Source organism: Halichoeres trimaculatus, unplaced genomic scaffold, assembly GCF_033239565.1.
Source record: "Halichoeres trimaculatus isolate MK-OKI-2021-1 unplaced genomic scaffold, fHalTri1.1 fHalTri1_scaffold_18, whole genome shotgun sequence".
In the NCBI taxonomy this organism is placed as follows: Eukaryota; Metazoa; Chordata; class Actinopteri; order Labriformes; family Labridae; genus Halichoeres; species Halichoeres trimaculatus.
The window spans coordinates 12,288,421-12,360,509 of NW_027437196.1; the positions used below are offsets into that span (position 1 = coordinate 12,288,421).

General features: G+C 40.4%; 2 protein-coding genes across 3 annotated transcripts; one reads left to right on the top strand and one right to left on the bottom strand.

Annotated features, from left to right (window-relative positions):
- Positions 1 to 22,138: 22,138 nt before the first annotated feature.
- On the bottom strand, positions 22,139 to 26,831 carry zic4 (zic family member 4). Of its 2 annotated transcripts, XM_074693275.1 has the most exons (3): positions 26,110 to 26,831; positions 25,372 to 26,001; positions 22,139 to 23,381 (listed from the first exon to the last, which is right to left on the bottom strand). In XM_074693275.1, exons 1-3 carry the CDS (start codon positions 26,534 to 26,536, stop codon positions 22,939 to 22,941), a joined length of 1,500 nt encoding a protein of 499 aa, XP_074549376.1. In that variant the 5' UTR covers positions 26,537 to 26,831; the 3' UTR covers positions 22,139 to 22,938. The 2 variants fall into 2 exon arrangements, with proteins under 2 accessions (XP_074549376.1, XP_074549375.1); XM_074693274.1 differs by having other exon boundaries at positions 25,372 to 26,830.
- Positions 26,832 to 30,311: 3,480 nt separating this feature from the next.
- Positions 30,312 to 33,616, top strand: zic1 (zic family member 1 (odd-paired homolog, Drosophila)). The gene is made up of 3 exons (XM_074693276.1): positions 30,312 to 31,593; positions 32,000 to 32,163; positions 32,535 to 33,616. The coding sequence occupies exons 1-3, from the start codon at positions 30,633 to 30,635 to the stop codon at positions 32,730 to 32,732; spliced, it is 1,323 nt and encodes a 440-aa protein (XP_074549377.1). The 5' UTR covers positions 30,312 to 30,632; the 3' UTR covers positions 32,733 to 33,616.
- The last annotated feature ends 38,473 nt before the right edge of the window (positions 33,617 to 72,089 follow it).

Genomic DNA, 72,089 nt, shown 5'->3' on the forward strand with positions numbered 1-72,089 from the left:
TTTTCTAGAATTCCTGACATTTATTGGCCCGTCCTTATTCGATGTGTAAAGGGCTTAATGTTTTCCATGTGCACCCTCACAACCCTGCAGCTGAGGAAGACATGTTTCCAAATGTTTCATGGGGAGAGTTTGTCTCCTCTGAAAGTGGTTCCTTTCTACTTTAATGAGAAACATTACACCAACTGGACACCTACCACTACAAACCCTACCTCAACAAATTAAGAAAAAACAGTCCCTTCTGGAGGCTGCCGAGAGAATTTAAACAGGCATCAAACCAAAAGTGGAGAAGGAAAGACTTCTTTTCAAACAAAATCCAAAAGTGAAACCCGCTTTTGATACTGTACTTGTTTCTATGTCAGCGCAAGATGCTGACACTACTTATAATATCAGCCTCTGAGATATATATCAGTATCCTATTGGCTTCCTATACAGATCTTCTAATTAGCCCTGGTACCAACACCAGGATCAGTATCAGTAGCAGCTGCTGATAGACCTACATATATCAGTGGCCTGAGAGTTTTCCCTTGACCTCCTACATAGATATAAGTATTTCATTGACCTCTGTTACGGTCACAGTTTTGTAACAGTCACCTGTGGATGTATCAGTTTTATTAGCGTCCAGTAGCAACATCACATTAGGTATCTTCCTATATTATGAATGCAATGATCATATTGATATTATTATTGTAGTACTTCCCATTTAGATAGGATATTGGCCTCCAATACAGAAAATAGTTTTTTTTATTGGCCTCCTGTACAGATACCAATCCATTTCAGGCTTCCTGTACCAATACCAGTATGTTATTGGCCTCCTATAAAGTAATCATTATCTTATTGGCCTCATTTTCCATTTGCCTCCTATGCAGATATTTGCATGTTATTGGCCTCCTTTACAAACATCAGGGCAGTACTGGCCTCCTACAAAGATATCAGTATGTTATTGGCCTCCAATACATATAACACTGCCCTACTGGCCTCCAGTGCTAATATCAGTATCCTACCAGCCTTTGGTATAAGAATCATTAGCGGTACGGATATCAGTATTGCCTCAAGTCTCTAAACAGATGCAGATATTGGCATCTATCTCTGATTGCACTTTGAGGTTTATTTTAAAGGCAAAGTACATCATTAAAAATAGTGTTACTGTAATAACACTACAGAAAACTGAAATCTTAGCAAGTTTTTTTTGTCTTATTTTCAGTAGAGAATGTCTTTTTAGACTTGATATGAGCCACATGAGCTTGTTTTGAGTTATTTGAAGACAAAACTGAGATCTAAAGAAAAAAAACGCCAGTGGAACAAGCAAAAAGTTGAGCAAATTTTTCCTTTTTCATCTGCAATTTTTTATTTTTTTTCTAAATTGTTACAAGCAAATCAGACCTCAATTTTGTGGTTAAATAATTTAAAATGAGACATTTCTCTGGATTTATTAGCTGAATGTGGCTCAAATCAAGTATAACAACACAATTTTTACTTTAAATTAAAAAAAAAAACACTTGAAAAGATTTCATTTTTTGCAGCGTAGTAATGATAATGATAAATGATAAATGAGAGCTATATCAGTGTCCCATATGGATACCAATAGTGATCAGCCCCCAATATTGATATGTGAACCAATTCTGATACTGTTATTGGCCTTGGCCTGTAAAGCTGCCTTGACTTGGGTATTTAGTATTTTGAGTACCCAAACAGATAAATTATCAGTTTCCCAAAAACATCAACTGGTTTGGGTACATTTTTTAAATTACAGTTCTAGCCCAGAGCGTGATATTAGCTGAACAAAGTGAAATGTGAGCTCAAAGTGTTTTTCCCCCTGATAATATCGCCCTGGTGTTGTGAGAAAGCCGCACATTGGCAGACACATAAAACCAGGACTCAGAATTGGTACCTGAAAGGGGAAAATGGTATTGGAACATCTCTGGAAGTTATAAATGTGAGGGTTCAAATTCAGATTTGGAATTTTCCCGTGCAGCCATGCCTTACACTTCTGTTTTCTCCCTCCTGTTATTTCTTCTCCCTTTTTCCCATGAGTGACACAATTAAATCAGCTCCAGTGATCGGTGCCGCAGTCAATGCCAAGTTGGGATCACGCTCCCAGCACGGTCCTGGATCTTCTGCGGCTCAAGCAGACAACTTTTGTCTGGTCGGTGGCCGAGCTGCACTGTCAGGATGGCAGTACCTGTCAGAGCTGGGCGCATCATGCCAGCATCTCTCCAGGAGCTCCCAAACCCCAAAGAAATGATGGCCCTGTGCTGCATAAATATGACATTCCTTCTTACCGCAGACCCTTCAACCGAAATACACTGAGGCCAGCTGCTGAGAGAGGTGTGGAAATACAGTAGAGTTTTTTTTCCTGTGTGTGATTTGTGTGCTCATGTTGGTCTTGGTCTCTTGCTCTCCCTCTCAGTCTCTCCCCATCTCTCGCATGATTTCCCTGACTTGTGCTCCCCAGGGGTTGGCCATCTTGGTCATCAGCTCCACTTGCAGGTCAATTGTAGCAGCAAGTGGTCGGCCAAACAATGCAGAAAGAAAAAAAATGTTATAGCCATGATCCACCACTGCGCTCATATCAGTGGCGCATGACAAGATCAAAGCAGAAAGCTGGCCATAAACAAGCCAATGAGTGGTGTGAGAGATTCGCTGGAGCACTTAAAATGGATGAGGGGGATATGTTAAAAGGTGGGAAACAGAAACCCTCTATATGTATTTGCATCATGTGTGCCCCTATGAATCTTTGAGTGACTGTGGCAAGCTTTTCCCCTGCTGATCTCCAGTAGGGGAAATAGTCCTGCCGGGGCAAATTAACTGGAGAGCCTTTGCACACAGGCCCTGTAGACTAATGAAGAGACCCAGAGGATATTTGCAGGGTCACACAAAGGAGCTGGTATAGATGCTGGATGAAAATTGGGCATTAAGCAGGATGCCACGGGTAGCTTCAGACTACTGCAGGCCTCGCTTCTAGGGAACCATCACGGAAAAGAGGATTGCCGCACAATCTTTTATTTATTTAATTCCTTTCAAGCAATGAGATGATTATTCATCGAGTGTCTGCATGTTTAGCTGAGAAACTGTCATCATTTCTCTTACCCTGCAGACCCACTAAAAAAGAAAAAAATTAACATTTATTCGGGGCCACAGGACTTTTATTGGCTCCATATGCAGGCTGCAAACCCACAGGATATTTCAATTTGAAGCCACTTAACTTCAGCACTATTGCAGTCGTCTCCAACAATGAGGCATTTAGGGTTTTAAGTACTGAGAGGGAATCCCAGAACGCTAGTGTCAAGCGTTGTATTCCAAGTCAAGTGCAGCGGCCACAAGGCATCCCTGTGAACGCAATGCTTCACAATGCTGCCAGCTCCAAAAAAAAAAAAAAAAAAAAAAAAAAGGATCCCGACTGTTTTCCCAATGTGTGGTAAAATGAAATTAATAACACTGACCTCACATTTTGTTCTAAGTCCCACAAGCTATTGTGATTCAGAAACCTGTGGTGCAACTGTTGAGCTCTGTTTTTACCAATATGATAATATCTAAAACCCATTCCTTCCATTTATTCTCACACGCAGCTACATATCACTGGAGCTACAAAAGTCCTTACAGTTGGGATTTGCTGTGTAGTCATTTCCAGCAGAGATATTGTTCAATTGTTCATCAAATTTTGGATCTCTGTTTTTTTTTCCACACAGCCAAAAAGAAAGTGCAATTACAGAAGCTAACTATCCGTTTACTTGATGAATTCTGCTCCACTGTGTGGTTTGATAAATAAGGAAATACGTCAAGGCTTGCGCCACGTATAGTAATTAAAGTGAAAAATACTGTCACAATGTAAATCCTTAATTGGACTCCCGGAGAGATATTGAAAATTTGTCTTTAATAATAGGTGATGACTGGGGACAGAAAAACAAAGCGTGTTGAAATGTGGCTTTGGAAGTTCAATTAATCAGGACGTAGAAAACAACCAATTTAGCATTGCTCATTCAGGAAAATCACCGGGCCCAGGTAATGCACTTTTAATCATCTCACTTCAGCACCTTCAGTGAAATGGAGAGAAGTCGCACTCTCAGGGAGGATAATGTTTCTCTTGGTGTTGCAGAATCTGAGAACACCATTAATAAAGAGTTGGGGAGAGATTTTGTGACATTTGCAGGATTCACCATGAGGCCAGAGAGCAGCAATCTACCTCCAGTAAGATAAACAGTGCTAACAATCAGGGCATGACCTTGTTAGCAGGGGTCAATGAAATCATACGTGTGAATTGACCTCTCGCTTCACTGTTTTGCCAAGCTCAGAGGCAGACACTCAGTGAAAGAATCCCCCATCAAAGATAAAAGTTTTCTGGTGTTTACTATTCTCTCATTAACAACGCTCCCAGCCATCTGTGAAGTGCCGCAAACACACCTGCTTCACCCCGGGCTTGTAATGGCTTTTCTCAATGTGCATGTGGGTCTCCAACTATCTGAAGAAGAGACGAAGGGGGGGCGGTTATAGACCTGTCATTCCAGGATCATCAACCAGACGCACAGCACCTTGTATTCCACTCGCATAATTATGGATATTGTAAAGCGTTCAAAATGATCAATTTAGCCGCCTCTGTCACCGGAGGAGTTATTAAGCCACTTTGTGTTGATTTCAATGCTCATAATGTGGTGTTTTAAAGCACATCCGACCGCGGGAGTTTGTAGTTTTGTTACAGAACATGGACTTGTTTAGCTTGAGGCAAGAGATAAAAAAACATATCTGGTAATAGAAATTTAAGCTGTTGTGTTTGGGGCCAAAAATCAATAAAATCACCAAACCCTCTTTCAGTTGCGGTCCAAAAGTTGTAACAATATTTAAACCTGAGAATGGAAGAACAAAATATGGATTTTCTTCATAACAAAGACCAAATAGTGACTCGACAAAGGGTTTTTCAATGCTCGGACATCACATGCATGTGTTGCAGCAGAATGACTCATTTTGAATAACAGCTCTTAATAAGGTTGCCACCTTTGAAGTCTGGCGTGTTAAACTGAAATGCCCCACAAACAAGAGCCAGTGAACCAAATCAGGTGCGGAGATGAATGAACTCCAGCAAGTGAACTCTTGCGAGACCCCTGTGGATCCTTTGAACTTGCTATAGGGTCTGTTTTTGCTCGGTCAGGGGAAGGGGGTGCAGTGTTGTGGTCACTCTTTGGTATGGTCATCAGGCTCTGTCCCCTGTGCTCCTCTCTGCCAATGTATCTGTTTCCAAATGGGATTGACATAGGCCTGAGACGTTCCCTGCTGAGGTCCTCTGAAACCAGAGATCCTTGAAGTGGACGTCTGCCTGCGTCCAGTCTGCTCCCAGGAACCCCTTTCAGATCCAAGGACTCCAAATGTGGCCTCTTGCTGCATGAAGACATTTCTGACACAGACTGGTCGGGTGGTTACAACCCTGCCCCCGACGCCTCGGTCCTATGCAAACCACCACCACCTCTACCGCTCTAACCACCAGCAGCAGACCATCAGCAGGCCTCTAGCAGACCAGGGAGCAGACCACCCTGGGCTGGTCAGCAACCCCTGCTTACACCTGCCATAAAACTTAAAAGCTACAGTCTCATCCCCCGGCTTTGAAGTGTTCAAAGCATAGCTTACTGACCTTTGATGCGACTTTGGCCGCAACACATGTTTTGCACCCATGTATAAACACTGGCCTCTCAGCAGACAAGGCGCGATTGTTTACCTACATGTGCAAAATGTAAGGGCCAATGCATGGCAGCCATGCATGGAGCCTCTATTCCCACACGTCAAGTGCCCCGCAGTGGGAAACTGACAGAAGTCGAGCAGGACAATGCTTTGAGCGAACATGTTCAGCCACCATGTGTTCAGCATTACTCTGACCACTTTCTCTGTGCCCTCAGATTGACCACTACACCACATTATTCTTGGATAATGATAGACAAAGCAGTCGCTCACTTGACTTCAATGTTACACTGGACATCCAAACCATATAACACTTATGCCAGTGTATACTTCTTTCAAACATGTCAGTAGCGCCAGGTATCAAAGCTGTAATTTACTGAGAGTTGGGCTTGAAGGCCTTGTTTGACTTCTGACGTTAATTTACTCTGGGTCTGTGTCACTCAAAACTGCAGTTAGACTTACTTTTGGTCCATTTCACATTGTACATAAATCTGCAGGGAGTTGGAGATGGCAAATAAGATAATTTGACAAGTCCCAACTTAAAGCTCCTGTGAGGAACTTTCTTTCTGTATTGATTTTAGCGCCCCCTGAGGCCAAAGTTATATTTTTGCTGATTATGTCCTGAACATCATCCAGCACTCTTCAATGTATCACTTATCAGGAATATTTATGGGGATGAAGTGAAAAAGCTGTTTTCCTTGGTGTGCGGAAAACTGTTGTGCCTGACATCTACCCCCTTATAGTTATTACAAGCATACAAAACAACACTGAAATTAACAACATACTAAAAATTAAGGTACTGGTGGGAGTTGATTCTGTAGGTTATCGAGGGAAAATCTTTGTTTATTTGAGACTGCTTTATAATCTTTGAAAAAGTTCCCACAGGAGCTTTAACAATAAAAACAAAACCAAAACTTTGTAAATACAACTTTCAACCATCCCATCTTAGAGTACTCAATCAAGGCATCAAGTATTTCCCCCTAACTTTCCTTGGGATTTATTCAAGGAAGCAGGAGTTTTATTCATAGTTTAAGTAAATTTCAGATCAGCATTTAGCTCTTAAGGGCTTTGTCAGTTTTTGACGTAAAACAATTGTTTGAGGTTTGGCATCAGGGCCATAAGTAAGGATTTTCATGCATACATTTTCAAAGAAAGATACAGCTTATTAGAATGCCTACATTGACCTGATCTGTGATCTGTTAATCACGAGCCATTTTGTCCCTTTGACACAACAATGTTAAGCCACCACAGCCTGTTTATGCTTCCTGCTGCCACTATGGATGAAAATAAGTAATAATAAATATTTTATAATAATAAAATTAATCTATCTTAGTTGACGAGTAAGTACTATGCACTTTAACATGCTTTGTGTTTGAGCTACCACCTATGAGCTAAGCATGCAGGTGCAGCTGCATCACAAAAGTGGGAAGAGTACAATTTTCAGGGTGCAGAATCACCACAAACCTCAGGATTAAAAAAAATCAAAGGCGTAAACTTCAGCACCTGCTTTATCAGTGGCAACTGTCCACTGGTTGGTGAATGTTGTGAAAGACCTGAATGTGAGGGGTATCTTCTGAGTCATAGCACAGTTTGGAAAGGGTCGGACCGGTGGAGCCTAATCTTGTTTGCGTTTCAGCCAATCATGCTTCCATTAGTACACAGCGTGTAAGCTGGATGCCGATAGCCACGTCAGTTACATAATAGCGTGATGCCATAGCAGTGCAACACAGTACCTCGCTAATAAATCCAGCGAAGAAGAAAGATGCGGCACAGTAAACAAAGAGCATTAGAGACATCCAGCAATTCATCTTCTTTGTGATTGGCACGTGGCTCTATGTTACAAAGTGCAATCAAGCTTTGTTTCAGGAGGAGAGATACAGCAACTGCTGTTGCATGGTAAGCAACGATTCTTTTGACCGGTCAATGGTCTGCAGTGTTGTAGCTCCACTTTCTGGGATTGCATGGGTTTAGTTTGGCACCCCAACTGAAGGGTCTAAAAAGTGGGACGGTTCGACTTGGTTATTTGGGGATCCGTCCCGGGAGTGGTCACTGGTAATGCCACAAAATGTGTGCCGAGACAAACCAAACTGAACCACTTGGTGGAAACGGGGCTTATTTTACCTGTTGGAGACCAATCCTTTCTTCCTTCTTTCTTCCTTGTTTATTCATTTATTTATTATGGGAGCGGGTACCTTTATGTTGTCCTTTTGTAATTCTAGCACTGAGGTCTTTCACTGTCTCTGTATCATTTTAATCAAAGCACACTAAGCTACAAACACATGAGAACGGTCTTAGACTGTGTTCCCTTCCTCTGTAAACTGCAGAACGTTTCGCATGACTACCCTGATATATGAGTGTTGTTTTTTTTTTGAGCGAACTTGAGTGTGACAAGTTATTGTGAGCAGTCTACTGCCATCTTTAACTTGTACAGAGTTACTACAGTAATCAAGTTTGCCATGCACATGTCAAGTATAACATTTAACCCTCTTCCTCTCTTACATATAGCATTGCACCATTTACAGTTCTTTATAAATATCTGGCTGTTTTACAAGATATTAAATACTTGACAGAACAGTAAGCTCATAAGTACACAGGACCATGGCCTGGTATAAATGTCCAACAAAGGAGGGTGATATATAGCCAGCCAAAGGGTTTACATGCCTCACATGCAAGTGTCTGAATGACAGGGCTCAGGATGATGTAATTATATTAAGAGCAGCTTTATACGAGTGAGAGCGGTCACAGCATGCAGTTAGCGCTGCCCAAGCTCAATTCTGGTAGCAAAACATAGGGTCCCCTTTATTTACACAATGTGTGCCCGGCCTGCTGTGCCCAGTGTAAGTACAACAACAATGAATCTCCATTACAGTTCAAATAGTGCACATAGAAGAAGCTGAAACAGAATCAGGCAGCATTTATGCTTTCTGTCTTCTCTGCACCAATCAGAGAGCAGGCTGTGCTCATGTCAGTAGTGTCCCCGCTCAGTGGAGCCAGTGGAGCTGGCCTTTCGCTAACTATAGACCGAGAAATCCCAGGCGTGTTTCTTTAGGCCTTGGGGCTGTGCGGCCCACACAAATGTTGATGAGGATGAAACGGTGTGACTGCGTGGTGTCTGCACTGTGACCTATGGAATGTGCCTTCAAAGAGGATTCTCAGGCTGGGTGAATTTCTCAGAGGACTTCAGTCCTGTGGCACTTTGTTAAACCAGCATTTATTCTCTTGGGTTTACACCGCAGTTTATAAGAGACTATGACTTCAACAGAGACACAGAACACTTCATATGTGGTTAATTCTGGGCTTTTTTCTCTTCTGATGAGGAGAAGGTCAAAAATGTACTCCATTTTCACCATTTACAGACCCAAAAGCCTGAAAAGCAGCTTTTTTTTTCACTTACTTGTGTCCTAAATGTCGTCAGCTTCCACAAAGTGAATCCACAACATCCCGAGCGGGATGACAAAGCAACACGAGCCACAAAACCAGATTGTTCCTTAGCCTGAGAATGCCTGGGTATAACCCGGCTATGCCATAAGACTAACATTAAAACAGTATGAGCCAGAAGCTGTCAAGTGTGGCTGTCAACACCTCTATTTTAGCAGACATGGCAGGCCCCTTTAAACCTTGATGGATATAAATCAGGAGGCCATTTTGAAACAACAGGGTCATATTCAATCCTTGTTGAAAGTGTGTGTGTGTCCACATAAACCCTGCAAGAATGGGACTCCCTGAGGGCACACTGGGTCCTGCTCCTGTCTTTGCCAGGGAACAATTTGATATCTAACTCTTCTTATCATATCCAATAATCCCTCATTATGGGTCATTAAAATAGTTGGCCTTTTAACTAGTTTTCTAGTTTTCCCTCATTAACTTTTTTTTGTGTTATTTTGATATTTTTTATATCACAAAAAAACTATTTTTCAAAAGTCATAGAAAGAAATTCAGGAAAAAAAAAATCCATCTTTAAATTTTGATGCAGGATTTTCATTTGGGCCTTTGATAAAAACTAGGCAGTTTAGCTTTTCAAAGAAAAATGTAAAATATATTTAAAAAATAAATAAATTCTAAAAATCAAATACGCCGTTTGCATTTTTGACTGGTTGCATTGAAGAAGATTGCAGTTATAAAGACATAGTACACAGCAAAAACTATTTTTTACTACATCATATGCAGATTAATATTGGATTTTGTGCATTAGTACCAGTTTGAACAGTGATTACTATCTTCCCTACTTATTAAAAGTTAAGTAAGCCAAGTATAAGTGGGTTTATCCAACCACTCCACCTCTAGTTAGGAAGGGAAATCAAGCACAACAACAAAACTTCCGTTCTTTCTCTGAATCTTCCGAGCCTCTTTCACAAATCTCCAGCCCCTTCATTCCTTTCACGCCAATGGGACTCTACGGAGAGCTTTTGTACTTCGCAGATCAGGCTGTGTCCACTACTCCCACTCCTTTCAATAGAGAGTAAGAGGACTGCTAAGGGCTGGAACGACAGTGTTACCCACGCAAGCAGAACATCCCTCTCTTTTTGTGCACTGGGTTGGTGAGGGGGCAGTGGGAAGGATGCGGTCAGTCTGCTCGGGGATAATAGGGGGCTGGGCAGCTGCCTTTGGCACAACAAAGGGACTAGTCTCCTGTTAGTCCTGTTTACTTTGGTGTTGTTTCTATGCCACATGCGTGTCAGGGCACCTGAAAGGGCGTATGGATGGAAATGCGCAGAGGCCTTACAGATTGAGACGTTACAGCAGTCAGCTTCCCGCTTCCTGTCGGGTTTCTGATGGGTGAAAAATAACACTGTAGAAAGTTTAGGATTATTTTTGTTAAAGACGTGTGACCTGAATATTTTTGACCACAAAAATTGATCGAAAGATGTAAACAAAATCCATCTCGATTTTATGAAATAATATTGCGTCATAATCTCCTGAGAATATGACTGTGTTCGTTAACGAGCAATTATGAGGAGCAAGTCTCGAAAAGAGTCTCAAAATGTTCGTATTTTACTTTAAATACTCCTAAGTCCCGCCTTTTGCTGCACATTTTTAAGTTTTGTCATGATTTCCTTGAGAAAATTTTGAACCGACCACAAATAGCGTCAAATTTGGTGTTTTAGTTAATTGTAAAGCGAGTTTTACTCCTTTCAACAACAAAAATTAAGCTCCTTAATGTTTCCACCCTCAAAAGTCAACATCGTCCATCTTTTCTTCACACACAAGCCTTCTCGCGCGCAGCCTTTGATCTCTTTGATTTCCCTCCTTTTTTATCCACCGCGAGATCTGTTCTGTGCTAAAATTCTTTAGTTTCCCATAGAAACGTGTCCTTTCCGCGGGGATATTGATGTTTTTTTCTTCGCAGGGGTTATGATATGGTGAATCAGAATCTCAAAGGCAGGGACAATACTTTCATTCATGCTTGGTTTTTTTGGAAAGGGGGTGAGCCTTTGTCGCGTACTTCTTTTTTTCCTCTCTCGTTGTTCAAATTCTCATTTCTCAAATGAATACAAATATTTATTCTGTGAGTGTCTGAGCTCCAGTCACTTCGGCTGCCTTTCAACTATTAAAGTCTTTGTTGAAGCAGCAGGTTGTAACGCCAAGACAACTCTCTCTTTCTCTCCCCTCTTGGTTTTCTGAGTGTGTCACCTTTCTGACATGATTGGTGAAAATTATGAATATTCCTCTTAAATTCGTGTTAATCGCTGAATTTTTCCTCTCTTAAAAGAACAAAATCCACGTCATAAAATCCTGGCTGTCTGGGCTACATTGGCATCCAGTTGTTGCCATGTTTTGCAAATATTCCCTCAAATATTGAAGACAAACTGACTTGGCACACCACAGCTGAAAGCTTCAAATTCCTCTAGTTTGGGGTATTAAATCAACACCCAGGCCTTTCTCAGCCTCTCCTCCTTCTCCTTTCTGCAGCCTGACATGTCTGATAGACCACACTTTTTTCTCTGTATTGTTGCTCTGTCATCTCAACAATGTACATCTTCGGGACACCAATTTCAGAGGCCTTTGATCTGCAGAGCGAAAGGAAGAGTTATGGAGAGGGGGAGATGATTTTTTCTCTTTCTCTCACTCCAGTCTTAAAAAGGAAGCAGGCTGGGATTGATTTTCATTACAACCCATAAATGACATATTTTTCAAAAGCTCTCCATACTGTCATCAAGAAAAATAAGGAATATTTCAAAAGGGAATCTCATATTCAGAATAAATTCTGAATAAACAGCAACATGCTTCCAAAAATCCTACAGGAAACATAATGTAAACATGTTTACATTAAACTCCATGTTGCATAGTTTACTTTGCAGAGATTATCTTTTAAGGAGGTGTAACAAGCTACAACCTGTAATTCATCTACTTATAGGAACTATAGAGTGGAGGAAAAGTAGGGTGTGAGACTCCAGCAGTCAATTCACAGCACTTTCTGCAGGCTAAATGATAGACATATGAAATTCCATACATTCCCTCTGTGCCATAAGGCCGTCAGAGTCTACATTTCAAATCTGCTCTGAACTTTAATTATGATATTCCCAAAGTCTCGTGGGAGCTTTTACATTGGACACAGTCCTTGTTTTTCAGTGCTGAGCTTCACATCTGAGGCGCACTATCAGAACATAAAGGAGGGCGAACTGTGGGGTGTGAACTAAATGCTGCTTGGGGCAAACTCCAAGAAATGTTTTGCAGCTCAGCTGTTAGACTTTAAGTTTTCAGTAACAGTCAATCGGTGCCAAGATATTCTGAGAATACTTTTTAAAGGTCCAGGTCCTGGTTCAGCATGATGTTGCAATATTTTGCAGTACAAGGTTGTAGGACTATGATGACACCAACTTTGGATGTTTTACACTGTAAAAATAGAAAGTTGTGGTAACTCATAAATTATGGTCAGCTAACAAGAAGTTTGTGTAAATCTAGTGCAAACTTAATATTTACTGTCTGCCACGCCAACTCAGAGTGATTCCATTGGGCCTTCCTGTTTCCTGCATTTTTACATTGATATGAGGAAGGATCAGGTTTCTTTTGCATTTGTGATTCAAACTCCTGTAAATATGCTTTTTTATTTATTTATCTATTTACTTATTTAGTAAAAATGTATTTTTATACCAAGTTTGGATGTTTTACACTGTAAAAATAGGAAGTTGTGGTAACTTATAAATGTAGTGAAAACTTTGTGTTTCTGTCCATCAGCTAAACTTGAATTAAGTTTAAGACTTACAATGTTATCCAGTTTGGGTGTCTGTATGGCCTAACAAATTGGCAGACTGTTAACATTTTATTATTGCAGATTTTTTTTTTCCTTTGGTCTGTTTGTGGCTTCTGGTGTTTCTGCAGTCTGCCTCAAGTGGACACTTCAAGAACTGCATTCTTTTTTCTTTTTCAAGTTGCATCGTACAAAGTAGTAGTGTGTCTTTGTGCTTTAAAAAACTTAGCTACTGCAATTAAATTTTCTAAAGTTAGAGACAGACACTTTTATGCTTCAAGAAGAAGTGTAAGAAAATTTCTCTTTAGAGACATTATCGACTATTAAAACAGAGTTAAATGTCACAAGGTCTGTCAACCAAGTACCAATTGTTTGGCAGAATATCTCAAAACAACTATCGTATTGTAATGTAACTAAAGTAGGGATAATATTTATCTTCTGGTGTCTGTGTACACCCATAACAATAGTGATATCAGGGGTTATACCTAGCAAATTTTGACCACTTTTTGTTCAAAACTCTTAGAAAACACAGGAAGGGGGATTGGTTTTAGTGTGAATTTGCAGATTACAAATGAAGACCATTTGAAAGCAGATGATACAAAATGCTTTATCTGACATTCTATTCATATCAGAGACTGAAGTTGCCATCATATGTGCTTCAGTTGTACATTACTTATCTCATATAAACTATGCACATGATGAAAGAAAACACCAGAATGAACACTGATGGGTAAAATGGCTGCACCTCCAACACTCAGCAGTATAATTATCATCATATAGTCATTTGATGAAGCTTTATGATGAAGAAAAAGGGGGGCTCTGCTGTCTCTGTCCTCCATGTCATCTCACACACGCTGCCACTCGTGATAAATGAACACATTCCTGCTCCCCTATAGGCTGTGAGCCACGCAATCATGTCCCTCCTGTCATAAACAGCAGTCGTTTACTTGCTCCGTTAGTACTTCTATCGCTCCCAAGCAACTTTCCTGCAGTTTACTGAGTGAGTGCTGAGAGTAAGTGCTACATAGAAATAAAGATACTGTGAGAATTGACAACTAGAGTGTTACAGTGTGTCAAAAGCCTGCAGGAAGGAGGGTCAGAGCCACTATAAGCTGTGAGTGGAAGCATCAGAATCACTCCCTCAGTGATGCTATACATCTGTGTGCATGTAATTCTCTTTTTGGCTGATTTATAGGAGGATTTTGAGCATATTTCTTACACAGTTTAATCACATTATAGGGTTAAGCCTGGATGGTGAAATTTAAAACATATGTAGGTGAAGATTTTGACAAATTAAGTCAACCTTTAGATTGAAAAATAAAAGATTTGAGGTACTCTTCATGCGTTTTTAATATATATCATTTGTCTATTTATAACACATCATGCAGAACCCTTATCCTTCTCATCCACCAAAACAATCAGAGCTAGTGTAGAATTGTTCAAAAATAACAGACTGCCCCTTTAAATTAAATTCTCACACAATTTTCCAAACACAGAAGGGACATGTTTGGATATTTTCTGTTGTTACATTGTGCTGTTCGTTTTGTAATGTAGCCTTAGATTAAAGTCTTTGATTTTGTAATTTGCTTTATTTGAACTGTTATAATCAGTCTCGCGCTTAAGAAAATAAAAGCACGTGTTTTGTTCATAATGGCAGAAACCTGACGGAGGGCTCCACTGACCCGTATGTCCATCATGCAGAGATGAACCTCTGAGGTGAGACAAATGGTAACAAGTTTAGACCTCAGATATAAGGCAGACGTGTTTACTGGCTTGACGGGGGTCTTTGAACGCGTCTTAAACACATTTCCAGAACACGGAGGTGAGAGATTAATCACCTGTTAGAACTAGTCTGAGTCTTTTTTTTTTGTACTTTTGTGTTTTTAAATGTTCCTCTTTTTTTAAAAATCACCATTTAATCAACTTTTCTACATTTCACTTTTTTCTTTTTTCTTCAGTGGGTGACCCAAAAGTTTCCAAACACCTATGAGCCTTTCACGTCCTCTCCACGCCGTCCGACATGCGAACATCTATCCGCTCAATGGGACGTGTCACGGCAGCGCATGTCCCCGCACAAAAGACAATTGTGATTTAGACAAACATTGGGGGGAAAACATAAAGGCAAAGGTCAAGTCCTCTTTCAGTTCAAGTGTGCTCCGATTCACCTACAACACAACGGGGACAAAGAGTTTCAGCTACCTCCGTTTCTAAAAGGGGGATGTGACGATTACCCGCTTTAAGGAGCAAGAGGAGGAGGAGGAGGAGGAGGAAGATTCACGACTGATTTTGGGGGAAAGAAAAGCACGATCATTCTCGTAAATTTAGGCACAGACTCTCTCACATGCATCCCAAATTTGTACTTCGACACAATAAAAACAAGAAGTATTATCATACCAATTGTCACGCTGTAAGAAATCTACAGTCTCCACAATTTGGGCATTTTGTCGTGCGTGTTTTTGTGTTATTATTATTGCAAGTTCAATTATTCCTAGAACAGAGGGATTAAAAGAATAAGTAGTGTTAATTGCGCGGCAGGTATAACGAGCAGGTCTAATCCTTCTTCCCCCTCTTTGTATTGAGTTTTTGTGGGCTTAATGAGTGGCAGGTAGAGCTGCTTCCTGCTTTCTCACATGCTCAAATAGGCCTCTCACTGCTTGCAGTCCTGGACCCTGGCTGTGTACAGGAAACAATTGATTTTGAGCATAAAGTTAATTATGCCGAGAAATTAGACAGCCTTAACGTTGGGTGAGGACTCAGAGGTTGATTTCCTGACAGCTCTTAACACACTCTCAAGTATCATTCACGCATGTGCGTTTTTTTCCACTAAAGACTGCAACAATATAAAGGGGAAAACGACACTTACCTTGCCTGCTCCTGCACTGGTTATGCTTATTTTTTAGCACATCTATATTCCTAGAAACATTACACGGAAAATGACTCTCTGTAACAGTAGACGTGAATTTTATCCATCCTTAATGCTGAATTTGGAGTAATAAATGGACAAAAAAAATCCTTTGGGCTAGCTTCTGCACTGGTCTGAGTAGTTTCCTAGGCTACACAAATCAGTATTATGAAGATAGTCTGGGCTCAGAGAATGTCACAGTGGTCGGCTTATTATTGAAACTGAGAAAAAAATCGTATTGAAAGTTTTTTTTTCTCCCTTCTTTTGATGAATTAACTCATGGACAAGGAGAATAAGCCTCACATAGCGTCCTCTGCGCCGAAGAAGGAATAATTCAAAAAGAAAAAGTCCTGCTTAGAGCTTTTATTTTTGCACAAAATCAAGTGCCTTTAATTCTTCTGTAGTTTGAGGACCCTCCAAAATAAAAGTTTCAAATATTGCGTAAAACGTGTTATAATAATTATACGGCTGCTGTCGAAATAAAAGTTTTCTCTGACAGATAAAGACCCTCTGACCTCTCTAACAGAAGCTTTAGCCTACATATGGTTTACGCGTCAAAGTGAGATCGCCCGCCGCTGAAAGGGTTTTCTTTAATTCTATTACCGGACGTGGGCTCGCTTTGTTTCAATACTGTCGCAGGAAAATGATTGACAAAGTAATAAACGCGTCATGCTGCTGCATCTGATTATGCCGCGGCATTTGCATTGGACATTGAGGGGAATATGACAACCTTGACACACAGGGGATTTGCTCTGTCAAATAAACACGTCTCCAAGGATCTATATTGTTGCGCTGACAATATAACCTCCCATTCATTGAATTTCAAAGTATTTCGAGTTCCTGTGTCGTTTTGATTAACGTATAGCTTTCGAGTGTGAGGAGCTTTTGCAGCTTTAGCGAGTGTTGGGTCAAAGAAGAAATTAATATGAAGGAATGAATAAATAAAATTAAGCTTGGCCCGAGCGGAAATGAACTATACACTGTCGACTCTCTTCTATAATTAATATCTAGCCCTCCTTCTTTCACTCTTTCGACGCAGGTTTAGTTTTTCAAGAGCCTCTTGACATTGTAGTGGTCACACACGCTGCATACACTGTAAAAAATATTTTTTTTAGAAAATAAGCCAATAAATGTTTAAGTTCTGTGTTTTATAAAGTAGATGGAAATGAAATGTATAATGTATTGGTTTGAAAATAGAAAAGGAAAAAAATACTGTTTTTTTCTCCTCATGACATATATTGCTATTATTTTTGTAGTTATGAGATTGGCAATTTTTTTGTTAAAATGGGTTTAAAATATGCAGAAAAATTACATTTGTCACTTAAAAATATTTTTTCTTTTTTGTTGCTTTTTTCATTTTCATTTATTTATTTTTTAATCATTTTATTTTATTATTATTATTTTTGCAGTGCAATGCTGGACTACAACTTTTTTTTTCCAACAAAAAACTAATCTCGCCAACATTTAACACTCCTCTTCTCTATAAAACGCTGGTGTCGTTATAGATGAAGGCCATTGGTATCCCATGGCATGCCCACCTCCAGCAGGTGATCCTAGTGTCGTAACGTGTCAGCGGTGGCCTGACATAAGTATAATAATAGTTAATAGAGCGTGAGAGGAAGAGAATGGTATTAAACCTAACAAAGATGTGTCAAAAGCAAAAGTCTATGTCTTCATTAGCTTGATCTCCAAGGACCGTCGAACATTTCATTAGTTTGTAATTTATGAATGTTTGACAAATATTAAAGAGTATGTAAATATGGGAGGCGTAATGTGTTTTCCTGCGGGAGATGGCGAAATGACCCAAAGTCTTCGATACTGCTACACTGATCACGTGCATTATGGTTCTTCTCAAACTGTGCATCCGCCTGTCTGTTTGGAACATATTTCCCATCTGACGTGTGAAATAGTGCAGATAAACCAATGATTCATAATGCTGGCAGCATTTGCATCCCCTAATACTGTGTGTTACTTTGATATATGATGATATACTGTCTCTTCAGCGAGTGTATGAACGCACTTCTGCCATTATGGCTCTGGCTAAATCAGTAGGAGGGTTTTTTGTCCTAAAACGGTCCATTTCCTTGTTTGTGGGCCACTTCATGTGCAGAGCAGGGAAATGGTTATTGCGTTTATAAAATCATATAAATCTAAACTTCTTCAGTGGTGCTGCTGAAACTTGAAGGATGAGGCCTCAGGATTATTTTGTCTTTGTGTAATGTTGATAAATTTCCACAACACCCTAACACACCTGTTTGCCAGGACTGCTACTTTTATAAGATATTATTTTTTACTTTACACAGTCAGAGATCACGTAGAGGTCAGGATGGATGAAAAGTCAAGTTGGCTTGTTCGCCAGAAGGCAGGTCCTAAAATTCAGAATGGTTTATTCTGCATGATTTACAGGCAACTTTATGACTTGAGTTTCATATTTCCAAATACTTGCGATTGTATTTGACTTTAAAACCTGTGACATTCTACTTTCTACTTTGTGATTGGTTATTCGACCTATCTAAAAGATGACTCACAGGCCTGTTGTTTGACTGGCATGTGCATAAAAATATTACGCCATCAGATTACTGTTTACGTTCGTTGTATTTACCCCCTCTTTACACGCACATGTATGACTGTGTTGAATGAACTCCCAAACTATTTGAATCCATATGTTTTCGAAGCAACAAGTCTCCCTGTATATAAGAGGAGCCACTGATCAAGGAAGTCATCACGGCTCGTGCTAACTATGACTGACTCGAGCGAAGAGCGCGCGAAATCAAATGAGAGAAGACGTTAGATCAAAAGAGACCGAATAAGCGGCTCTCTGATTCATCCATGCAGCTGCATTGAGAGCAAGACCAACAGGCGTATCACACACTGAAAGAGAGCTGCTATTCAGAGTGCAGGTGTGAAGTATGTGGCACAATCTGCCATATAATGTCGAGGTTGTTAGAAACCCGTGTTCGGGCCTTATATATGAGCTACTGGGGGGTTGATTCGCTTTGGAGGGAGTCCGCTCATCTATACGAAAGTAAAATAACTTCGTTTCCTGAAATCTCTGCACAACGGTAATCCTAAAACCTGTGCAGTTAGGGGGTCGTCCATACGTTCTTATTGGCCCAGATTTGTCCCTCCAGGTTGTCCGGGTAGTGACTTATGTGAGGTTTGCCTGCTACAGCCTACATAAAGCGACCGCAGGGATGGAGCCCTAAACCTGCCTTAACTCCACGTGCACACATTTTTATATGCGGAATACAGTTAATTTAGCTGTAAAGGTGGTCATAAATCTTTAGGATGGAAGCTCGAAATACAGTGTATGCATCAAAAGCACGTGATCTTGTAAATCCTCCCTTGGTAACTATCCTTGGGAGTTGGAATAAAATATTCAGCATTCACGACAGGCTTTTATTGTAGCATTTAACTTGTGGGTTTGTCTTCTGACCTCACTTCTGCACACTCGATCACACTCAAAGAAATAAAGTGGAATGCTCCTTTACGAATGAAAACAATAACAAAGCAATATTTAATAGTTGCAAGTTAGATACATTTATAACGATAAATATCTAGAAATAATGTTAATATTAATTCATTTACAATAAAACATTTTTAACTCCTGTTCCCACATTACTCAGTCCCCTTACAACAACTCCCTCTCGCTTGGTGTGATACTGATGAGTCTATTGCACCTGTCTCTCTTCTTTTCTCTTCATCTGCCATGCCAATTTCGGCCACTTCGTTCCTGATAATTATGACCTGGTTGGTGTTGGAGGTGCTGATGGTGGTGTTGGAGCGTGGGGTGGGCGTGGAGGAAGGAAGGGAAAAAAAGAGGAGGGGGGTGACGAGTGGAAGGGAGAGTGAGTGAGAGGCTTTTACTCCTAGACTGCTAATCCCCCTATTAAAAGGGTTTTGTTCAATAATGCCGGACAGTTTCCGGAAGTAGGATTACCGCCTCCTTTATCTTACAAAGAAATGATATTTCACACTCAAATGAGCCCGAGGATGCAGCAGTGGTATTGAGAGGGCCTTGGATTTATTTTCCATTCTTGGAGTATCTTGAAAGCTAAATCTTGCATTTTTTTTCTTTAATTTAAATTATCAAAAAATTTTAACAATAAATATGTTGAAGCCGTGCACAACTGCCTTTACATTCTGACGTTCCTTAATTTAAACTCCACACCTAGCTGGACACTTAGTGCCTAATAGTGCCGTGGTTACTTTAAATTACGTTGGACAATTTCTGTGACCACTATTTTTACCATACCATTTCTTAAAGGTACCATTGTATACTAAGTCTTTTGTGCAGCCTATTATGCACTAAATGATTTTAGATTCCCTGGGGTAGGCTTTTAAAGTTTCATAACTGCCATCCATTTCCCATTTCGAGTCTCTTTCCCTTCTCCCCACTCTCACACATGGGCACACGCGCGCGCACAACAGCAGTTCCTGATTGTTGACCCCGTGGCTGATATCAGATCAGAGGTTGTCACTCAGCTGAAGGTGGGAAGCCCCGATGAGTGAACCCTACAGGATCAGTTGTTAAAGACTCCTCGCGCGCAGTAACTAACTGCCAGCTGTAGCCTGTATCCAGTGTCTGCACGCGGGGAATTGAAATTTCACAATAAGCACAACATTTGTCCTGTTTTATCTTAAGCATTCCTGTTCCTTTCACACTCTTTGGATCCCAGTTTTTGGAGCATGCACCTCCTGAATATGCAGCTTCATTTCTGGCTGAAGACAGTCAGGATGTTTATATTTGGTCAGTCATAAATTATTTAAGGTCGTTGAACTATTGCAGAGCAGACGTGCACAGTCCTGCTGCACTTCTGTGCGGTTTTATTCCTATTTTCCCTGTCAGCTAAATGAACCCAGAGTCGTTTTCTTTGATCCCCGTCCACAGAAAGGACAAAATAAGGCGTTTGTTTTAACTCTCGCGTCCTTTCCTACAGAAACAACCCTTTTAGACATCGCCTATCCTTCACTTCCAGCTGCTGAATAGAAAATGTTTTACGTGACTCAGTTAGTTCTTGTCCGATTTGACGACTGGAACTAAAAGCTTTAGACGGCCCAATAGAGAGCAGCCCAATAGAGAGGAGCCCAACAAATCGGTGACAAAAGGCTTTCCGTGTCATCAACGTCGTTCAGACGACCTAGAAGAATCCCTCTGATATCAACTTCCACTTCAAAGACCCCCGCTTTCAATTGAGATCCAACTATCTTCTTGTTTTTCTGCCCCTTTCTTTCTTTTCTTTTCTTTCCTCTGCAGGAGCTGGTGCCAGAAGAAGCATCATATTCTCCTGTTTGACGTTGGTTCTATTCCTTTTGCAGTCCTTTAACTGCCATGCACTTAAACAAACTCCATAAAGACAGAGGGAGTTGTAGCAATGCTGTTTCCACCCACTTCTACTTCAGTCAAGGCCGGGGTAAAATTCCCCCTGAAGGATAAAGTTTCCCAGAATAACTACAGGGCTCTTTGGCTGCCTGTTTATAATCATTTTGAGTTTTTTTCCTTTAAAGACAAAAAAAAAGTTCTGGAAAAAATTAATTTGCACGTCTATTATGAGCATGTGCAGTTATCATTATGGTTTTACATATCTCACGTCTAGAGCCTTAAATATGATTAAAAGCGTCTATTGAGCAGCATGGCTCTCTTGCAATGCAAGTCTATTATGTTGTGGGACAACTCCGTTTGGCGGCTTCTCCTTTGATTGTCGTAAAGTAGGCCCAGAGCAAAAGAATATATTTTTCTTCTTTATACTGCCCTCGTCTGCAACATAAAGGACATAGATTACCGTTTCCGACCCCATGGGAAGCAAATATTACATTCTTTGGAGCGAGCTTTTGAGTCCACGGACTTGGCCCCATATCATTTGAGTTTGACTTGGCTATTGCTATAGAAATCTTAATTCACCATGAGGATTCACCGTCGTGAAAAAAATGGCTCTTTGTACCAAATGCCCTTTGAAGTCTGGATCAGAATATTGTAGCCCTTCATCAAACTCAGCACACATCAGACCAAAAGCTCAGCTTAGAAAGTAAGACTTTACACAATTCAAGATGCCGTCCTTTGAAGCCAAGGAGAGGAATGGTAAAATAAAATGTTAGAGGGTATTTAGGCGATGGAAACTTTAAACTTAGAACGAAAACGGAAGTGGAGTTTTTTTTCTGGTGCAAGCTTTACTTGAGAGGAAAAAATAAATAAAAATACAGAATAGACTTTGGAGCGCACACACACACACACACACACACACACACACACACACACACACACACACACACACACACACACACACACACACACACACTATATAAAATAAAAGTATTTAACAAAATAGTATCTAGAAAGGTGAATGGCTCAGCAGAGTTTCACATTCGTCATACAAGATTTATTCAAAATACTCACAAATTACAAGGCAGTTCGGTACGCATTTTGAGTGCCGCTCGTTTTCAGATATTGAAAAAAGAAAATATATATGTATTGACGACAATGATACAAAATCACGAAATGCCCACTTTGATAAAACATTTATCATAATTTCACGGTCGTATATCAAATACTGCAGGCTTATGAGTCCGTTTAGCTGTCGAGCCTCTGCACAAATGGGGAAATAAAAAGGTTTTAAACATGAAGAACTGCAGTAAGAAACCGCTCTGAGACTGATCCTTACAAAACATCAACACATCCAAAGTTACAAAATTTACAAATGTACACTTTTGCCCTAATTGAAACATGCACTTTGGTTCAATGATACAAAAATCCTCCGAGATCAGATTCAAAAATAAATAAAAACATGTCGAAGTCAAAACTCGTAATTTACAAAATAATTTTACACCAACATGCCTAGCCTACAATAAAGTACCACATAGTCTATGACGGATTTACATGACTCTCCCCCACAAGTGGACCAGAGGGCCGTTATAGGCACTGAGCCAAGCATTTTGATCGCTGAGGTTTCAAAATATATTCTTTTTATTGTGCCTGGAAATTAGCACGTCTTTAAGCTTTACACATTTTCCCTTCAATGTGGTTTTAAAATGCGTCTCTTGGCTCTGGGTGTCTGTTTGGTGGCTCATCCATAAAAAGAGGGACCAGTGGGCCTTTCACAGGCATATTTAGGCACCAAAGCCAAACCATTTTTAATAGTGAAGCTTTTCAAAGTGTGTTCCATGACCACTGGCACCAAGTCTGAGTGGGCTAAAACGCGTCCCTCGGTTCTGGGTTTCTATATGGTGGCTCATCTGCTGGGTCGGGTGTGGAAGGTCCGCTTGGCGGTGTCTGAGCTCCGCTGGCACCTGAGCTGTGGCACACGTACCACTCGCTTAAATTGGCGGGCTGGGAGGAGGCTCCCACCGGTTCCGATAGCACCGAGGAGGCCCCTGGCTCCCGGCCCAAGTCTGATGAGGGAGAGACCAGGGACGGGGTGGAGGACTCGTAGCCCGAGCTGGGTGGGGGAGACTTGCAGTGCACCTTCATGTGTTTCCTCAGGGAGCTGGGGTGTGTGTAGGACTTATCGCAGCCTCGCACTTTGCAGTTGTAGGGCTTATCGCTGGTGTGGACGTGCGAGTGCTTTTTCCGGTCGCTGCTGTTGGCGAAGCGTCTGTCACAGCCGTCAAACTCACATTTGAAGGGCTTCTCACCTGTGAACAGTGATGATGACAGTAAAATGAAAGTCATTACACGATACACTTTAAGATGGATATGTGACGTTTACACCAAAACATGTCATTTACAATGTTGTAGATTATTTTTTTCTTAATTATTTTCTTTTCATTTTGAATAAGTACAAATCTTAAAACTTCTAGAAACATTTAATTTAGGTTGAAATAATCTGGTGTGTGATAATAAAACATTTCCTCATGGTGATAAATTCAGTACAGTACAGAAACTTTGATAATGTGCTTTTTTTCCTATTCCATACATGTGTTTTTTGGTGATAACAGTGCACACACTTCCCCCTCTGCTTGCACTTTCCAAAGTTTGCCTGTTTGGACAGACCTGCCACGCGCCTCAGTGTGGTGTAAACAGAAGGCCTGAACCCCCACTGTCCTGGGTCTATACCTGGCGTCTGCATGCATCAAGGCATACGTCAAAACAGACAAGCTACGAGCATAGACATAGCAGGCCTAAAACCAACTGTAAATAATGATAAATGAAAGTAGCCAGGCTGCTCCCACTGCGCCCTACAACGCAGCCATCTAAGCTTGCAAACGCGTCTCACTCTGCGTCCCAATAACAAGAATTTCTACCTGATTATGACAAGGCAAAAGGGGGGAAAAAGACAATCTGAATAAATTACACGGAAATCATCCAGTGCTGATTTTTCTCCTCCGATTAAAGCTTTTGAGAATACGTAATTGCCTCTGTCTAATTACACTTGCGGGTTGAATATCAATTTGACCTTCAGCTGTTGGGTTGAGAGAGCCAATCAGGGATATTAGTGTAGTACAAGAAAGCGTCGAGGAACAGACCCCAGGGGCAGCCCCAGTCATAAGCACACTTTCGGATAGGTTTTAAACATGATACCAAAGAGCAGGCCCCTTGGGAGCCAACACACAGAAATAATTTAACAGATTTGTACTTAGGTAATGTGAGCAAATGATATGAATAAAACATAGGGCGCAGAAATGGAGCAGAGGGGGGAGTGTGTGTGTGTGTCTGTGTGTGTGCCACCGCAGAAAAAGGAATGTAATCATTGTGTTCATTTACAAGTGTGACTCGACATTTTGAGGCCCCCTTTTTCTTTTCCTCCCTCCTCAGAGAAGCTGCACGTCACTGGGTCACAGAGGCGAGCAGCCATATTGTGCCATTATATGTTTTAAAAGTTAAATCAGAGGCGCATTGTACACACGTCAGTCATTCTATGGAAACAGGCTGTTCTGCCAACCTGTTGGTAAGTTATTTTAGCCTGTGTGCACTTGTTAACCTGTTGCTCTAGGATCGATCATCGCAAAGGCATCATTACTACGCCTACTCCTATATGTCCTATCAATATGATGTCAGATTAAAGATTTTAAACACAGCTGTTAAATATTTACTTTTGTCGTTAGAAATGATTCACCAGACATATCTGATGACTTTATAACGAAGTTAAATAAAGACACGAGTATAAATAGCAGCTAACAACAGCAACAAGTGGCAGCAAAAGAAGAAAAAACACTTAACACATTCACCTTTCCGACTTTGCAGCTAGCATCTCTATCGTGCAAAAAGATACATGCACACAACCTGACATGGGCCTCACTCTTTGTGCTGTGGTGCAAACAAGAGGTTGAACCGTCAAACGCTTGAGTGAGCTGTACTATAATCCCTGAGCAAGCCTCGACCTTCTGTAAAAACTTGCGAGTATGCTGCTTGCAACTCACAACAAACAGGTGGTGGCCATGCAGTGGCTGTTGCGCACAGCACAGACTGATTAATTGCCCCATAAGAGGGGATTTTGAATGCGTGTAAGGGGACACAGTGGAATTAAAGCTGAAAATTAAGCAGCTTTTTTTTTTTTGCAAAGCATCCCCCTAACTTTCAATAAATAACATGCAAATTTTTTCTTAAAAAATGCAGCATCTTAATTTAACACACATCACAGCAAATTTCAGCAACACGACAAGAAAATAAAAAGTGATTACTGACCCGTGTGCGTCCTTTTGTGGATCTTGAGATTCTCGGACCTTGCAAACACTTTTCCACAGCCAGGGAACGGACATGGAAACGGTTTCTCTCCGGTGTGCACTCGAATGTGATTTACAAGTTTGTACTTGGCTTTAAATGGTTTGCCTTCCCTCGGACACTCTTCCCAAAAACAGATATGATTCGCCTGCTCGGGTCCTCCGACGTGCTCCACCGTCACATGCGTTACAAGCTCGTGCATGGTGCTGTAAGTTTTGGAGCAAAGTTTCTTCGGCGAGTGCTCCGGCTCCAGCCACTTGCAGATCAGCTCTTGCTTTATCGGCTGCCTCATGTAGCGGAAAAACGCACCGGCTCCGTGGTGATGGTGGTGGTGGTGAGCGCTGAGATTCATGTTCAGATTCAGTCCACCGTAGCCATGTAACGGTGAGGCGGAGAACGGATCAGCCCTGGAGCTTGCCACTTGACTCAAGTGATCAGACCTAACGTACATTTCTCCAGGTAGTCCTAACCTTATTTGTCCATTCAGCGCTTGGCCACCCGGTGATCCGCTAGAAGGCTGGTCGTGGTGGAGTCCGGAGAAGAGGGTATGATTCCCAGCGTCAGTGTGGTGACCATAGTGTCCGGGATAGCTACCTGTTGTTGAGACAAACATTCCGTGGTGAGAGGCTGAACCAGCAGTCTGGTCAGTCAGTACTGGCATGGCTTGAGCTGTCAGATCTCTCCGGATGAGGAAATCCCTACCTGCGGATAGAGCCTGGGCCGTGTGAGACATAGAATAGGGCACGGATGTCGCCTGAACCGGGCCAAAAGCTCCCGTTTGACTGGAGACCACTTCACTGTGGCCTGCCATATGATGATTGTGGTGGTGGTGATGGTGGTGGGGATAATGATGGGCTGGGCTGATTTTGAGGGCCGCGGAGTGCCCCATGTGTTCTGGCCCGAATGGACTCGGCCCCAGGCGGGGTTCCGCAGTAATCTCCCCAGGGTGCGAGTGAGCCATTGAGTGTGGATGGCTGCTGAACCCCGGGAAGCCTGTCACGCTCTGAGGGGTATGGTGGTGATGATGGTGATGGTGGTGAGCCCCTGCCAAGTCAACTAATCTCAGCGCCGTGTTCCGTTTGGAAAACGTAGGGTCCATCACGGGGCTTCCCAGTGCATCCACGCTCATTACTTCCTAATTTTAGAATAACTTGACAGCAGGCAAAATAATAATGATGATGACAAATATATTTTAATCGCAATGAAAAATAAAGAAAAAAAAAGACTTTATAAAGTTAAGTCTATCTGCAGACTACATGGAATCCCATTCGCTTGAGAGGCAGCAGCAGGACGCTTTGATACTGAATAGAGATTCATGGTAGGCGCTGCAGCCCGTGGAGCTAAACAATCACCCTGCGCTCTAATTGGTCAGAGCCCGGTGATTGACGTCACCAGTGACAGTTTCCAACGTGAAGAAAAATGTCTTAGTGACAGCGAGCAGCCAACGCGCTTGCGCAGTGCCTCGGGCAACGCTTGAGAAAAATAGTTCTTATGCAAAGGTTATTGTACAATAAAAGTCCCAAAAAGTTGATTCAGATATACAGTCTCCTCTCTTTTGTCGCAGCGAACAAAAGCTGCGCGGCAATGAAACAGCAATTTCCCCACGTTGATTATGCAATTACAACACAGACTGCCTCGCTACAGCGTGCAGATTGTCAGTATAAAAGTTGCAAGGATCATAAATAATGCAGTGATATCTTTATTTAGCCCTGCAACGCGTGAAGAATAACTTTACGCACTGCTTTACGCACGTAAAAAGATCGGCGTCAGCGGAGAAAACTTATCAGCTAAACCGAAGGAAAGCTCCACGTGAGGGTTTAAGATCGTCTCGAGTACAAAACTTTAACACGCGCTTTTTTAAAAAACACCCATATTTACACATCGAGTCGTTTGCCCTTTCCGCGCGCTCTCCAGTTGACTCGCTGCTCTGCTCGGTGGGATCCGTGTGTGTAGGAAGTGTGAACAGGGCGAGCTGCGGCCATTGTCCCGAGGAAAAAAAATGTAATGGACGGGACCTGTTGTTATGATCCGGGGTAATTTTGCTTTAGACCCAGGACGGCAGCAGACGAGGGTCACAGGAGGTGGTGCCGTTGCAGACATAAGTTGAAAATAAAACGTGTGTGTACTGTAAGTATCAGTTTCCACAATTTGATCCTGGAGTGTTACTCAGCCAGTGTTTTTATTGACAGATGTAAGTTTCAGATCATAACTTGCTGTATTGATGATCTCATGTTCACTGTTTATATTTTCAATAGAGTTTTTATTAGAGTTTTTTATTTTTGAAAAAAAAAAATCACAAGTCATCTGTGAATCCTGTGTGTGTTCATTATGCTGCGTAATGTCTGTGTGTTACTGTACATGGATTAGAGTCTGCTGCGCGTTGGACATAAAAGATCTGGGCTAATTTGCCTAAATATCCCAACCAGAGCATTTTGAATATTTATTTTCCATTGTTATGATTTCATTATTAGCTGTGATCACAGTCACACTTTTGACTTAAGAGCTCTAGTTCCAGATTGCAACAAAATCTGTGTAAGCGAACGCTTAAAATTTTATGACGGGATGTTTGGAGTGAACGCTTAATCTTTCTGGATAAAAATAAAATAGTGCATGAGGTGACCTCAGGGAGGTCACATACTGTGTTGATGGCTCATATTTCAAATTTGAAACATGATAGTGAGTGTTAAAACATATCTGCAGCAATAAAAGAAAACATTTGTGAATGTTTAAAAAACAGCAACGTAAATCACCAGAGGCACTCCTCTTCAACTTTCTCCTTAGGAGGATCATTTGGCTGAAAAGTAGAGGTGACTGTGGAGTTTGAGGTTAAGAAATTAGGTAAATAAGTGAGCGCTTGTATGACATTCTTTCATGTGGGTTCATATGTTTTCTACGAGGAAAAAAAGATGCAAAAAACGAAGTCTCCTGGGTTATTCCTGTGAATTGACTCGTCAAACACGCTGCTGACAGCGTCACATCCAGCACGTTAGAAATCGAGTCAATATTTTGAGACATGACGGATTCAAAAGATGTTTATTAAATGGCCTTTTGCGCATGGGGCTCATGAGGCTCACAGCTGTAGCCTTCAGAGGCATCACAGCACCAGCGTAATGCAAAACTTTGAAGTGCTATTTCTGGTCCAAGTTTGTGCATGCACTCTCTCCCTCTCTGAGACAAGCAAAGCAGGGCAGTTGTATGAACTCCTAAAACAAAAAGAAAAAAAAGCTGAATATTGCAGAGAGGTCTCATAAAAAGGGTTGCTGTAGCTGCTCTGGCTTAGTGGCTTTCACTGTAAATCCTAAATAGTTCCTGGTAGCCATTTTAAATGCTACGTTAAACGACTCAAACATATTTTATCACAAGACAGTCAAAGGCGTTTTAATTAGAGCGCATTTTAACTTTTACGCATAAAATTAAATGCAACTGTCATTTTACGCACATAAACTTTAAATGCACTCTCTCGTGAACAGTTCCAATAACTTTCTGTGGCAACAGATTTCCACTTTTACTTGTTGCAAGCCTAGATTTGCGACCCCAATTTGTTTAAATAATACGCCATTCTTACCGTGATCCACCTGTTGGAAGATCCCTCCACATTTTGCCGAGCAAAGTAGCAAGCTACCTAAAAACTCCAAGGTCTACTTGCTAAGTTGAGAACACCAAAAAAACACACCCAAACTTTCCCTCTTTGCCCGGTCTCTTTAGACTGACTTGGAGAAACCCCTTGCAAGAAACTAGCCTCGTAGCCAAGAAGATATTTTAATGGTTTGTATGGCACGTCTGTGCATGTGGCTTTGAACTCCAGCAGCCGGAGGTTCCTGCAGAGAGCGCCGCAAATCCCACTTGATAACTTCGACAACCCACAACGTTTTGCACACAAGGCTATGCACCACTGACCTGCAAATAATAAAAAATAAAACGAGGAAGATGCACGAGCAGAGCACAGCAAAACTGTGATGACTGCATTTGGCACACTGGTGCATCCATGTTAAAAAGTGGCCTATTTGTTTAAAGGTAACCCCTGTGAACGTGGGCTGCTGCTGCTGCTGCTGGTGAGCATGATGATGTGGAAATCCAAAGCACAGATGTTGCACCGGTGTGGGCAGAAACACTGTTAGAGGAAAACACGCAGAGCTGCAAAACACACTGAGTGCACAACAAAATGTTATGTGGATTCTTTATAAGTTCATAAAAACGCCTTTAAATGAAGCGATGACATTGTGCAGACTTTATATCAAACATGAGGGATCAAATAAAACGTGTTCTGGACGTTTAAGTCACCCCTGCGTGCTTGTACCCAGCGTGCGCAGTGAAGCTCCAGACTTGGTAGTTCAAACGTTTGTAAACAAACCTTTATTGAGACTTTAATTAAAACAAATCACATCAGGCTCCTTAATAATTACTGTGATAATGTTTTTGAATATCTATGAAGTAAGGGCTGTTCCCACTTTAGGGTTCGAGTCCTTCATAAAAACAAAGACAGAGATCATGTCCGAGTTTTCAATTGCGTAAAAAGTTCCCAATTAAAGCACCAAAGAGTTCTTTCAATAAAGCAATGTGACCGAGTTAACAAAGACAATCTGACACATTTGCTTCCCATTACTGCAGTATGTGGCTGCAGAACGTGCCTCGACTCTCTACAAGCCCGCTTCTTGTTTTCTCTTCCTCAACTTTTTTATGTTTTGCTGTTATTCAGCCTTTTAACCAAATCCACAGTCAGCAATCTCACAATATCTGGGATTGATGATGCAAAGAGGCCAATAGAAGCGTGGGCCCTGCACCGTGGATTGTTATTTGGTGAGTGGATGTTATGTGGGGGGAAAGGGTGTCCTCCAATGAGCGCGGTGCCCCTGAGCCATGTGACCGGCCCCCTCCTCTCCCATTCATCAGGGCTGGACTGTGTTGTCTTTTCAATTCATTTATCTGCAGGAATGATTGCGACTATCAGTCTAGAGCTCACCGCCTGACTGAGGAGGTGAAAGTTGCGCCACAGGAAGATAAACCGCAAAAGACAATATTGCATGTATACATGATTCCGCGCGTGCATCGGATGAGCGGTATAGGGGAATTCCTCGCGTCTTAGAAAGTAAACAGAAAATCGGTGGATTGGGGAGTTTTGCTCGGTCGAGTGAGGTCCAAGAGATAGAGAGAGAGAGGGAGGAAGAATATCTGTGCGTGATTTTTTGATTTCTGCTCTCAGTCGTCTCAGCGAGTCTAGACTGAAGATGCTCTTGGACGCAGGACCGCAGTATCCCACCATAGGAGTCACTACTTTCGGCTCCTCGCGGCATCACTCAACAGGCGAAGTCACAGAGAGAGAAGTGGCGTTGGGGATAAATCCGTTCGCTGATGGGATGGGCGCCTTCAAAATAAACCACAGCTCCCATGACATCGGCTCCGGACAAACGGCGTTTTCCTCCCAGGCGCCCGGCTACGCAGCAGCCGCCCTGGGACACCACCACCACCCGACCCACGTTGGCTCGTACTCCACGGCGGCGTTCAACTCCACCAGGGACTTTCTCTTCAGAAATCGGGGTTTCGGGGACGCCGCCGGTGCTCAGCACAGTTTGTTCGCCTCCGGAAGTTTCGCAGGGCCACATGGACACTCAGATGCAGCGGGGCACCTGCTCTTCCCGGGGCTCCACGAGCAAGCCGCGAGCCATGCGTCCTCCAACGTGGTCAACAGCCAGATGCGGCTGGGTTTCTCGGGGGACATGTACGGGCGGGCCGACCAGTACGGCCACGTTACGAGCCCACGATCCGACCACTACGCATCCACCCAGCTGCACGGCTATGGCCCCATGAACATGAATATGGCAGCCCACCACGGAGCTGGGGCCTTCTTCCGATACATGAGGCAACCCATCAAACAAGAGCTCATCTGCAAGTGGATCGAGCCGGAGCAGCTGACGAATCCCAAAAAGTCGTGCAACAAAACTTTTAGCACGATGCACGAGCTCGTCACCCATCTGACGGTGGAGCATGTTGGGGGACCGGAGCAGACCAACCACATCTGCTTCTGGGAGGACTGCGCCCGAGAGGGGAAGCCGTTCAAAGCCAAATACAAACTTGTGAATCATATCAGAGTACACACCGGAGAGAAGCCCTTTCCGTGTCCCTTCCCGGGCTGTGGCAAAGTGTTTGCTCGATCGGAAAATCTTAAAATTCACAAAAGGACTCACACGGGTAAGAGCAGCTTATGCTGAGAAAATTTACTGCCAGATCTCGTGACAATGTCTCATCCAAAACATGCATGCGATCCGGGCTATTATTTACCAGGCAGCTGGAGTTTCTTCTCTGGCACTCAGAGCAGTTGTCAACAGAAAATATTTCATGTGTGTTTTTTAAGACATGTTATTTTACGCAAATTGTAAAAAGTTACATTCAACATTTTGTGTGATAAATGTAATTAATTTATTTTTTTTAATTTGAAGAAAACGTTTATTTATTTGATTCTTTTTTTGTACAAGTAACCTAAAAATAGCTTTTATTTGTGGGAGATTTCAGTGAAACCTTGAAATAAAATGATGCGTAAAATGAAAATTTGAAATCAAGTGTTCCAACCTGTATTTATAATTGTGTCTTCATTTAGGTGAGAAGCCTTTTAAGTGTGAGTATGAAGGCTGCGACAGGAGATTTGCAAACAGCAGCGACCGCAAGAAACACATGCACGTGCACACGTCGGACAAGCCATATCTGTGCAAAATGTGCGACAAGTCCTACACACACCCCAGCTCCCTGCGAAAACACATGAAGGTAAAAATACAGCTTTTACGTGTGTTTTAGTTTTCAAAATAAAATGTAATTGGAGTGTGTTTAAAAATATTTTTGTCAGCAGAAGTGACACTGGACAATATGTAGAATTAGAAGGCTGAGGGTTTTTCTTCCCAAGAAATTTAGAACCATAAGTTAATGTGCCTTGACACTTCCTTTCTTTCTTTTCTATCAACCGAGAAATGAGATTAAGATCTTAATGAGAGTAATAATGTTTGGGGTCTGCTTTGCTGAGGATGTTCCAATCAGTCAAATTAGGACCTGTAATTGTTTTTGATGATTTTCTTTCTGCAGTGTATTTGGACATAAGCAAAAAGCACATTTTTTATATTTTTATTTTCCATTTCCTGAAGGTACACGAGTCCACCAACCCGGGCCCGCAGCCGTCTCCAGCGGCCAGCTCAGGGTACGAGTCGTCCACACCTCCCACCATAGTGTCTCCGTCCACAGAGAACCAGAGCAGCAGCTCCATATCACCAGCAGCCTCAGCAGTGCACCACACGAGCAGCCACAGCACGCTGACGTCAAATTTCAATGAATGGTACGTGTAAATATTTTTGAAAAGAGAGAAAAAAAGACTGATGCAGATTTTTTTCTTTTTCTTTTTTTAAAAAAAGAGAAACTGCTCTGGAATGAAAAAAGACTTGAAATGGACTGAAAGAAACCCGGAGAGGCCCGATCGATCATTTTTAAAAGGCTGTGTTAATGTGAAAGAGAGAGAATGCATGGACAAAAAAGGAGGCAAGGACGAGAAGTTTAACTTTTTTCCCTCGATATTTCTTTATTTTTACCGAGAGACTGCTCAAAAAGAGATCTCAAAACAGCATGCAATCTACGGGCCATGAATTTTTGTACATAAGGATTTCACCAACATTGGGGAAAATGTAATATTTTATTTTGTAAATATCACAGTTTAAGGGGAATTTGTGAAAATGTGGTCCCTAGATATATGGAAAAATGAGATGGTTTTAAGAATATTGCGATTCATTGAAAAGAATGTTATAGTTGTGAACCAAATGTGAATTATTCAGTATTACTACAGTCTACACGTCGACCTAACCGACTCTTAGTATTAATGTGCTTTTGTAGCCTATTCAGTGCAACATTTTCGTCCAAGGTCCAGTTTGAGTAGCACAGTATCATTGTTGTTATTTAATGTCATGTCGATAAATCGTGTAGTGGAAGCCTGAAATTCCGTGTCAACCTGTTTATGTACGTGATAAATATAAAAAAAATCTCTGTCAATTGCTTTGTCTGAAAGGAAGTATTATTATTACATGTAAAGTAGCTCAATTTTCCATATTTATCCGCATGTAAAGGAACCGGTAACATGTTAGAAATGATCGGTATTTATGGAGAAATGCGCTCGTATGTAAAATTTAGTTTACAAAAATGTTTGGATACATTTCGTACTATATTAAAGGATTAAAAAATACCATAATGCATCGCGTTGGAGATTATTGGTGTTCGTTTGATTGGTTCTTTCTAGAAACTGTGCATAAAAGTAGTGGAATTTTATGCACTTTTGCAGAATTTAATGCACTAAGCACGGATACTTAATGCCTGTTTAGCTGCAAAAAAAAATTGCAAACTCTTTGTGTGTACGTGCTTTTACACGTGTGTGTGAGTGTGTGTGGCTCATTCAAAGCTATGTATTGAACACACAACGACAACTTCCCTGGCAGTCAATAAGAGTTAAATCCACTACCCTCTTTCTGCATCTTCTGTTTATCCAAAATTAACATCCAACACTTTGCCCTCCAGTAATGTGCAAATTAAATCGATTAATCACGGAGGTTGTTCCTGGGTGTAAACCCGGGAATAGTTTGTTACTTAATTTGTCTGGGAATCTAATTTTCAAATCTAATTTATTTTCCTCTTCCGCCGTTTGTCGGATTTCATAGACTTTGAGGGCAGAGCTGAGGAGTCAGAGTGGCCCCCTCATTGTTTCCTGGCTGCAGCTTGCTTGCTTGACCGGCCCATTAGGCAGAGATCACATCAGCAGCCTGCCTCTGATCACGGTGAGCACGGAGCCACGGTGTGTCAGTCTGCAGCTCTGTCACAAAATGCTGCTTCGAGTCTGCAACAAAAAAGCTGCATATAAAGCACTACAATTTTAAGCGTAAAAAGAATCCACATACACACACACACACACAGCTGAGGAGTGTGTGTGTTCGCGTGCGTGTGCGCTGCCAGCCAAAATAAAACATCCACGACTCCCGCCATCTTAGATGATTTGTCGAAATGTATTGAAATGTATTCATATTTTCTTTTCACGGACTATTAAATGTGGAGATAAATGAAGGATAGTAATAAAATGACTTTTTCGACTCTATTTAACACTAGCTGTCTGTCTGCCGTGGAGAGGGAGAGGAAAAAACACGCAACTCTCCACGCCGCGTTTGAGAAAGTCACTTTGCAGCTTTATAGAAAAATGTTCACATGTAACTGCAAATATAAATAGTTTAAAGTGGTTGTGTTAAAACTATCTCATGTGGTTTCTAGGCTGGCGGGATATTGCACACAAGCGCCATATTTGAATACAAATCTGGGAGCAGATTGACAAATGTAGAGATAGAAGCTAAGTGCACCTCAAGCTAGTTTGTTCATCTTTTGAACTCAAGGAAACACTTAAAATGTAAAATATGGCTTTGGAGTCCTGTGTGAAAATGGCGGGAGAAAAACGTCGTTTGAATTTATTTGAGTTGCACTTTGTTTAGCTAGGCTGTATTAACGTCTCTCTCTTATTCCTCAGCACGTTTTCACTGAAACAAAAACTTCCTATGCCCTCTTAAAACAGCCAGACTGCTACTGTACCGTGCTGAATACAAACCATGCACCTCAGCTGTGCTGTTCAATTTCAACTCCATGCTCCTGTCGTGTCGCTTTACACTGAACCTACACACGAAAAGAAAGAAAGTGCTCGTAAAGAGAGCAGTCCACGACAGGCTGCTGCGCGTCTTCCATCAGACAAACTGTGGAGTTGACGCTGACTCCACATCAAATAGGAGCTGTGTAGGGGGAAATAGCATCCACTTTAAATGTATTTACGCTCCAGTCTGGAAATGACAAACACTCGGATATCGGGAAAGCGCAGGCGCCAGCATCATGAATATTTATCACCAGCACTTGTGGCCAGTAAAGCGAGCCTGACGTTTGTGTTACCAAGGTAGACAGTGTGCAGCTTAGCTGCGCATCAAATATCACAGAGTGGAGGTTCAGCCTTTCACTTTAGGGTGTCATTTCAAACACTAAAAAAAGAAGAATTTATTGTATTTTGTTCCAACAATTTACTCACTTAAAAGTTCGATTTTATTATATTTCAGATTTATATGTTTCAAGGCAAAATCTTCATTTTCTGTGTCCCTCAGCGTTAATTGGCATTATTCCCAGTGTAGCTCCTGCTCTGCAAAAGGTTTTATATAAATGTATCCTGGGACTATTTTTCCAGAGCTTGTAGCTACTGACACACTGAGCAGTTTGAGTCCAAGATTAGAAGAAAGCTCTAATCCGTGCCCCCCACCCACCTCCACCCCTCCTTGATGGATGAGGTGGCCATGCCTGTGCCAGCACTCTGATCTGCATGCCCAGCTGCCGTCACTCACTGAGAACTAAATCGATAAGCTAAACATTTGCAGTTAGGTTTAACTATTGGGTTTCCGGTGAAGTGCAAGAGAAGAGGGACACGTGAGACCTGCTTTTAAATTTTATAAACTGCAAGTCGTGAAATATCCAGGGAGGGGGGAAAGGCTTCCCACAGACATCATCTGCTGAGCTGAAGAGTCCTAATGCAAAAAGGTCAAATTCAAGTCAAGGCCACTTACGATTTTTTTTCTTTGGCATGCAGTGATGTAAAAATGCCTCCAAGAAGCCCTGGCTTATATACAGCTATATAAAAAATCATTGCTGGATAATGTTGAAATGCAAACCAGAGTTAAAGCAACACGCTGCATTAAGATATTGTTCACAATAAAACGTATATAATATTTTGTTTTGTGTATTTTCCTTTAATGGAAATGGATATTTATAATCTCAATTAGTGGGGAAAAAAGCACGGGGTTTAGAAACGTGACCTCTTTTTATATTTTTTGGCGTCATAATGATTATTCCAAAACAAAAGTAAAACAAAAAAAAACAAAAAGCCACAAAATAATTAATTTAGGAAAAGTTTTCCAAATTTTCTTTTAAAGCTTCTCCAAATATTTTTAAATTTATTGATTCTGAATCACACCATGTTGTGATCAATAATTCAAACCCGTATTGCTTTCATAATTAATTCATCCATCTTTATAAACGACGTGTCAAACTATTGAGTTGTAAAGGAGGAATTTACACAAATCATTGACTAAAACTTCTTTGAAGTCGAAATGTTTTTATTTATTTATTTATTTTTATTATTATTTTTTAATTATTGTTTTATTTATTTATTTTTTTATGGCTACTAACCGAGGCTGTAACAGTTCACATGTCTTATTTAACCACGTCTCTGATTGGGACATCCATCTCACCTCAGGCCCGCTCTGGGCTCTGAAGGAACGGGGTTCGTTATAGTGAAACATCGGCTCACGGTGACCCCACGTTGCATCAGTTGTGCTCTCTGACATGCTATTAGCTGCAGAGCGTGCAGGAGATTTGTGGAGGCGCTGACACGGTGTTGTCGCGTCGCCTTTGACGTGTTGCTAAATGAGGCCACTCCAATTAGCTCTTTGCGACAGGGTGAGACTGCTGCACACCTCAGCGGAACGAACACAGCCACAAGGAGTCTGAGCCCTGGGGATTCAGACAGGGCGGTTTTTGAGAGGCTTTTGAACGTGGATGTATGACGTCACGATGAAAAACTGAGCTGCCACCAAAAAAAGTTCAGAGCAGTATTAGTGCAGAAATGTCACTGAAAGAGGGGAGACGGGGACAGCCTACCCCGGAAACGGAACCGATAGATTTCCGGTGACAAATGTCAGGAAATTTTCACACCTCCAGCCAATCAGTTTAAAGACTTTAGACATTATTTTAATTTTTATCATTATCATTTACTATGACTACATTTTTTTAATTGTGTTTAATTGTGTTTATTTGGTTACCCTTAAAAACAAATTTACTTCCAAAATAAATTCTTTGTTTTTGTTATTTAAGACAGATTTCAGTGATGCATTAAAACATTATAACGCTGTGAAAATATGAAGAAGTTAATCTTGTGCGACTAATTCTGGTACAAGAACCACAGCCCTTTTGTTTACATTTAGATGCAAGAGCATCTGATTAGCTATAAGGCATAAATGGCGCATGTTTAATAAATTCATCAGCAGTAATGAAATGAGGCCTCATTTAGAGGTTGTGTGTTAGAATGAGCGATGCATATGGCGTGTTAATGTACTGTTCAATGGAGAGAGGTCCTCTCCCTTTCAGAGCAGCTTGTCGACATCTGCTTATCTGATGAGTCTGATAATGATTTGCTATTTCACAATGAGGAGATGACCGGCCAAAGATAATAGCTGACAGATTCCCAAGATCTGTGTTGTTGTGTGAGTGCATTACAAGGTGGCCTTAAGGAAAACATGGCGGAAAGCAGATGAACTTCAAGGTTATTATTGTTTATGGAGACATTAAGTCTGATTTGAACCTATGTTTGTGTTTCATCCTGTTGCATGCTTTGTATTCTGCACGGATTTAACAAATCAACTCATTAGCTATTGTTCTGTGTGTGTGCGTGTATATGTGTGTGTGTGTGTGTGTGTGTGTGTGTGTATGTGTGTGTGTGTGTGTGTACCGCATATGGTGTTTTAAATTGGTAGCAGACCCAAATTAAATCTGAAGCTTCACATCTTCTTGAAACCTTGGTCCTTAGTCATGACCAATTTTTTTCTTAAAAAAGCTTATTCTCAGACTTTCAAACAGGAAGTTAGTAATAAAGTTTTTAAATAAAAAAAAAAACCTTCCAGTAATCACATCATTTGCTTGGTATGGTTTAGGTTGAACTAGAGTTGAAAAAGCATCACAGCAAAACTTAAAAGCTGGAGTTCAAGATGAAAAAGAAAAAAAACGTCTTAAACTCAGGCCTCTGTGTATAGACGTAAAAAGTTAAGCAGTATTTTTTGCATGGCAAACCAGCTGTTTTCTCTTTGGCTGAAATTTCTTTTCCTGTTTGGCTCAGCCCAAATCAAAGTACTTGTCTTAAACAGAAGGACAAAAATACAAGCTGCTAGTTGAGAGTATAGATGCTAACTAGAAATGGACTTAAGTTCTGAACTAACCCTCTTTTTTTTACAAAAAAAAAAAAAAAGACTGGAATAATAATCGTTTGCTCGTGCATTCAGACTTGCTGCTTTTCTGTATGCTTCATCATTTTAAACTGCTAACATTTTCTGCTGTACATTTCTTTTTCTCATTAGTCAGTCCATCCATCACTTGAGCCCAGTGTGGCTGTATGCTATGTGAATCTAATGCTAGTGTGTGCATCTGTATATATTTTCCATTCCTTACATTTGAAGCATTTCTGACTCGTTCAGAGCAAGATGAAACTGTGGCTTTGTCATCAGGCCAAACCCCTTAACCCCTGCATTTAACGTTCAAGGGATTGGATTGTTGATTTATACATATGTATTCATTGACCTAGCGAAGGCCTGGAGTCCATTCTGGGAGCTTGCATCCAGTAAGCAGTAGGTACAAAGGAAATTAAAAAAAAGGAGAAATGGAAATAAACACTAGTGATACAGTGCTTCAATCACATCCTGGTATGTTCTGCCGCTCTGCAGTGCATTCATTTCTAATTACACATCATAACAGAAAGAGAGTGATTAAAAGTGAAATTTGGCAAATTCAACATGGTTTGTAAGGTATCATCATAGACGTGCGCCTGGCATGGAAGGTTTTTTTACCAGCTGCAACAGCAGGACGCAGGTGGAAACGCAACTCGACTACTGATAGGAGCCAAGAAAGATCTGGAAGCTAACTGTTTTTATGTGTTTCTGTTTGTATGACTGTGCAGTAAAGAGTTTAGCCTTCAGGACGCTGTTCAGAGGAGTGAGAGGCTACGACTCATTACAAAGAAGGCTAGAGAGCAAACAAAGGCTACGGAAACCTCTATCTTCAGCATTGAGAGGCATGAAGCTAAGGGATTCATGGTGGGACCGTGTGCAGCAGCTGCTCCTGTTAAGGATCTCACTCTTCCACTTTACGTCCTCGGCTCTGATATCCCTCAGTATCACAGTTTACTGATGCGGCGCAGGTGAGAATAGTCGATATAACAGGGTCACGTCACTTTTAGAAGCTGCTGTGACCTCTGTGAAAATATTAAAAGCACACATCAAGGTTGGGAAGTGTTTTAGACGGAGTGTCAGGTTTGGTTTCAAGTGCAGAAGGTGAGAATAAGGCAGGTAATACAGCACACAGCTGTTAACATGAAGGGTAATATGCTAAATTAGTGGTATGTGCAAAGGAGGTTTAATAATCCAACAGAATAAAAAACTTGTGTGGTAAAATTTCCCAAATAAAAGGCGCAACATATTCCTGTTTTAAATCAGAGTAGGTTGAATTTTCTTTCTTATCTTTACAAGAATTTAATGTGTTCAGAGTCAGACAGTTTGACAGAAACAGCTGTGATCATTCAATGTGTTTGCAGATAATAATTTCAAAATAAAACGTCACACAATCCCAACGCCATAAGGCTGTTCATTGTAATTGCTTGTAGCTCACTCATGTTTTTGACTGATGATGATTGGGCAATACTCTCCTGCTCCAGGTGTTTGCTGTTTATTATTTTTCTACCTCTTCCAATTAATCACTAATTGGTGTTTCCACCTGCAAAGGAAATTAAACCACAACTCCTAGCCAAATAGCCTCACTCTGCTACAGGATTTTCAAAGAAGCAAAAACAACTATTTTTTGTCCAAGGCGTTTTCAGACCAACTACGACAACAGATGACCGGAGCTGATTCAGTTCTTGTGATGTCAGGAGGTTATAACCTGGTTGAGGTAAGGTCACAGCTTAGGGTGTAACGTGATATTTAATGTTTGTGGATGAAAACACGTCATGTCAAAGTGGAATGTGTTTGATTTTGATGCATAATAAAGACTTTCATGACAAATGCTTTGTATTTCCTCACTAAAATTCAATCTAACTTTACTTTTTTTTCTGATATCATAGCAGCTTTTAGCACTGAACACTCTGCACAAGTTACACTCTACAGAAGAGTGTGAAAAATACTCTATTGCGCTGAAAGGGCAACTCAAAGCACTAAGTAAAGGTCAGCTCAACAGCAGAGCTTTAGCAGAGGAATAACATCTAAACTCAGAGCTGGATGACGGATTGTACTTTAGGAAAAAAGCTGTGTTTAACCCTGCCGTGAGCCAAAATTAGTGATTAAATGTTGCACAGGCGGTTAGTGGCTTGTAACTTGTCAGCAGCTCACTACATGGGAAAAAAAAGATTCAACTAAGCGAGGATCTTAAAAACAAAAACTATTCAGCAGCAAATTGTTCAAATCTAATATTAAACATCACAAATGAATGTGGTTTCAATCCGCTGTGAATCCTCTGTTTACTCATACCAAAGCAGATAGCAGGAGTGGTGTCACATTCATCACATGACTTGTCCGCAACCACTTTTTTTTTTGAAACATATGACAGCCCCCTGCACTGCATCCTCGCTCAGATATTTGGTACAAAGCCACGCGCAGCAGTGGTTTGTGTCTAATGGACGAGTGTTGATAAGTCCTTTAAAAGGAGCATCCAGCTGAACTTCATCTGAAGGTTGTTTCCAAACTTGAGCAAGTGTCCATCTGTCATCGCTTTATAGAAAAGTGAACGGCCCCCCTTCCCTCACTTTATTTGGACAGATAAACGGCGACATGTTGATACCCTAATGGCGAAGGGAATTAATATTTAAATGCAGCTTTTTCTGTGAGTATACGTTTTTTTAATCTGAGCTGCAGTTGTTTGTATTTTCTTTTGATAAATTAATTGGTTTAGACTTAAAAATCTATGATTGGATTTAACTTGATCAGAAATTGGCACAATTAGCTTTGTTTGGGTTTGTTTTGGGTGATTTAAGAAAGTGAGGCTTAACCGAGGAGATAAATCAGAGAAAACATGTAGATATTTGGGATTTTCTTTATAAAGGATTAACAAGAGTCATTTTGCATATTCAAGTTGTGTAAAGAAATTATTCCAGATGCCAAATTACTGACTTTCAAAGTCTCAAATTCTACCCTACCTGACCTGAAGCTTTCTTCATTTTCATCAGCCATAATTGTCCTGATAATACAAGATATCAAATAAAGGGAGGACAAAAACACCAAAGCCGTCCTCTTTGTGCAGAAACAGATTGAATCAGGATTAGAGTCCACGGAAACATATCTTGGAAACAGTGTTAGCATCGAGCACTGAAAGTTAATTATAACCAAAGGGAGCGTGTGTGTGTGTGGGGGGGGATTATCGCTCTGATCCGCGGCCTTGTTAAACAGAACGGTGATGTACTGTAAGGTTTGAACAGTTTATCCCACTGGGTTACAGGTCGATTCTTTACACCAGCTCTCTGCTCTTTTGCTGCCTTTTGTTCTCCGCACTTTTACACGACACATCACACACCTGCTTGTGTGATTTACGGTATATCAGGAGTGTGGTCGCATTACTGCAAGAATTTTCTTTAACCCTCTTCACCTTTGTTCAAAAAGCTAAATCAGAACTCAGCCTGACTTGCTGACACATTGCAGAATAACATACATACATACATACATACATATATAAGCTGCATTGGAGCGTTTGGTTTATTTTTATGCCTGTCTTCTGCAGCCTGATTGAAGACTCCGCCTGATGATATGTCATTAACTCATAAACTTTTCAAAGTTACGTCACGCTCAGCTTTTAGTGGCTTCTTCTACAACTGAACCAAACCTCATGTCCAAGCACAGCCTTTTAATAAATCACGTTTGCTCTGCTTGACTGTCAAACCTTCATTGCGAAATGTTTTCCTCTCTTCCCAACATATGTTACAAACACAACTTCAGACTCTTTTCGTTTACTTTTTTAACTCTTAAAAGTCCTTCTTCCCTCCCTTTTGTCTGCAATTAAACGCAACGCAGTCGAGGATTGTTGCATGTGCAGATGGTTTGGAGACGCATCAATCTCTGTCAGCGGTGTAATAATGCAGACATTCCATACTGGGACACTTCATGAGTGGAGGAGGCACATGAGAGGGGGAGTTCCCTAAATCAAATAAAGGCTTGTGTTCAGGCTCAAGTCTGAGAAGCAGCACCCCGGTGAGGATGCAGTGGGAATGAAATTATACACAGCCCCCTGGTTACACTGTCTGCATTTTTATACATTACACTTATAGAAACTTTGTTAAGGTTGATCAAATGATATTTAAATGTTGCATGCAATAAAATGTTACTATTTGAGATGCTGAAGTCTGAATCATGCTGTTTTCAAATTTACAGCTAAATACACTCAGAAGTCTTTCAATCTTATCGTCACATTTCATGAATATTGTGACCACAGTGTTGACAGTCATCCAAATCTTGGCAATCTTCCTCTGTTGAAGCGCAAACACGGAGCTACATCTCTATTTACACCCCCGTCTCTCTACCATCTATCTTGCACAGTGATCTCTCATCCGCAGAACAATCTGAACACCGACTCCAAACACCAAAAAATGCTGGCAGAACTCCCGATCCAGCCCCCTTGTATCTCCCTCGACTCTGGGTCCCGGCTTGATGTTGACATCACATGAAGAAAATTCTCCAGCACAAACTGGAATAACACATGGAAAGTATTGGGCCTGCAGGGAGACATGGGATGGAGAATGATAAGACTGGATGCCCTTCATCTTTCGCTCTGAATACAGGCCTAAGTCAATTTTACTCTCAGCGTGAGACTTTCTCCAGCCCAAGTTTTTGAGTAAATCCAATCAGCTGTCCGCAGGATTGAGATGTAGTGTGTCAGTGATGACAGAGTTTGCCGAACAGGGGGAATGCAGTCCAGCATTTATAATAAGACCCTATGAAGCTAAGCTCCTCCTAAAGCGGTGATTATGATCTAAATGGAATTAAGATTTAATGGAGTCGATAAATTACACAGGTTTAGTTTGGACCATTTTGATAAATTCAAACTAACTTGTGAATTAAACCTCCTTTATTTTAAGTGAGACGTCCTTTTTTTTAACTATCAAGAATGTGCATGTGTTAGGCCCGTGTCTTATTTTCAGTCAGAGAATTAGGTATTTAGCATAGCATTGCATAAGTGCTTTGGCAAAGCAGCACAGTATTGACACTAGGGATGGGTACCTTTCACATTTGAAACGATACGGTACCCATACTTGGTTCCTGGCAATTGGTACCGGTACTCATCGGTACCAATTTTCGGTACTTTTTTGTGTTTCTGTGGTTAAAACGATCAATTTCTTTAATAATAAAATATATATATATATATATATATATATATATATATATATATATATATATATATATATATATATATATATATATACATATATATATATATATATATATATATATATATATATATATATATATATATATATATATATATATATATATATATATATATATATATATTGCTGTTCAGCATATTTATTCTTTAATATATAACCTTGCAATGCTGTGTTCATGTCCAGCATGGAAAATGCCTATTCTTCCACTCCCTCACAGTCACAAGCATGTATTTAGGTACCTAAACATGGTACCCTTTGATTTTACATGAATCGGTACCCAGTACTTTTGACAGAATTCAGTCGGTACCTATAAAAGTACCTAATTATCCCTAATTGACACATGGTTGTGGTCCAATTTTGGTTCTAAATACCACTACCATTAAAAAAACAAGTTAGAAAAAAATCAGACCTCACTCTTTTTGAGTGAAATATTATGTTTGATTTTACAATAATGTTTGCAAAAATGTGCATATCTGTGGGTTTTGTCTTATTTTGTGTGGTAAAAGTTGAGTATTGTATTGTATGTGTGCTTTGGTAAAGCCCACTAGGGACATATAGTCAGGTTTCAATTTCTGTTTCATTACCCTGTTAATACGTTAAAAATAAAAATGAAAAATGGAAAAAAAAAAACTTCCCTGGGTTAAACATTTTTTCCAAAACACACTCAAAAAATGTCTGTATTCGATTTTTTTGGGTGCAACCAAAGCATAGCATTGACCTAACCACTAGAAGGCTTTGCTGGTACATACACTATATATTACACTGAATTATCTAATTTCTATAACGTCTTTTGCAGTCACATAAAAAAAAAAATATAGGGGAGGTCAAATGTTTACGTTTTCCAATCATGATAATAGCATCTTTTAGTCGCATGCTTCAATTTCTGTAATTTTGCATTAAATTAGCTGCACCTGTATGCTTAACGCAATACACTAGGCACTTTTTGTTCTTCAAATGAGCTGTTGTGGAGTTTTTTAAACGGAATTATGCCACTACACAATGCAGCTGTGTGTTATCATTCACCAGCAGCAGGAAGCACGAAGACGCTGCAGAAGCTTGGCCACAGTGTGCAAAAAGGGACCACCTCTAAATTCTGACCTTGATCACAAAGTGATTGAGCCCTTTATGGCCTGCTGTAAATATATCTGGGCTTGTTGTGTGTGGGAACACAGATTTAAGGGTTTAGCTTAGCAGAAAAAAAAGGATAATAAAACCTCCTCAGTCTGCCAAGTGCTTGTTTCCAAACCACATTTTTTCCAAATGTTAAAAGGAATCAAGATTTAATGGAAGTCTGTGGATTTAAAATACTTCCCCAAATTCATAAAATTCCCTCTTGCAACACAGTTGGTTCAAATGATCAATTCTGATTCCCATTACAAATCTCTGTAACACAATAGATCATTATGTTTGACACATTTTTTAGGTTATTGGACTTTTTTGTTTGTTTATGCGTTTGGTTATGTGTTGTGTGGCAACCAGAGATTTAGTTTAGCGTAGTATAATTTGAGTTTTTTGGCATAGCAGCAAAGTATGAAATCCCCTCAGCCTGCCAGGTGCGAGTTCCCGAATCAGACTTCCCCCTAATGTGCATCAACAGTTTTGACAGGTGGACTGTACAGCCCTCTAAAGTGCTGTTGATGGTCCAAGAAGATAGAACACATCACATATACATGCACCAACCCACATGCTCCCTTAGTTTTTTTTCTTTGTATTTGGGCACCTTCCCATCTCCACCCCTCTCCCTTTCTCCTTCCTCATTTTTTGATTGGCTTACGTCCATGCTCATTAGCATGTCCCATTATCTTTGGAATATTCAGGGGAATGTTTCCAGTTGCTGCCACTCCAATTATTGTAATATACAACATGGTTCATGACTTTCAAGTTTTCTGGAAGTGCTTCAGCTTTTTGCCAAGGTCCTCAGTCACATGTGAGGAGCTTTGGGTTTTTTTTTTTCAAGGGCATCTGCTCCAAGCTGGCCCAGAAGAGAGACAACACAGCAAAGAAGGGGGGTGGTGGGGGTGGCGGGAGCAAGCTGGAAAGATCCACCTAGAATTTGTTGAATCAAATCCTTGCACCTGGATATAATCGTCCTGCTGCTGTGCTGGGAGTTGCCGCTGCCATGGAGAGACCAAATTAGTGGCTGGAAAATGGCGACCTGTCAAGACTCCCAGCCTCACCTGGTATCATATTTTAACCCGAGACAAAGCGCTCTCCTTGCGTTGCTGCTTAATGATTATTTTGTTTACGGGCTTTGGATAAATACACCACTCGGAATTGCTGGGATGATGAGCGTGGAATGAAGCTGCACAACACCAAACAAAACAATACTGCGATGTGTAATAGCTCCTCAAAGTGCCAAATGAATCATTTACATGTGCCCTAAATCAAATGCAAATGGTTTTGTTTGGTATTTAAACCCTTTTTCTTTTGCGCCGATTTATGTGCATTTGCTTCATGAGCTTTTTTGGGAGGATACTCTTTGTAGAGTTCACATAAATCAACATCTGGTTTGGTGTCAGAACAACGCACATGTGTTATCTTTGTAGTTTGAAACACTGTAAACAAAAGGATTTACATAAATACCCAATCATCCGAGGAATTAACATGTAATAGTAATATCTATCAGACTCTTGGGTGCGACTGAACTTTAATCACTTCTTGTGCGAGATCAGGGGAGTCCTTTCATCTGTGTTTCTACAAATCTATGACTTAAGCCATTAGATGTACACACTCGCTTATGTGATTTGGTTCTGCCTGCTGATTGGACGAGAGGAATAGAATTACATCCTCTTAACTAAATAATGCAATTTACAGAGATGGCAAGGATAAAGAATTACAACCATGGGGGGTCTGGACAATAACTACCAACACTGATGAATCTGGTGGAGGATAACGCCCAGCCTAAGCATTCCTTGAAGAATATTAATAGAGTGCCCAACATAAATGTGTGAAGTTATGGTATTCATTTCCCGGCTGTGACAAATTAGTGTTGTTGCATTCCAAGGAAAGATTATCATCTGTTTTTTTAATTTCATTTTTAATCTTGCAATTTATCTAGAAGAGGAAATGCCTCAATTTATCACATTTTGCTCTATAATCTGGCCACTTTGCAGTTTGTATCACATGCAGATGAAATATTGCGCAAAGCTCTGGATAATTTGGAATATTCCGATGCAATTAAAATCAGAGGTTTGAATTAAAACCGGTTATTTTATTCTGTTTTATGGATATGAGAGGAGACAGGCTTTTGTATTCTGTTTCCAGAATCTTTACAGGCGTGTTATTTTGGTCAGACTTGGCAGCGTGGTTGCAGTAAAGTGAGGTGTTTAATAGTTGCTGAGTGGCAGCCTTGCGGCCTTTAGATGTTTCCAGTGAAGGACAGAGAAACATGCTTTCAGAGTTTAAAGAGAGTGCACAAAAAGTCAGGGGGGAGTTCTTTCGTGGGCCTCTGTTGTGCGTACTTACATATTTTTGGCCTGCATGCCGACCTTACTGCATTTTCCAACTATTTTACAGTGAATCACAATTTCAAATCATAAAGTAATACTCCAGGCCGTGTGCAAAAACATGACCTTATCTGACTCCAATGCATGAAAACATTCTGAGAACTACATAATGTAGCATGGAAAAAGAGACTTCCAAGCAACGCAGGGAAAATATGCATCCAGACGTCTTATTCAAAGACGATTAAAGAGGTTTTCAAGGAAGCAAATGTGAAGTAATCCATCAGGCTTTCTCTTCTCCTGCACCTGCATGGCGAGGTGCACCCTTAGGGGATCGGGGTTGGAGACAGTGTGGTGCAGAGTCTAATGGCTGCATCAGCTGGCAGGTGTGCCCCAGAAGTTGCTCTGCCACCTGCACACCGGACGGTCCATAAATGGTGTAACTGTTGGATTGGTAAGGTGGACGGAGATGCACACCTGGGCAAGGGTGGATTAAATGCTTAATGGGTCTGACAAACCATCCTGGGGTTATCTGGAATCTGGTTTTGATTTTTAAGCATCAAAGAAGTGCAGATGCAGAAACTACAGGAAGGAAGGCGCTAGTTTGGCTAAGCGGTAAAAGTTGCGGCACCACGACCCTTTGCAGTGTGTCCTCCCCACTCTCTACTTAATACACTTTATGTTTCACTTCAGCTGTCCTCTCTAATAAAGGGGGAAAAAAAGCTAAATTAAGTCAATACTAGACAGTAGCTCCTAAAGTAGGGGTGATGACACACTGAAAAAGGGAGGTTGCAAAATGACCCCCAAACAATCAACAATTAAATATTTCATCCGTTATCATAAAGGTATACACAGAAATAAAGATTAATTATTATATAAAAAAATGAAAACAAAAATAAATATAGGAAACACAGCAAAATGAGCACATAGGTAGTCTATTTTTAACCAATACACTAAATCAAGAAGTTTAGGCCTATTTGTGTCAGTTGGATTGGCACCAGTATTTTGGGGGTCAAGGGTTGAAAATTTTGAGAACCCCTATAAGATTAAGGATGTGTTATTTGAGTTTATATGATAGCTAACATGTTTTAACTGCAGGGAGGCTCAGAATGTCCTCCAACTGTGAAGCAGTATTTAACCTAGCAGCACATAAAAAACAAGCTAATTTATTTCTCTTTTTATCGATAAACCCATCAGACAGTCAAGGATAACAATGGTCACTGACGAAACTATGAGAAAAAGAAAAGGTAAAAGTGTTCCTGAATTACTCTTTTAATGACACTCGACATGGATTGAACAGCAGTCTAAATAGCTCGCAGCTAACAATGATAAAAATGAGCAAAGAAAAAAGCTCAGGAACGCCAAAGCTTTCCTGTAATCTGGAATAAATTGACCCCTCTGTTACCCCAGAGTCTGGCTGTGGAGCTTCAATGGCCATTAGTGCCATCAGAAAACAAATGAACCCCCGCGGAAGATCCAAGAAAAGCTAATGCTAATTTCCAGCTCCAAAATTCAAAGTAAGCAATTACAAGAGGAAAGATCCACATTGTTATATTCTCTCCGCAAGCCTCGTCTGTGATCTCTGTGGAAGTTTGTTAAAAAATGGTCAGCGGCAGACATATTCTGCTTATCTTTGCTTTCTTCTAAAATTCAGAAGACACAGTTTAATGCATCAGAGCATTACTACAGTTCCATATAGTAGTGTTGTTGGTGCAGGTTACTAACCATTTTTCAGGCCTTTACAAGTAATAACTTCAATATAGTGCTAGCTGCAAATTATTAATCTAACACAAATTTCACGCAAGAAGCTAACACTAGAAGAAGCTGTTTGTAACCATATGCTGCCAGCTGCTAACCTTTCACAAGCCGTCAAATTGAGCAGCTCATTACAACTTATATCTATATTTTTAAACCACCATTTTTTTGCAATAGTTAAAAGGTTATTGTGTGTTCCTGTATCTTAAACATGGATATAAAATAACAATGGGAGATGTACAAACTAAGCGTGCAGGTTTTTAAACCGCAACATAATCATATGTCGTAGAAATGCCTGAATCCATCTGTAAACTGATCAAAGTGTTTTGTTCTAAAAAAATCTAAACGATATGGTATCGGTATTGGTATTCAACTGTACCAATTTGGTCCTTTTGTGTGTTTCTGTGGTAGTGAATATGAAAATGGTTAAATAAAGTTTTTCAATTTTACATTTATTCCTAAGTATGAAAACTTGCAATGCTGTGTTCATGTCCAGCATGGAAAATCACCTTCTCTTTAACTCCCTCCCAGCCTCAAGGATGTGTTAAGGTACCTAAACATGGTACTGTTTGACGTTACATGGATCAGTACTCGGTACTACAGTTGGAATTTGGTACTTGTAAAAGTACCTAATTCAGCACCCATCCCCATTCATGAGACTTGCTGAAATGATGTAATCACATAAGGATCTCCTATCTGGTTCATGACATGGTTCATTAAAGGGACGGGCCTCAAACACCAAGGTGTGCCCCCGAAAGGTATGCAGAGAGCTAGCCAATCAAAGGGAAGGGGGTTTGAAGGGTGGGATGCCTCAAAGAGACAGCAGCTAAAACAACCATTGAGATGCATGGTAAAGGCCTAATTTGAGGTTTACATGGTAGCTTTAATAGTGCATGATTACAATATGACCAAACCAAGTCTGTAGTACTGAATTTAAACCAAAGTATCTGTCTTATTTTTGTATAATCTGCACCTTTTGATTGAAAAAAAGAGGAAGTTAAAGAATTCACAACACCAATCCACTCCATACAACAAATGACGATAATTACAGTATAATAATGGCAGTAATTACAAATAATTATTATAAAGACTTTGTTGTAATTTGTTCTTTCATTTTCAAGTCGACAGCCTCATCATTGAAAATGCTAAACTGCTTAGCTTGTTTTCCATTGATCCCATAATTAAGGAAATAAACATGCACCACATCTCACAGCTGTTTGTTGTGATAGTGCCATTCGGGATGTTTTCAGCCACTGATTAGGATTATCTTTAAATAATAGGTGTCAAAATGTTTTGTTCTGAAGATGAAAATGATGCTCCTGTTGCATCCGTCACAACTGCAACATTTCATTTAAGTGATAGTACACAGCAGAATGAGCGTAGAGCCGAGTGTGCGCTGATAGCTGCAAGCTTACATAAAAAGATTTGATGTTTATCTCCCCGATGATGTCAGATAAAGCTACTCTCTTAACTCGATACAAATAGAAACACAGTCTGTGCTTTCCACACAGAGCTCCAAAGCCTGCCACAGCTCCCAAGTGTACCTTTGTGTGGACCAGGCCCCGTCTGCGGCGCATTAGTTTCTAGTTCTTGAAATTTAAACTGTGGCAGCAACACACAGTGTAAGAGCTCCCCAGAGAGAACTAGCAATTGCACTGCAGTGCATAAGGTGATATTATGTTTAATGTGTCGGTTTAGTCCTCGAGGGGTTTCCAACATCTGGCAGCCTTGTAATCCCCGAGACACTCCCACTTCAATGTCTTGATTCACTTGGATATCACTGGTACAAAAGGGCTTTTATTGTGAGTTTTACTGTCTCCAGTTTCATTAACAGTAAGATGAAGGGATGCATGTGTCTATAAATCAGTTATTTGTATGGTGTTAAACCAGGAAAAAAATAAGAGAGCTTCAATTTTTTTGTGTAATATTATAAATAATGCTCATTTATGATCCAACAATGAGCAATAACATGCAAACACAGGGAGGAAAACTACCCTATAACAGGACAGGATAGTCATCAAAAAACACAATAGGCAAATGAAGTAGGATAGGGAAAGAAAGAAAGAAAAAAATATACTCAAAGTTTGTATTTTGTCTTTAAGTTCCCCGTTCATTGATCACCTGGATATAGATTAAAGCTCCTATAAAGAACTTTAGGATTGTCCTGATTTTGGTGCCCTCTGTGGTCAAAGCTGGGCATTTAATCTCTTTATGATTTTGAGTTGTTCCTAATTTGAAAAATTAAATAAATAAAACTCGTCCCTCATTCGAAATTGTCTGACTTATGTCGTGTTCATGAAAACTCTTGCTCAGTGGTATGTTTGGCGCAAATTGGGCAGCACATTTCATGCTAATTTCACGTGCTAATGGCGAAAATTTATAATGTGTTTAATGCTCTTCTCACGTTATTTTAATCATTTATTTAATCACAGGAGTTTAAAAAATAAATTTTATCTTTAAACACTACCTGATTTTATGGCGTAAGGAATAAAAGGGTCTCACCTGGAGGAAAGTTAATCAGGAGGTCTAAAGCTCAACCTCACTTTAGGACTATAGTGGAGTTAAGGGAACCTCTCCCCTCTTGTAAGATTCACCTCTTTGAGCACTGGTATGCAGAATTATGAATGCAATAATTAGGATAGTATTCGCTTTTCGTGGGCACAAAAAATAACAACTCACAATAAAAAAGTCTATTCTGCTAGCATGTCATCATCTGACACCTACAGTGCAGCAGGGGTGACTGACATTCAAAATGAATACTGATAACCCAACATCATCTTGGATGGCCTTTTTGCTTTTTTAAGTTATTTGGAGGTTTACTTTTAGTATTTTTATTTCCTGCTAAAACCTCCCCACAGGAGCTTTAAACCAGCTCTGACTGCACATTTCCTAACATTTAAGGTTTCTGTGCTGCAGGTACCCACAGCAGCTCCCTGACAACCCTCCATCCCACAGTTAGCAGCCTCGTATCAGAGGCCAGCTCCCTGCAGTAAAAGACCCTGCCGGAAACTGGGTTTGATTTGTTGATGTGAGTGCACCGAGGGCAGAGTGGGGGCCAAGCTTTAATGGGGCCGAGACAATAGGCCATCACTAATCAGAGACCTCAAGGTTGCCATGAGGTTAATTGTAATGCAGGTGGCAGAAGGGGAGGGGGGAAATAAGAAATGTTGACTCCTTTACTGCCTCAGAGTCTATTGTGTTGTAACATTAAGCCCCAGGGCTAGGATTTGGCTTTCTCTCTCTCGCTTCTTCCCTGTGTCCTCTTTACCTTTTTAATTTCTTATTATCTGCTGATTCCCATTCACCCTCAGTGGGTTAAAGAAAACCTTTTTCCACGTGTCAAAAGGAAATGTTAATACTGAGCCCGTCCTGGCTGTTGTGATGCGTGGCAAAGCCATTGTGGGGCTTTTCACATTCACTGGAAGCACTCCTGTTGCATCATTGTTATTTGTTTAAACCGACAGAAACAGCAGAGCCTGCTTGCTTTTGTGTCAGTGAAAGAGCATCTCCACACAACAGGCTGGTCATGAATACACAATGGGACAGCAGCTTTGGAAGCAGCATTTGTTTTTTGGGGTTTGTTGTTTCTTGTGACCATTTTTCCAGGAGGAAGGAATGAGCTGCATTTACCATACTCATGTTTAAAAGAGTTTTTCCTCTGAGCTGTTTGAAATGTGCTGGAGTTTACAGACAAAGGCACATCACGGAAACATAGAGTTTATACAACACTCACTTCTGTTTACTTACCCTGTCTATTCTCTGTTTGAAAAAGCTAATATGTTCACTTCAGTCAACATGGTGTATGTTTATTTCCATACAACATTGAGAAAGTTGTATACAATGTGCATTTTGCAGAAGGTTAATATAAAATGTATTGCAGACGTATTCAACATATTTGATTTCAAGCAATCTGGTGATTGCACTTTGATTCTGTGTGGTTATTTTTAGGGGCTTTTTGAGGATGTCCAGAAGTCAGCTTTCATGCTAGCACCTCTGTGAGGCTGTATTTAGACACAGAGGCGCTTTAAGCTAAATGCTAATGTAATCATGGTAACATGCTAGCAATGACATGCCTGCAACACAAAAGCTTAAGTTGGAAATGAATCACGGGGAGGGACAAATATGAAAAATAGAACATATACAAGTACATAACAAATTCAGTAAAAAAATAAATAATTTTTTTTTTGTCCACAGGGGGCACCAAAAACAGCACAAAATTAAAGATAATTGCAGGAGCTCAAAGCAGTTCAACATTTACAATTAAATTCAAAATGTGTTGTCCGTTACTGTTTAGAAGCGGGCAATCTTCGGAACACATCATTTGGTTTCCCACGCAAAATTTCTGTCTGCTGCTGTTACTTAGTTCATCATATTTCCTATAGTTGCACCAATTTATAAGTTCAACAGTAGATAGTAAGTTGCACTGAGGCGTCACTACCTTACTTAAACAATATGAGCCTGGGAGAAGAGCCTGTGTTCTTCTAGGCCCCGTTTACACAATGTTCCATCAGAAAACGCTAGAACGCAGTGAAGAAAATCTGCATTTACACGGAAACTCCAAGGGACTGAAAACGCTGTAGTAAGCATGCCAGGCCTGCAGGTGGTGCTATAACTGTCTTGTCCAGAAGCAGCTTTTGGGAGATCTCCACCAAAGTAGAGTTGGGCCGATCTCCTGGTGTATTGGGGAATACTAAGTGTAAAAGTGGAGTAACAGATGCACATTTTGTTGAAAGACAGTTAGCTGACACAGCAGATTAAGCAGCACAAGCACAACACATATGCGCTTGCGCGAAGTGGAGTGTGACGTCACCGTTTCCACTGAAAACGCAGGCTTACTGTTTACACGGCAAGGATGTCGGCAGCGTTTCAGAAAAATCCCACTCTGGAGGCCGTTTTTAAAAGTTTGCGTTTTAGGTCGGCTGAAACGCCGTTTCCGTGTACACGCGAGGCTGAAACGCGACAAAAGTTTTGCGTTTCACCCTAAAAACGTTGTCGTGTAAACGGCCCCCTTGTTTACGTACAATAAGAGTCTGAAGATAATGAAACACTGTTATGAAGGTTTATGAAAAGTTGAAAGGCAACCTTTGTCAGGTCTGCCCTCAAGGGGAGAAGAAAAATACTTTATCACTGTAACTTTATCAGAGACTAAAGCCCATTTTATGTGTTAATCTAGGAAAGAAGGAAATATCAAAAATATTATCAGAAATTGTAGTAAAGAATAAAGAAAAAAAGAAAACTGTTATAGGGTGTGCTGAAACTCATCTCACACCTATCAAGTGGCAATAAAAAAGGAATTAGTCTTGTTGCTGATGTTTTTGTATCATTTAAAGGTTTCCCTTTTAATCTCAGTCTTTAAAAAAGAAAAAAAAAAGAAAAGAGAAAAAACTCACCATAGGAGCTTTAATTTGTCTGATTTCTACTTCTCATGATGAAACCTCACCAACTATTGTTCATCCTGATCATCTACTACCATATTCGTCCTTAAACCAAACTGAAAAAAACAAATAAGGTATATCGTATCCTTCCTAGAGGAAGCTTGAGGTTGCTATATCATTTGATGAAATGATTCTAATCAAATATCAGGATTCTTTATACATTTGTAATTGGTTAATTAACCTAAGAATCAATATTTGCTTTTTATTTTAATCTGCGTCTCAGTTTGCCGATGGGATTTGTTATTACAGTGATTAATCATTCCAAACCATCTCTTTCATCCTATTTGATTAGGTCCCTTTGATATAATGTCCTCTAAAGTTTGACATTTCTATTTCCTGCTCCAAGAAAAAGTTTCAGTTTGACCGAGTTTCTAGGTTCTGGCTGCCAACTTGTGCGGTCGTACGCTTTGCCTTTATTCGTAATAGAGAGAAGGGGTCAACTGGAGTAAAGGGAGGGAGGTGGATCGCCTTGAAAGACAAACATCTTTGTGTCTGCCAACCTGCAAATGGCCCCTGTGTTTATTCAGCTGAGGATTGGACTGCAGCCAGAGCATCACTGCGGCTGACTCTTTCTTCCCCAGCATATGTGAGGGCAATACGTTGAAATTTGCGTTTGATACATGACAAATGAGACGGTATTGAACAGCAGGGGGGCTGGTACGGCGTGGATGAAGTACAGCCGGTGTGGTTGAGGGTAAGAGGAGTGACGGGAGCAACGTGTGTAAGCCAAGATCCTCCTCATCAAACAATAGCACTGACAGAATCCTGTACTCATTTTAATGTTGTAAAAAGTTGAGTAAATAATGAAGTTAGAGAAACTGTAGGACAAAATTCTCATTGACCCAACTCTGAATCTCTACACCTGTCTGCTCTGATCACCTGTCTGTGTCGAAAATGCTAATTAGCCTCAAAGCAGCTGCCTTTTCTTTAGCAAGCCTTTGCATCTTGCATGCTAAAATATGCATTTCAGCTTTATTTTTAATCCAAGAGTTTCAAACTTGCACCATCCAAATAGTATTAACCTGGTGATTATACACTCCATGGCTTTGAAAATTGCAAATGTTACACACACCTTTCATCTTTCACCCACTTCATGTGACCAAGACCTTGGTCTGACAAAAGCAGATAAAGTGGCATTATTCCATCTATGGGCTGATATTTACCACATTTATCCGGATATGTGACATTGAGAGGGACAAGCAGAACCAGCGGGGCGATTAAGGCCCTATTATCACCTGTGCCTCCGAGACATCCGTGACTTCGCTGCAGATCCACATGGGCAGGAAATCTGTCGAGCTGCAGACTAGCAGTGACTTTGAAATCAACCTCTTATACTTTGAGTTGCAATGTAAAGCACTTTGAAAAGCAAGATGGTGCTTACCTGAGCAGATCATCTGTCGTCACAACGCGTTGTAGTAGGTGTGGGGTGGGGTGGTCGATCACATCCGTCAAAGTGTTTAAGGAGGGTTCGTATCAAGCGGAACATTCTTTCATCTAGCTTAAGGAGGAGTGTGGCGTTTTTACGCCTCGAGCTAAGCTGTGAAGTGACACCTTCTTGGTCCTGATCAGTTGGCCTTAACTGGGGGTTGATCTGCCGCTCTCACATTCAATCAGAGTGGAACCTCGTGTCAGTGTCGGAGATGGTTTATAATCCACAGCGTCTAGTTATTTCATATGCCAGGGGTGCTCTTTCAGAATCGGGTTGCAAATGCAAGAATCAGGTGAAAATAAATGCAGTTTACATAAATGTTATAACATTATTTTCAAGGAGCTTGTAATGAAAAGTGTTGCATTATTTTACACTTATATCCTAAGATCCAGGCAGTCAAACCTTGTCTGGATCCTTAAACTTTTTGTAAAATAAGCAGAAAGATGGCATTTTGGATGTTTTGCTGGAATCTAAAAGTTTCTCCTTAAAATTTGTTTACTGGGTGATTTTCTTCCTTTTTATTTGTTTAAACCAACAATAACTCATTTATTGATGGATGGTTTTATTTTGTCATTGCTTAACAACAAGCTGGAATCAAACAAAGTGGCAACTCTCGGTGCAAAAATATGAAAGCTGTGTAGAAGAGCTAAAAACAACAAATGCATCTAGTCAAAAGAGTAAAAAAAAAAACATTTATACTGCCTAATTTAAAAAACTGTTTAGGTTTGAATGGATTACTTCTGTAATGGTGAGTTTTATGACTCGCTTTGACTTGTAATGTTTACATTTTTTGCTTACAAGTTTGCCCATATAAGGGCGTGACTGACAGGTAGTGATCTTTGTCACAGAGGCTGAAGGACCGTCTCTACTTCATATGAATTTGAACCAAACAGGTTGAGTTCAGCAGACCAATATGGCCTCTGTTAATGATAGACCTCAAAATTTTGTATTAGAATCAAATGGGTGATGTCACAGAGGCTGTGTGTATATTCTATAGGCTTACAAGAGACAACAAACTGGTAGTTATACAGATGTGCAACAAGTTGAGGGATAACAAAACTTAGTTGATTTTAAGCTTGCATTGCCATTATGGTATCATTCCAACAAGTCATTTTCTTACAGAAGATGCTGTTGCCTCTGAAATGCCATCACATGCCACCCCCCATCTTCGGTGTAGCACCTCCCTAGAGGTGAAGACTGTCTTAAGTGAGACTGAGAAACCCCTGGAGACCAAGTGACAGAAAAAAAATGTGTCTAAATTCCCAACATGACACCCAGCTTCTGCCACCTCTGCTTCTGTGGGTGTAGAGGAAGTCACGGGCTACAAAGCGACTTCCTTGAGGATAAAGACGAGTACATCGTCATTAGTGGATGTTTCCATTTAGCGTATATAGGTTGACTTAAAACACACTATTAAGACAGCGATGCTTACAGAGCGGTAAATACAAGAGTGAAAATGTTTCAGGTGGATAATTGTGTACTTAATGCTATAAAACCCATCTGGTGCATTTTATTAGGGAGCCTGGAGGTTTCTTTCTCCTGAAAAGGAGAGAAATCATGTCAGGTTGTTAGTCCTGAAGCAATAAAGACATCCCACACGTGCATTTGGTATGTTCCATTGGACTCAATTACACGATATATACATTAAGCTGGCCTGTGATGGTAAAAAACCAGAGACTCTGTGCCCTATTTCCACAAACCAACCAACTGGGATGGTTTTAATGCCCCAACATGATTTGTATTTTTACATTTGCTTTACATATGATTATGTTATTACATATTTTCAGTTTGCAATCACAATCAGGTTGCATTACGGGGTTAGATGTAATCCCAAAGTAATACAAATTCAGCTCACGGCTAATGATATTCATGAGGTGCAGCGTGCCCCAGAGCTCTGCCTGTAGCTTGTACCTATTGTTAAGCCTTCCTATCTGTTCCCCTGAGGTATTGGCTAGTGGCAACATTTAAGGAAATGACATAATCTACGCTAAGGGATGGAAGGGGAAAGCTGTCAATGAAAGTGAAAGTGTTTGGGGTTGCTTTGTTGATGTTGGCGGTGTGTAACATGTCTCAGAGTCAAATCTAACCCTTACATTTCAAAGTAAGAGTCATCTGACATTGGTATTATCAAGGGAGGGAAGCGTTTTTAGTTTTACGTTTATGAAATGATCAACTCCCAGGAGAAAACAGTGTTCGTTTCAGCACATCAAAGCAGCTCAGTGTGTTTTTATCCCTCATGTCAGCATCAAGAGCTTTTCTAAAGGACATGAAAAGTTGCAGCCCTCGCCTATGTCACTGTCTGCCGTTTAACATAAGACAATAACCTCCTTAAGTCTCAGCTCCGCCCGCATTAGGCTGAAAAAAAGCCTTGTGTAATTAGTCTTGCACTATAAATCAAGTGGTGTGAATCTATTTCGCCATGCCCTAATTGAAAGTGCTTTCTCTTTTTTTTTTCTGCCGTGCTGTAGTCGGACACAGAGCTCCATCGGATGGTGATAGATGTGGAATCCAGCACAAACAGTTTGAACCAGTCAGGCCGTGATTGATCAGTCCCCTCTGGGATGTCGGGTGGATCTTTCTCCTTCAACCTCCAAGATAAAAGCCTTAACGACTCTCCGGTCTTGTTCTACCTCCTGATTGTGTGTTTGTGTGTGTGTCAGTGTTTTATTATTTCGCAGTGTCTGACCTTGAAGCTTCTGTGTGCGTTCGGAGGCTGTGATGTCTCAATGATTTCTCTTTTTAAGAGCCAAAATGCGCCTTTTATGCGCCATTGATGCTGCTATACACACACTACATAAATGCCCCCACGGAGGAGGGCATTTGCATGAAAATTTAGTTGATTTATGACTAGATTCTATAGCATTTTCTATAATCGGGCAGCACATTTTTGCAGGGGCTTAGTAGTGGCCGTAGTGATGCCACAGTACAGTGCAGTAACCCGACTTCAAAGAGCGTTTTGTTCACACGCACCCACACAAAAACACAGGGTGACTTCACTGGCTTCCAGTGGCAAAGGTGCACCAGCTGGGTTGTTTTGTTCTCCACTTGTGTGTTTTTTTCGCCTTTCTTTCTGTTTTCATCGTCTTCTCCCCTCTCTTTCCCTTTTTTTTTTTCTCCCTCTGAGCATTTTGCCCCGGAGATTTACACTTGATGGAATAAAACTGCGAGCAAGAGGAGAGCGGGCGATGCTGGTGATTCAGGTTTTGGTGTGTGGTATTTCAATGAGGCAGAGGGCTGATTGTCCCTATAGCGAGCGATGGATGTGGCTGTTTTGGATGTGGAGGTGCATCGGAGGGGATCACTCGGCATCTGGCCCGGCACTCTTGTGTCACTGTGACCCTCCTGTGGGGGAGGCAGTGAGGGCCGCAGCAGGGGGTCGCCACTGAAAAGCAACATAAATTTCAGAGGGAGAATCAATAGAGTGTGAGAATTGTAAGAGATGCATTGGTTTGGACTCTCTGACTGTGACCCTGCTACTTTTGCTGTATTGAAGTTGGCGAAGATACCAATACAGTCCTCAACAACATGGGAATAAGAAAATGAAACCAAGACATACATGTTTTTTTTAATCATAACTCACAAACTAACATACAGAAAATGCTCTCAGTGAATTCTGGGGGAAAGCCTGAGAGGAGAAAAAAAAGGGGGGAAAGAAAGAGTCTGTTACGTGGGGGAAACCTATTCTCCCACAAGATGTATAAATAGCCGCAGCCATGGCTCTGTGTGTCAAAGTTAGGACACTCAGCAGGGTGCAGACTTCAAAGCAACCAGGGATTTCTCCAAAACAACTGCTGGCAATTTCGAATCAGCATTCTCTCTGAAAGCAATGTAACCTTTCACCTGTATTCTGGCATGAGAGGAGAAAATGTCAAATTGGGAAATATTCTGCTCACAGGATCCCATGAAATAGGGAAAAATGTATTTTTTTTAAGGAGGCAGGATTTTTTTTTCCCAAGGTAGAAATGTCCTTAAAAAGTTCTTCATACACAAATACGTCATTTATTGCTATGTAATTGGATAAAAAAAAGTTGAGTTTGGAAGCAAAGTGAAGCCTCAAAACCCCCCAAATACAGCAGATGACTTCAAAAGACTCTTCATTTGCCACATGGTGGGAAATGAAAATGACCCAGAAGGGTTAAAGGCCGAAAAACATGCCAAGAATTTCCCTGGGATGTATTTAAAGCAGCAACAGGAATGTGAAGCTCTGGATTTTGATTTGGAAAAAGTACATGTGCCTAATTTATTTATTTTTCGAGGCCTCACACTCGCCTCCTGAATTCATGCAGGAAAAATAAAGACCGAGAGAGAGAGGAGGAAAGAGGGAGTTAAGCCTATTCAATGAAGACATGGGGTTAACATGGCATTGTGTCCTTTGATGGAGTCGGCCTGTGGTGCATTGTGGGTAGTGTGGGGTGCTCTCAGGCTGCAGCAGGATACTGGAGGCTGAGTCCAGTCAGGTGCTGTTGCTGTTTTCTCTGTCGTTTTAATTTTGGGATAAAAATACAAAATAGTCCTTCAGGATTTGAGACAGAGACATGCTTTTCAAAGCTGCGTTCAAGACGCATAATGTTCTATGAATCTGAAAATATATCTGTTGTGTTTATTTCTTTGATTCCAGTATCATGTTTGTGTGATTTTATGTCTTTTTGACAATCTTTATGTCAGTTTTTACATCTAAGTTTCTTTATCTGCTGCTTTAAACTGACAGAGAAGATAGTTTCCTCCATGGATCAGCTTGACAAAGTTATAAATGAAAATTATATAAACAAAACTCTCAGTACCAAATAGCCAATACTGTTTGTAGGCATGTTTGAAAACACATCAATGCAAATAGAAAGTCCAAAGTGGAGTCCCTGCTGAACGGTCACAAACCTAACTATAACCCCTGTGTCTCGAGCAGCAGGCTGTGGCTCAGTCTGTAATCAGATCTAAGGCCTGTGCTTACACCACCACTACCACCGCAGCTCGGCAGCCTACAACAGGTTTTATGACTGTTGTTTCAGGTGGGAGGCGAGTTTCAGAGTCGCATGGAGGGATTTTACACTGCCCTCTTGTGCTCTGACACAAACTATACTCCCTTTCTTCTCTTCAATGCTGACTAATTTTTTTTTACTGCTGTACGTCCTCGCAGCTCAGCGGGCGCAGCAGCAAACAAGAGACGAAGCAACAGTGCAGCGCGATATTATGTAAATATTATTCAAAATGCTGAAGGATATGAGTTTTTGTTGATCTGTTCAGTCATTTCAGTCTTTTCTTCTGGAAGCTGCAGGTTATAAAAACAGGCAGTAGTACTGTGCAAGTGTCACATGTTCCTTGTTTTAACACTCAGCCTTTGAAATGAGCCGTCTTAGCCCTAAACAAAGGGATTATTGCTTTGGCTTGACAGTTTTACTTACAGCTCAGAGACCTGCTAAGGAAAAAAACAATTTTTTTGTCCTTGTTTGGTCATTAAAGCTCCTGTGTGGATATTTTATCTAGTTATTAAACGTACTGAAATACATTTTTGTTACCCCTTTATGAGCTACAAAAGCAAACAAGATAAGTCAGGATGAAGATTTTTCATTTCTACATGGTCATTTTTAGTGGCCGACACCACTGGCAGGGGGTAGGTGGTAGACAAGGTGGTTAAAACTGTTCAACTGTTAAGAATATAGGATGAGATTTTTTAAGATAGAAATAAATAATATATATAAAGATGAGTGTGGCTTCATCTACAGGGGCTCCAATTAAAAAAAACACACAGGAGCTTTAATAAAAAAAGGATAAAAAAGAAAAAAAAAATCCTTTAACATAACAAGTGTTTGTCTTTTATAATAAAAAGAAAAATAATGATAATGATGTGATTTCAATTTAAATGTGATGTTAAGATGTTATTATCCTGTAGGGGTGAAAAAGCTGACCTTTCACAATAAAAATACCCATTTTGGATGGGTCTTTAAAATCATCCAATTTGTATTTTTTATTTAAAATATTTACATATCATCAATGGTCAGCACCATTCGAAGAGAATAGATGCCAGACAAGGCAATGGATAGCACACTGTAGCTTTAAATTTCCTTTTTTTTTTTCCTTTTTTTTCTGTAAAGAGGAGCTTTAATCTACTCAAAAGCTGAACTTTTAAGTGTCAGGTTTTGTCCTAACTACTTAATAATATGTGTAAAAAACAAACAACAAAAAAAACGTTATCAATTGTTTTTGTTAAGACAAGGCAATCGATAGCACACTGTAGCTTTAATTTTCCCCTTTTTTGTAAAGAGGAGCTTTAATCTACTTAAAAGCTGAACTTTTAAATGACAGGCTTTGTCCTAACTACTTAATAATATGTGTAAAAAACAAACAGACAAAAAAAAAACGTTATCAATTGTTGTTTTTGTTGAAAAATCTGATGTTATCTTGAATCGTAAAAATTGGGTTACAAAAACTGGCCTTTTAAAATAAAAGACCTGCTTGAAATTGATGTGTGAAATTTTATAATTTTTTTTTTTTAATAAAACTGTCAATGGTGTTCTTTCTGTCTTGTTAAATTCAAGCTGATCTTTTCCATTTAAGATGCAATAATGTATTTTCTGCCTTTTCATATTGCTCTGAAACCTTTTTTTTTTACAAAAAATAAAACAGACCTGCACATTCTTTTCTATTACAGCTGATTAAAAATAGCAGAAATCCTGAGCTGCACTCTTCGTGCTCTGCCACATGTCAAAAGGACGGAGAGGAGGGCGAGGAGGAATAATTGTTTGATCTGTCCTTTTGCCTGTCGCTGCCCTAATCACTCAAGACTGATTCAGAAAATGCAGGCTTGAATGTCAGAGGGCCTCCTGTGGAGAGGTGGAGCATTTCAGCAGCTTTGGACAGCCGTGCCCCGGTAATCACCACTCTCAACCTGGCCGGGTACTCCAGCACTCCCCTGATTGAGCACCTCAATCTAACAAGGTGCTATTGCCAGAGCCGGGGAGAGATTCTGCCAGGTTTTGACAAACCAGTGGATTGTCCCTTATCATCATGGGACGTTGCTCCTTTTCCTCCGCAGCTCAGCCATGCATGCTGCAGGAGTCTGTGCACCTGTCAGGCATTGCATGGGAAATTAAAAATGAGCTTGAAGGTTACCGTCCTTTCAAATAATCGAATAATTCTGCATCGTTTGAAGGAGACATCAGCAGAGGATCAGCTTGTTTCCTGTCATGTTGTAGCGAGAAGCCATTTTGGAGAGTACAGTTTACATTTCCCCTGAGATCGCTGACTGCTACCACGCTTCCTCTGACCTTGTTTCAGTGTGTGACACCAGGGCTCACCCTAAGGGAGTATACATCCTGATCTTAGCTAGATAACAGCATGTTTACAATTACCCTTAACCTTAAGCTTTCGCCTCTGGAGACAGATGTGATTATGGAAGCAAGCTGCAGCCTGTCACTGTTGATATGTGATATTCTCTTTCAGTGTAAGAACACAACTCAAGACTACCCTTACTCCTTTCTTAAAAAATCAAAGATATAAAAGTAGATATTTTTAGAGTAGATCTGCTTATTTTCACATATAAACAATAATTTTGAGTTTTTTAAATTAATAATAAAAAACTTCTTGCAAGATTCCTGCATGTCATATGCGAAAGACCAAAATAACGAGCGCCCATATCGCTCATAAAACTTCAATTTAATTGCTCGCCAAAGCTCTAAGTCAAAGTAGTTGGTTTCCACAAGAATCTTGAAACAAACGCCACCAGAACTCACCAACATGATAAATGTTAGCGCCTTGATCTAAGTACTTCAACAGTTTGGGGGCACTCCAATGAGTTTTTATGTCAGTGAGGCAACCAAGGATGTAAAATATGACAGATAACTGATTTCACACACTGTGAATTGGAAGTCCCAACGATCAAATGGGATTTTGCAGAGAAAATGTCTCCAGGCCCCAACAAAACAAAGCTGTAAAAAGAAGTACTAAAAAGATCACCGGTGTATCCAAGGTTCAATTATTTTATTGAAAGTAAAAGTCAAAAAGAAACCTGTCCGCTCACAACTTTCAACAAGTCCCTCAAAATTAACTTCCTAATAAAATGAACGCGCTGTGCTGATCTCGAGAGTTCTCACCTTCACAGTCCGATTCATGACACTTTAAGTGGTACTTCATGATGCTTTCAGCCTGCTTAAGAGGTTAATTGGAAAATCCCTTTTCTCGTATTTTAATAAATCATAACCTGACGGGGGAATAAGTGACTGGAGTACTTCTGAAGGGTTCAAACGCATACGGAGTAACTAGTAGCTTTAGGATGTTAGGCAGTGCATCCAGAAATTATGATCAATCGTGGTTTTCACAAAGCTGGATTTAAAGTGTCATAAATGTCTCCGTTCAGTGGGAAATAATAGCCTTGTAGAGACTTGCGAGAGTTGAAATTCATTGTAGCCTTGCCTCCAGTTCTTTAACCCCTCATCTGTTTTCAGCTTAATATAATATTGTTGATTTATCTGTGATGTATTCGGAGCTGCAGGCGATTCTGCGCTCTTATTCTGAAATGAATAGATGGTCTTCAAGGGTGCGGGATGGGTGTTTCATTATTCTCGTTGGCTTGGCGGTGAACGGTGGCACTAACATGGCGGTCACTCCATCAAAAGGAATTATGTTCAGTTGTTCACAAAGACATCTGTCATACGTGACAGGAGGTATTAGAGCAATGAAAGACTCTTAACTCCTGCTAAAATCAGCACCTTGGACTCGGAGCTACAGGAGCCAAGGGAAAACCGCCACTTGGTCTCCTGCGTTCCTCGTGGCATTTTCAACGCAGATCCTCATAACTTTGATGCTGAAAGTTGATTAATAGTACATTTAGCACAACTCACAGCCCTCTTCTCGGTAATAAATTAGGGTCATTAATCAATAAAGAGCACTGCGATTCCGGGAGACAGGGGACATGCTGGTTCCTAATAGAAAAAGAGAGGAGTGACGCTCGGGCCGTTCCCACCATTGACCACCCTGGCTGAGGTGTTCATTGTGCACCTGCCTAAATCCAATTAAATGATAGAATTAATGAACATCTTTCTCAACAATAATGGGCTGTGCCTCTCTGCCAGACTATTGATTTTTTAGTGACAAACCACTTAGGATCGCCTGTCATTCTGGACATGAAGAATTACGGGGTCTCTATTACGCTGAAGCTTCAAAGTTTAACTAAATCCTTCACCTTTTTTTCTCTGGGCCATTTGCTTTTATAGGATAGAAGAGCTTAACAGAGCCAGGAGATTTTTGGCTGAAGAGAATAGGAGATGACATGCAGCAAAAGGCCAAGTCTGGGAGTCTAGCCGTGTTTAGGTCTAGAGTCTTTTTAACCAGCACTGTAGCTGCCAAGTTAAAGCAGTGCCCCAAACAGAGGTTGTTATTTCATTTAAAATGAGATTTATTCCTCAAAAGTGGTAGTTAATTTCTATTTTTAGTAAAAAAAAATTGCCTTATAAGACCTGACATGGTCCACTTTTCACCTAAAAAGCCCAGAAAATGTCTTATTTCAAGATATGTAAAGACAAAAATGATGTGCTAGTTTAGTGAATCAGGACATCATTCTTGTTTCACGAAATGTGTGAAATAAATTTTTGTCACCTTACTTTTTGCTTTAATCTCCTGAGGCCCAAGCTTTTGTCTGGTGTGCATTTTTTTATTTCCTCATTGCTATTTGGGATAAGTAAGATCTATTAAGTATAAAAACTAAACTTGGTCTTGAACAAGAAGTTTGGTTGTTTGTGTTATGAGTTCACAATTACTTTTGTTATTAGTGTTGATATACACTTTTTTTTGTTTGTTTTGTTTATTTTTTTTCATTGAAATGGGTTAAATGTTGTGATATAACCGAAAGATTACATGGGCAATGTTCCCAAATGTGGCGCCGCATGGACACTGGGTTTTAGGAGGTTAAATAATATACTAATGTGATTTTTTTGCTAGATTTTTTAGGTGAATGTGGCTCATATTAAGCCTAATAAGTTTTTTTTTTCTTTCCTGAGAATAAGACAAACACCTTTTAAGATTTCAGTTTTTGCAGCTCATTGCATTCCCATGTGTTATATTAAATACATATTTTGTCAAACTTATCTTTATGGCCATAAATGGCAAAGCAAAAGCTCAAAATCTTCACATTTAAGAAGCTGAAACTGGAATTGTTGACAAAAAAATGCTTTAAAATAACATTTAAATGCCTGTTAGTTGCAACAGCTGACATTTAAGGTGATTTCCCGAGGAAGTGAGTGTTTGTGTGATCCCCATCAAACACTGAACCAAGCAATAGCTTACAATAAAATCAATCACCCATAACAACTTTCACAAAAGTTGATGTAATTTAGATGACATCAAAGACAAAATATTGTATTGTTCCTTGGTGGTAAAATTTAGAGATTGGCTACATTTTGCCTGACTGTACCTGGGTGCTGTGCTGTTGATTAAATAAGTAAAGCAGCAGAATTCTGGAAGTTCTCGAGAGATAAAAATTTCAGTGTAAAACAACGTAGTATTTGAAGCACTAAAGAGGTCGTATATAGGATATCATTTTGCACTTTGAGGAAACAGTTAGGCGCCTGAGTACTGGATGAATGGCTCTCAGCTTTGCCCAGCTACCTGAAAAACCTCCTTCCCTATCTGGCGCTGTCCAGAGCTGTCACACCGCCTCTGCTTCATTCAGCTTGATTAATGATAAGCTGTGGGGCACAGCTACAAGGTCTAGTCTCAATTATGAAAAAGGCAGTAACTAGTCCATTGTGCTGATGCCTTTATTCCACTGACAACGCTGAAAAATAGCAATATTTCTAATCAGAGTGAATCATTTATCACTCAAGTATTGGCGTTCTTTGACTCCATGCCTCATCTATCCAAACCTGACCTATCCTTAAAGCCTCAGCGCAGAATGCTAAACCCTTTCCATTCTTTATCCACCATTTCTGCCTTTTACTTTCTTCACAGGCATTCTTTTTCCAATAAGAAATGAAATACTGTGTTGCTACAACCCCTTAAATGGCTTTTCATGTCTCTAAAGCATTTGCTAGTGTCAATTTTGTGTTGTAAATAAATGTAGCGGGGAAGAAAAGAGGCAACTTTCCTTATTTCACCATTAAATTCACGACACCCCGACTTTATAGGGGAAGATAAGTGAGTTTAATATGCACTGGAGGGTAAAGGAAATATTCTATTACAGCGTGTAGTGTTGAAATTACCCCATAAAGAAACTAATATGGCAATTTAGGGAGCAATTTTTAATATGATTTTTATGATGCACAGTTCTACTTATGGTAATGAAGTTGTCACTGCACTTGTTCACTGCTGCTAATGCAACAGCCCATCTTTCAATTTGTACGAATTACACTAAACTGTTACGAATGAACTTCATTAATGCTGGGAGTGAGAGAAAACATGTTATTGTTTTTCTGGACCGCTGGCTCTGGGATTGTGTGTTTTATATTGTTTTGATCTAATTTTAGGGTTTGAAAGGAAACGCTCTCTTAGGTATATAGGATTGCTCTGAAATACAAACAAACAGCAGGGGATTGTTATCTGCTCTGAAATGGATGCTACACCAAAGTCTCATTGGGGAAAAAGATGGTACGGCTCATGACTGTTGCTAAACTAAATGTTTATCTGATCTAATTCCAGTATATTTAGTGTCCCATTGGCATCATTTGGGTTAAACAAGTCGTCACTCTCCTACCACAAGCTTATATTGGTGTAAATAGTAGATGTTTGTTAATGATTGATCAAAGAAAAGATCAAAGGAAATTTGTAAACATTAACTGACAAGATTCTGTTTCCTTTGTTCTTTATTGTTTTACTGATCAAAGACCAATGTCATTTGACCAGTTTAGGCTCCACTTGTCATCAGAAATTTAAACAGGTGAAAAAATGTTTTATATATATATATATATATATATATTTATTTATTTTTTTTCCAGGTATACAAATAAGTGAAAAAATATGTTATTTTTTGATTCATACAACATTTGATTGCAAATTATTTACCCGGAATGTATTGTTAGCAGGCTTAAGTTCGAATTAATTTTTAAATATTTAGGTATTGAAAACAAAATTTGGAGCATAATTTTGTCAATCGAGTAATGGACAGAAGTTTTGACTATTTTTTCAACATGAATCCATGTAACACTGAATTTAGAGTTAGTTAACATTTCTATGTAAGACTACTCTCCCTAGAAATGCCCCTCATCATTTATATCCCAGTTTAGCCAAAATTTAAAAGAATTATGGCACAAAAATCACATGTAACACACTTGACAACACATGGTAACACGGTTAACAGGGTTACACGGTTGACGGGACAAACCTGTCTCTAAAACATTAAATTTTGTGATTGGTAACACGCCAGGCAGGTAACACAGTTGACACTTTCTCCATTTTTGGCCCTTGTGCTAACTGCAAACTTTGAACATGGCACCACCTGACCTCAATCACCTCATATTTCGGTGCATTTTCTTCAGTTTGGTTTTTATCAACATTTATAGTAAGAACACTAGAAAACGTTGAGAATGCGGGAAAGATGCTGCGTCTGAAATCGCACACTGCCTTAAGTTTAATTAGATAAAGTGCACTTCGTACATTCTGTTCTTGCTAGAACAGTGTGTGGGGTCTTACAGGGTAGTGTTGTCTCAAATCAAACACTGCAGCTTCACATTTACTGTACATTACAAACAAATTTGACAACCCTTAACAGCTGTTCTTCTGCTATTCATTAACTGCAATCATCAACCATCTTTTGATCTGTTCCCACCCTGTCCTCTACGTAGCCAATATGGCCACCAATGAGGGTGAGAAGTGTCCAACGTTGCACACTCAACTTTTTGAGCTGTGCACTGTGCTTTTCCATTCTGTCAGTGTGAACGTACGTATGAGCTCAAAATAGTAAGTGACCACAGCCTAGAGGTTTAATTTAAACCTGGGAAAAACGTAATTATTGATTCTGTAACAGCGCCTTCAGCTGGACACTCTGTGGTGTTAATACAACAGTGCATAACATAAAAATGTAAAACTTACTCGGTTATTATGTACACCATGTTTTGCTTTCTGAAGACCCTGCCTATTGCTAACAATGATCAGATTTGTACTGCCAACCTACAACCATCATTTTACTTCTCAAAATATTGTGTTGGTTTAACAACTTACTACTCGACTCTTATAGAAGAGAATAAAAACAATCCTAGATTCCTTTTCAGCACTGTAGCCAGGCTGACAAACAGTCATAGCTCTACTGAACCATGCGTTCCTCTATCGCTTAGCAGTGAGGGCTTTATGAGCTTTTTTAACAATAAGATATTAAAAATTAGAGATAAAATTAGTAGCATGTTACATGCAACCGTGATAGAACCTTCGATCGATGGCGAATTTGCGGAAACGTCGCTTAGAGCTAATATACTCCTGGACTGCTTCTCGCCTGTGGACCTGTCAGAGCTGGATTCAACTGTCACTTCAGCCAAACCATCAACTTGTCTTCTGGATCCCATCCCAGCTTGGCTGTTAAAGGAAGTCTTTCCCTTGGTCGGATCTTCTTTACTAAGGATGATTAATGCGTCTTTACTGTCGGGCTACGTGCCCCAACTTTTTAAAGTTGCTGTTATTAAGCCTCTTCTTAAAAAGCCTACACTTGATTCAGGCTCTTTTGTCAACTACAGACCGATATCTAACCTCTCTTTCGTTTCTAAGATCTTGGAGAAAGTTGTTGCGAGTCAGCTCTGTGATTTTCTTCATAGCAACAGTCTTTTTGAGGTCTTTCAGTCTGGGTTCAGAGCTCACCACAGCACTGAGACTGCGCTGCTGAAAGTAACCAACGATCTACTTTTGGCTTCGGACAGTGGTCTTCTTTCTGTGCTTGTCTTGCTTGATCTTAGTGCCGCTTTCGACACGATTGATCATTGCATTCTTCTGAGGAGATTAGAGAGTCTTCTTGGTATCTCAGGAACCGCTTTAGCCTGGCTTCGATCGTATCTTTCGGATCGACATCAGTTTGTTCATGTGAACAACGTCTCTTCTTCTCACACCAGGGTGCAATATGGAGTTCCTCAAGGTTCAGTGCTCGGACCGATTCTTTTCATCTTGTATATGCTTCCTCTCGGCACTATATTGAGGAAACACTCCATAAACTTTCACTGCTATGCAGATGACACTCAGCTTTACTTGTCAATGAAGCCTGAAGAAACCAACCGCTTATCTAAACTTGAAGCATGCCTCAAAGACGTAAGGTCCTGGATGAGCAGAAACTTCTTACTGCTGAACTCAGAGAAGACTGAAGTCATTGTTCTTGGACCTAAACATCTCAGAGAAGCTTTCTTGAACAACATCGCCGCCTCTGACGACATCAGCTTGGCTTCCAGCACCACTGTCAGGAACCTGGGAGTTCTTTTGGATCAGGACCTGTCCTTTAACTCTCACATCCAACAGGTCTCAAGGACGGCATTTTTTCATCTTCGCAATATCAAGAGAATTAGACACATCTTGTCTCGGAGCGACGCTGAGAAACTGGTCCATGCTTTTGTTTCTTCTAGGCTGGACTACTGTAACTCTCTTTTATCCGGCTGTCCTAATAAGTCTATTAGGACTCTTCAGCTGGTTCAGAATGCTGCCGCTCGGGTACTGACTTGGACTGGGAGGAGAGAGCACATCTCTCCAGTGTTAGCGTCTCTACACTGGTTACCTATAAAATCTAGGATAGAGTTTAAAATTCTTCTTTTGACTTACAAAGCGCTTAATGGCATCGGGCCATCGTATCTTAAAGACTTAATTGTTCCGTATAATCCGTCTAGGTCTTTGCGTTCTCAACATGCTGGTCTGCTCGTTGTACCTAGGGTCTCTAAAAGTAGTATGGGAGGTCGAGCCTTTAGTTATCAGGCTCCTCTTCTTTGGAATAACTTACCGGTTGAGGTCCGGGGAGCAGACACGGTCTCAACCTTTAAGAGTAGACTTAAAACTTTCCTTTTTGATAAAGCTTACAGTTAGAGCTGGATCAGATCCGAACCAGCTCTTAGTTATGCTGCTATAGGTTTAGACTGCTGGGGGGAACTGACACACAGGGCTCCTGTTTCCCTCTTTTTCTGTCAGTCTAACTTCTAGTCTTACTGTCCTGTTATAGTTACTGACCATACACCTCTCTGGGAGGGTCTGAGTTTGTCTTGTAGGTTCCTGGGGATCGGTGAAGAAGACGGCCTGCTGCTGTGCTCCTGTCCGACACCAGCTACTACAGCTTTGGATTTGGCCTGCTGGTTTCTCCTTAACTGTCGCCACAGCGCCAAACTTCAGACTCCGTCTGTTTCTCTCTCTCTCCCTTTCTGTGTGTGTGTGTGTGTGTGTGTATGTGTGTCTGTGTGTGTGTCTGTGTGCGTGTGTGTGTATCCCTACCCCCCCCTCCTTTTTTCTCTCCCCCCCCCCCTCTCTCCCACTCTCTCTCCTCTATCTGTCTCTCTCTAACCCCAACACAGTCGAGACAGATGTCTAACATGAGTCTGGTTCTGTCCGAGGTTTCTGCCCGTTAAAGGGAAGTTTTTCCTTGCCATTGTAACTTGCTAAATGCTGCAAAGTCCTGTACTCATGGTGGATTAAGATAAGATAAGACTCCTTATCTTGTCTTGATGTTGGGTTTCTGCTAATAAAATTTTATTAACATTTACGGGTCTAGACCTGTAAATGTTTTTGTAAAGTGTCTTGAAATAACATTTGTTATGATTTGGCGCTATATAAATAAAGATTGATTGATTGATTGATTGAATATGGCTTTAACTCAAGCATATTGGGATGCAATTTTATCAAAAGTGGTTTGATTCACGCCCCATGTACAGAGACTGTAGACCTCGGAGTAGGCGGCCTTGAGTTTGGTCTGATTAGCTGCCCTTTCCTACATGTCATTCTACATACACAGAATTCTGTTTGATTATTGGTATTGCACCCATAATAATATTTACAAAGCCTCAGATTTATGTCCTTTCTGTGAATTGAACTCATTAAGAGGTAAATGTAGAACTAGTGTAATTACAAGCCATTTTGATTAGCATGTCAAAGCCATTATGTAATCACTCTACCCCCTCTCGCTACCTTCAGACCTGCAGGAGGAACATGAAATCCATATGTGGTAAAATTGAATTTTAAAGAGTCTTTTACATATAAATATTCATTTGAGGTATTGATGCCAGCCTCAGAATAAGAAGCTCTAAATAGTTTATCAATATGTTCTACAAGATCAATGTTCTCAAACAGAAAATTAGAGGAACTCTGGGATCTTAACCCAGTCCGGCAAATGAAAAATCAATGTCTAGTGTCAATACCAGGTGGAGTAATTACCTGTTCAGTCTCTGCTCATTTCAAAGTGAACACTGAGCTTGGCTCAATGAGTACAATCCCTTAATCTTATTCCATCCGCTGATTAAGAAACCCGGAAA

Excerpts from the sequence above, each read along its gene's own strand:
- zic1 (XM_074693276.1), top strand. The coding sequence starts at position 30,633 with ATGCTCTTGGACGCAGGACCGCAGTATCCCACCATAGGAGTCACTACT. Across the intron at positions 31,594-31,999 it reads TCACAAAAGGACTCACACGG|GTGAGAAGCCTTTTAAGTGT; the intron begins GTAAGAGCAGCT and ends GTCTTCATTTAG. Across the intron at positions 32,164-32,534 it reads CCCTGCGAAAACACATGAAG|GTACACGAGTCCACCAACCC; the intron begins GTAAAAATACAG and ends CATTTCCTGAAG.
- zic4 (XM_074693274.1), bottom strand. The coding sequence starts at position 26,536 with ATGAGCGTGGATGCACTGGGAAGCCCCGTGATGGACCCTACGTTTTCC. Across the intron at positions 23,382-25,371 it reads CCACAAAAGGACGCACACGG|GTGAGAAGCCCTTCAAATGT; the intron begins GTCAGTAATCAC and ends CACTGTTCACAG.